Source organism: Perognathus longimembris, chromosome 13, assembly GCF_023159225.1.
Source record: "Perognathus longimembris pacificus isolate PPM17 chromosome 13, ASM2315922v1, whole genome shotgun sequence".
In the NCBI taxonomy this organism is placed as follows: Eukaryota; Metazoa; Chordata; class Mammalia; order Rodentia; family Heteromyidae; genus Perognathus; species Perognathus longimembris.
In genome coordinates this window covers 50,219,642-50,291,730 of record NC_063173.1, presented here as the reverse complement: position 1 = coordinate 50,291,730, position 72,089 = coordinate 50,219,642, and the positions used below count along the sequence as shown (strand labels likewise).

At 35.8% G+C, this 72,089-nt stretch overlaps 7 protein-coding genes and 1 pseudogene across 7 annotated transcripts; 1 reads left to right on the top strand and 7 right to left on the bottom strand.

Moving 5' to 3' along the window:
* Window positions 1-6,263: 6,263 nt before the first annotated feature.
* Window positions 6,264-7,693, bottom strand: LOC125361754 (olfactory receptor 4P4-like). The gene has a single exon (XM_048360358.1). The coding sequence runs from the start codon at window positions 7,640-7,642 to the stop codon at window positions 6,656-6,658; it is 987 nt and encodes a 328-aa protein (XP_048216315.1). The 5' UTR covers window positions 7,643-7,693; the 3' UTR covers window positions 6,264-6,655.
* Window positions 7,694-15,651: 7,958 nt separating this feature from the next.
* On the bottom strand, window positions 15,652-16,599 carry LOC125362508 (olfactory receptor 4S2-like). The gene is given in 1 exon segment (XM_048361339.1): window positions 15,652-16,599. A coding segment is annotated over 1 exon segment (948 nt).
* Window positions 16,600-24,507: 7,908 nt separating this feature from the next.
* On the bottom strand, window positions 24,508-25,829 carry LOC125361784 (olfactory receptor 4P4-like). The gene has a single exon (XM_048360386.1). The coding sequence runs from the start codon at window positions 25,658-25,660 to the stop codon at window positions 24,674-24,676; it is 987 nt and encodes a 328-aa protein (XP_048216343.1). The 5' UTR covers window positions 25,661-25,829; the 3' UTR covers window positions 24,508-24,673.
* A 7,342-nt stretch (window positions 25,830-33,171) lies between these two features.
* Window positions 33,172-34,751, bottom strand: LOC125362507 (annotated as a pseudogene).
* A 6,208-nt stretch (window positions 34,752-40,959) lies between these two features.
* LOC125362301 (olfactory receptor 4P4-like) lies at window positions 40,960-41,886 on the bottom strand. The gene has a single exon (XM_048361084.1). It carries the CDS (start codon window positions 41,884-41,886, stop codon window positions 40,960-40,962), a length of 927 nt encoding a protein of 308 aa, XP_048217041.1.
* An 11,914-nt stretch (window positions 41,887-53,800) lies between these two features.
* On the top strand, window positions 53,801-54,790 carry LOC125362506 (olfactory receptor 4P4-like). Its single transcript, XM_048361338.1, has one exon. It carries the CDS (start codon window positions 53,801-53,803, stop codon window positions 54,788-54,790), a length of 990 nt encoding a protein of 329 aa, XP_048217295.1.
* Window positions 54,791-64,368: 9,578 nt separating this feature from the next.
* LOC125362310 (olfactory receptor 4P4-like) lies at window positions 64,369-65,229 on the bottom strand. Its single transcript, XM_048361096.1, has one exon. The coding sequence runs from the start codon at window positions 65,227-65,229 to the stop codon at window positions 64,369-64,371; it is 861 nt and encodes a 286-aa protein (XP_048217053.1).
* A 3,837-nt stretch (window positions 65,230-69,066) lies between these two features.
* LOC125362258 (olfactory receptor 4P4-like) lies at window positions 69,067-69,993 on the bottom strand. The gene has a single exon (XM_048361018.1). It carries the CDS (start codon window positions 69,991-69,993, stop codon window positions 69,067-69,069), a length of 927 nt encoding a protein of 308 aa, XP_048216975.1.
* Between the last annotated feature and the right edge of the window lie 2,096 nt (window positions 69,994-72,089).

Sequence of the window (72,089 nt, the reverse complement as noted above, 5' to 3'; positions counted from 1 at the left end):
CAAAAACAGAAAAAGAGAGGAAAGAAAAGGAGCACTCTTCCCCCTTCAAGGTGAATTTTTCTTCCTACATCCTAATGCTTCTGGTGTCATGGGAGCCTTTATGTTTTGGCTGAATTACATTTTGCAAGCAAACAGCCACTGAATTACAATGAGAGAGGTTTTAGGAATAAAATATGTAATTTCAGTATCTGACTCTTCATTGGCGAAATGTAAGGCACTCTAGATTTCTATATCTTCTGGTGGGAAGTTTGTGTGGAACAGCTATAATTTAAGGGACTTTTCAAGTTCTTCTTCATCCAAACAAGGTATGAATATAAATGATTATATTGTGCATTGCCCTCCTGAAAACATATCCCTTGAGGATCCATTGATTTTTAAGGCTTACCATGATTGAACCACATTTGATTGCACATGATTGTACAATTATTTACGCAGCATCTTAATTTTATAAGGAAAGGAACCTACCAAACTTTCTAGGTCTCAGCTTTTGGAGGATTCTTGAGTAGCTTGCAGGGTTTAGTCATTTGCAGCAACAATGTGTCTTAGACATCTAGGATCTAGGGAAGTAAAGGGCTATAATTTAGTTAGTCTATAAATAACAGTTGGTGGAAAGGTCACCCCATATCTGCATTTTTATGGTGCTTTACAAACCAATGAAAATAATGATAGCTATGGTAGTAAAATAAATGTATAATTCAGATCCAGAATCAAGCATGTTTCTATGTTTTAACTTTCATATATTCTTTCATTTTTTCCTACATATTAAAAATATTCTGCAATGGAAGAAACTCTTTAAGGAAAGACTATTCATAGCAAGTTCAGCAATTGTTCTTTATTTTTGTTTGATTCTCCTCTAGAATAAACAGAATTTACTCAAAATAGGACTTATTCCATTATTTTCTAAAGCACAATGACCTATAGGAAAATTTACTTTCCTTACGATTCTTCTCAATGATTCTTTCTTCCACTTTTTCACCATTTTGCAAGTGATCATAGAAATCTGTTCATTAAAACAGCCATTTTCTTCTTAAGAGTCATGCTGTCCTAGCTCAAGGTCCATGTATATAAACATTTGATTATCTTATCTTGCTTTTGTGCTGATCCTAGGGCTTAAACTCAATAACCTAGACACTGACCCTGAGCTTTTTTGCCTAAGGCCAGCACTCTACCACTTCACTTGAGCCACAGCTCCACTAAGTGTCTCACAGAATTTCTTGCCCAGACTGGCTCTGAACCGAGGTCTTAAACTCTCAGAATCCTGAGTACCTAGGATTAAAAATGTAAACAATCAACGTTTGACAAGAAATGTCCTCATTACCTTGAGTATGTAACTGTAAACCCTCTGTACATCACCTTGACAATAAAATTAAATGTAAAAAATGTGTAGATCACCAAACCTGGATATTCTACCTTCTTAAAAATCTCATTCTTTCCTGTCTTCAAAATATGATTGCATTGCAATTATATTACAAATATACAATATTTAGCAACTTGATTGAATTCCCTTTTCCACAAGCATGCTGTATTGCTTTTAGAAAACAAAAAATCAACTCTTACCATCGTTTTTCCAGGGCTTGATATTTATTTTTCTTTCTTCCCTGGATAATGAGGGAGCAGCTATCTACAGTGAAGTGAGTGTGATACCTGATGAACTGTTGTATGATTAACATATACTCACACAATTCCTGGTAAACTCAACTCACAGGCAGCTAGAAAGCAGACTTCAATCTCTTTCATCTGACCTCCTGTAATCTGCCATGTCCTTGTGCCTTTGGCACTAAATGCCCATTTTCCCTTTTCTTATACATCTATTTAAGGAAAACCAAGCAAATTGATAATGACTTTAGGGATAGCTTTTTCCCCAAAGTCTTTATACATAGTCTAAACCAAATTGCAGGCCTAACAATGGGCTTAACTTTCCAATGTTGGTCAAATTTTAAAACAAATAAATCAATTAAAGCTCACATGTAAAACTGAAACAAGCATATCATAACCCTAACCCAAAGTAATTTTTGCAAATTCGGGAAAATATTTTATGATTGATTCTATGTTCCTTTAACTAATGTGCTGTTCATATGCATATTAAACAATATGTTTCTATGACAATATCTGCTGCCTTACTATCGATTTTCGTTGTTCTATTTTATTTTTTCATTTCTTTATTTTTGAAGTCATGTACAGAGGGGTTGCAGTTTCATACATAAGGCAGTGAGTATATTTCTTATCCAACTTGTTACTTCCTCCCTCATGCCCTCCCCCGTGCTCTATTTTAATTGTTCTACTCTTTTTTAATATATTTTTATTATCAAACTGAATTACAGAGAGGTTACAGTTTATACATTAGGCATTGGATACATTTCTTGTACTGTTAATTGTTCTACTCTTAAAAGTTCTATTTGAGCAGAAAAAAGTACCTTCAACATTTCTATTGGAGTTTTCTGCCTTCCTTAGTGGAAAGTATGTTGATTTCTACAAGAAGAGTAAGGTTCATTAGTGACCGATATTTTTGAAGATTATGCTGGCCCTTGTATATTTACTTTTGTACTATAAGCAGATTTCCTAAATGAGCAATAATCTTCCTTTTCCTTTTTCTATTTCTAATATCTCTTTTCCTTTTGTAATTTTTTTTTCCTTTTTAAACATTTTCCTTTCCACCTTTATCCACCATCTTTCTTTTTCACACAGCATCAAAAATGTCACCAGAACAGTACATCCTTGCATTTCTCTAGGGAAAAACTTGTTTCCCTGGTTCTTTCACATTTTCAAGACTGCCTATTTCCTGGATTTTTCCCTTCATCTCCAAAGCCACAAATTTCTCTACAAGTCCAACTTCCTCTTTTGCTTCCATCTTCCAGTGTAATACCTTGGGCACAACTGGATAACACTGGAACATATCTTGGTATTATGCTCACATAATTAGCAAATTTGATTCCATGGTAACATCAATCTTCTTTTATTGTATAAGTAAACACATTCATGGAATTTATGGTTTAGGCCATAGATACCTTTGGAGAGGGGGGGTCCTATTCTTTTCATCACAGCTAGTCAGTCTTTCAGTTGAGTGATTAAGAAAGCCAGTCTTTTCCTTTCTACTTATCAAAATCTACTTTAAGATCTCAGTGACATTTGAAAATAGGTTTTGGACAAAACAGTAATTTTTGTACATAGCTGATTAGAATATTAACACCCAGATCTTACATCATGAGAGAACAATATCAGATGACCATCATCTCCTGGATGGAATTAGAGAAATGCCACATCATTGTGAAGTCAAAGTAAATTAATAAAATTTTTATTGTCAAGCATGACACATTTGCGAAACATTACACACACATGCCAATGCACTGTCATGAGTTATAGAAGGTGAGCCCTGGAAACCCTACATCAAGCAGTACAAGATCATCACATCCTAGGCACCTGGCAATGACCTTGCCTAATCATGGAGTCTTTTCCACCCACACACTACACTTGCTTCTGAAGCCATATTAATCATATTGTGATGTAAAACCAAGCAAATACATGTTTTTCCTCAGGTGTTTTTTTTAAATAAATATGACTTTCGAATTAGGTGAAAGGCATCTACAAGCTGATGTCACGTTAAAGTAGCCACTATACTCACTGCCTTATGCATGAAACTGTAACCCCTCTGTACATCACTTTGACAATTAACAGATAAAAAACCATCTAGAGACTTCCTCAGGAAAGGTTCCACATCTTTGAAAAATAAGAAAATTAAGCAAGTTGCAAGTCAGAAGTGTCATGAAGACAGCTAAGACATATTAAAAGGAAGTGCATATCCATTTTCTAACCTCAAGGCTGTCCTCCAGTGTGGATGAGTAGAGGAGAGATAGTGAATGGTGGCTCCCTAGTCACCTCTCCTTCTTGTCTACTGTTCTCTGACACTATCATATATTATTATGCCATCTATATTGTAGTGAAATCCATGCAAACAGGAACAGCATGGTGCAATACAAATGGGTTGTGTTTTTGTTGGTTTGTTTTTGAAAAAACATGGCCCAAGATTCAGAATCCATCTGTCGCCACACTCTGAGTGTAAGGATCACAGAGGTAGTGGCACAGACCAGGCTTTGTGACTTACCTTTAATTATAGAAAATACATGAAAAGAAGCAAATAACTTCTTGATCTTTGAAATCAGCAATACAAAAAAGAAGTGTGAACCTAAGGAGATAGAAAAATGCATTGCATATTTGAGGAGAAACAAAATCAACAGAGCAGGATGAATTTGAAGAAGGGTAAGAAAGGAGTTTGGAGATGAAGCCTAGACCATGGTCATCAGGTGTCTTCTAGGAGAAGGTACTATGATTGAATGCATTGGTTGTAGGATAAGACACCTCTCTACAGAGGGGAATCAGAACAGAAGACATTCCTTAAATAAGATACTAAGAATGTTAGTTGGATTGTTTCATAAGAGTACATTGTCAGGGACACATGTCAACAAAGAGAGAATTTGCAGGAGACTACTAGTGTAAGTAAGACTAAGGAAGTAGCAAAGAGATAGTGAGAATAATAAATGGGATATTTTGATGGTAGAATTTACACTGAAATATCTGCTTCCAATTCAATTTCTTCCTATATTCCATATTTTTTCACTGGTTTGTTGCATTTTTCGACAAAAAGTTAAACATACCCTCTTTTATCTTTGATGTTCTTATGAATAAATCTTTCCACTTACACTAGAAATTTAAGCCCTTAGAAAGATGTTATTTTCTATATAGTGTCTGTGTATTTGAGGGCAGAGGAGTGAGTATTGGAATTTACCATTTTCTTTAATGCATGCCTAAGTTGCCATCCTTATCTTATTTAGAGCCTCTGATAGTATTCTAGAAACTTAATATAGAATTTACTCCATTATACTTAGTATGTAACAACTCCATCTGTTGTAGAGCAGATCTTGTTTGAAAAATTTTATAGATTCCCAGTGGTAGTTTTCTGTATATTAATCTTGCTGATGAAATATTCCCTGGAATTTGGTAGTTACTTTTATTTTTCTTATTAGTACTCTCCTTGCTCCATTGAATAAACTAATATTCTCTATGATTTCTTCTTTTTACCCATGACTTATAGGCAAATACACTAACAGCATATGCCATGTCCATCATATTGGTTTTAGAAGAGCCTGAATTTTCACATATTCCACTTTTTTTATTCTGCTCACTTTAGTATTCTACTATGGATAATTTTTTCATGACTTAATGTGTTTCATCTTATATCAATGATATATTTCAGAAAAGCATCAAAATAAATGCACGCTTAAAATAAAGCCTTAATTACAATACACACCACAATTAAGAAACAATAGATAACACATAATTCAACATGACATGTAAAATACTCCAATCATCACTATACATGATAGCTCTTAAACTACACAAAGAAGAACATGGAAAAATTAATCATGTGTGTACTCAAGTTATGAGGTATTGTGCATTAGTGAAACCATAAAATAAGTCATAAATAAGAGAAATGACTTACAAATAAGACTTTCTTATTCTGTAAAATAAAGGAACAGATGACAATAGTGATTTCCTTTGGAATACATGATTAAAGGAGAAGACTGAGGTGGAATCCTTGTGCACTGGAACTACCTCTTAATTTGTTTACTGATCAGACAATGTGCTCAGTTTGTAAATATTCATGAGCTATATATTACTAATATGTGCAATATTGTATGATTTCACATATCCAGTATAATATTTTAAAACTTGAAATTAATATTGCAGTGAGCTTTTCTATGGTTAAGGTTATGAAAATACATATTTATTTTAATTTTTCAATTCAACATATAATCTTTTACTTTTAAGAAACTAATTATTTTGTATAGCATGAGCATACACTTCCTAACTGCATAAGAAAGAAGAGAGAATGAATAAGTATCATGTTTGGAGCAAGTGTGGTGGCACAGGCCTATAATTCCAGCTACTTAGAAAGTAGTAATAAGAGGAAATTGGAAGGGAATACCAAAATCGAGAGACACAGGGTAAAAAAAGACAAACAACTACAAACGCAATACTTGCAAAACTATTTGGTGTAAAAGAACTGAACAACCCATGGGGGGGGAGGGAAAGGGGGAGGGGAGAGGGGGAATGAGGGAAGAGGTAACAAACAGTACAAGAAATGTATCCAATGCCTAATGTATGAAACTGTAACCTCTCTGTAATTCAGTTTGATTATACATATATATATATATATATATATATACATACAGAGAGAGAGAGAGAGACAGAAAGGATTACAGTTTGAGACTAGCCTGTGCCAAAAGTTAGTATGACCTTTCCCTAAAAACAAGCTGCTGAGTATGTTAGCACTCATCTGTGGTCTCACTCAGGACATAAGTAGTTAGATCTTGGCTTGATATTTGCCATGCAAGAACACCTGTCTGAAAATTCAACTGAAATCAAAAGGATGGGAGTGTGACTCATACAGTGGGATATTTCTTAGTGCATAGCCCTGAGTTGCATTCCCAGGAAAGGGAAAGTTGTCAGTGTAGAAGCATAAAGAAAGAGATGACATGTGTTGTCTTGTTGCTCCTCAAACTCTCCAAAGAATGAGGACACGAAGATGAGGAAAAGGGATCTTTCTCAGAGTTGTGATCTCATACAACCAGAGTCTGAGTAGCAGAAATGATTGGCGAATTTATTTTCCAGTCAAGAGCCCTTGAGGACACCAAACTTTCCTCATGGCGTTCTTCATCTCCACGTTCCTTAGTGTGTAGATCAGAGGGTTGAACATGGGAGCGATGATGGTGTAGAAAAGAGCGAACACTTTGTCCTCCGGGAAGGTTACGTTGGGTCTAATGTAAATGAATAAAGCTGGTGCGAAAAACAGGACTACCACAGTTATGTGAGAACTGCAAGTGGAGAGTGCCTTGTGGCGGCTCTCCGCAGAGTAGGCCCTGATGGTGTACAATATACAGAAATAAGACAGCATCAACACCACGAACGTCACCAAAGCAATCAAGCCTGAATTAGCGATGACTAAGATACCTATCACGTGTGTGTGCGCACAGGCTAATTTCAGCAAAGGGTACATGTCGCAGAAGTAGTGATCTATCTCATTGGGGCCACAGAATGGCAGGAAGATGGTGAGGAGAAACTGGCTGGCTGAGTGTGCAAGTCCTCCAGTACAACAGATGAGGATGATTGCGTGACACCTCTGCCTGCTCATGAGGACCGGGTAGTGCAGGGGTTTACAGATGGCCACATAGCGGTCATAGGCCATCGCTGTGAGAATGAAGATCTCAATGCCCCCGAATAAGTGGGTGGAAAAGAGCTGCACCATGCAGTTGTTGTAGGATATAGTCTTCCTTTCCGCCAGTAGATCAGTCATTAGCTTTGGTGTCACGGTGGAGGTGTAGCAGAGGTCTGACAGGGAGAGGCAATTGAGGAAGAAGTACATGGGTTGGTCCATTAGCTGAGTGCAGGTGATGGAAATCATGATGAGCACATTTCCCACCCAAATAGCTAGGTAGCAGAATAGAAATAATACAAAACAGAAGACTTCAATGTTCTTGTTTTGAGAAAGTCCCAGGAGAAGAAAGAAGGTGACATTATTCCTGTTGCCCATGGTCCAGCCTTGTGAAAATGTTTTGCATTCACCTGGGAAGACATCATTCATGAGCATGTATTTTCCAGTGTTGAGTGAGAATTATGACAGCTACATATGTATATGTGGGAGGGGGGGGAGCTGTCAGTCCTGACCCTTGAACTCAAGACCTAGGCACTGCAGTGCCCTGAGTTTTTGTGCTCAAAACTAGCACCCTACTGCTTGAAGTACAGCTCCTTTCTACCTTTTTAGTTATAAATTGGAGATGCAAGTCTCATGGACTTTCTTGCTGGTGTGTGGTTTCTAACCATGATCCTCAGATCTCAGTCTTTATGTAGCTAGGATTACAGGCATGAGCCACCAGCACCAGGCAATAACATTATTTTTGGGAACTAACTAGATTTTATTGATTTTATTGAAGTATATCACCAATAAAAATTTCATGAATAAAAACATGAGTTTCAATTCATTCAGGAAATATATGTCAGATGGTATTTCTTATGCCTTTGTGCAAACAATAACATTGAACTTTAATTTTGATGAATACCTATTTACAATATAATACAGCTTCAAATACAATAGTTTCTTGCAAAGAGTACTGGTATTTTCCAGGACTCAAAAATTATCAAAACAGCTGTTTTTTTTCACTATGTAAAAGCATACTAATTTTCATGAGATTTCATTAGTGGTATATGAACTACCAAAATTTCACTTTTGAATTAGGAAACATCAAATAATAAGCACACCTACATTTTAAAATGGAAGCATCTCTCTTAAGAAGATGATTCAAACATTTTAAAATAGGTTTTTCATGGAATTTTGTTTCTTGCACGGTTGTCTTAGTGATCTAGTGAAAATTACATTGCTGACGTTGAGAAACAAAAAGTAACTTGTCTTATGAGCACATCAATCTACACAAGATATTTTAAGGAAAAATCCATTAAACCTTAGAAGAAACTTTCTCATACTGTGTAATAAAGAATGTTATTCAAAATTTTTATCCTTGGAGCAGACAATGTATTTGGCAAGTCAAATTCCTTTGAGTCTATGATGAAAGAGTGGGCAGTTTTTCTATATTTTTCTCATAAATTTCTTTTGCCCAAACCCATGAAATCTAGAGACCGGTAAATTCATAGGGAAAAAAATGTGATTTTTAGGAAAACAGACTGGAATGTAGGCTGATGCTATTTCATCACACAGTACTATTTGTTTATCTTATTAGCAGATAAGTTAGAGGCAAATTTACCTTTATTTATACAAATAAACTAGAAGAATATTCCTTATTATCAATATGTAAGCTTGTAAAACTAAGAGAACAATGGAATAGGACATTTCTGTCTAAATTCCAGAGAAATTGCTATAGATATTATTTGAGTAGTGTAGAAGCAAATCAGTAAAGTTGATTTTGAGCTAATACAGTCACATATGAATATGTTCAAATATTTGGAGTTTAATATTTCTCAAATAACCTATCATTTTTCTTCTTTTTACCAGTAGGAAGCTTAAATTTCAACTCCAGAAAAAAATGTAAGTGATATGACTCTAATAATTATTCAGTGAATATTGTATCAAATCAACTCCGAACACATAAACTAAAACCATTATAGGAGGTGCTGACCAGATCTGATGCTGAGCCATTTGAACCACAGATGCTGCTGGAAATCAGACCCAGAATTAATAGAACTAAACAGTGGATGAATGACAATGCCATTTTGCTAATATTAATGCACCAGAAGAAAAATTAACAAAAGTACTTGAGATTTGTCCAAGGGAGAGGAGGAACTTACGGAGTAATAAACTTGTGTGGTGCAGACCAGATCTTAAAAACATAGTTTCCTGACCCCCAAACTTAAATTCATGACCATTGCCCTATGTCCCATAAAGTTTATTTGCATGATCCTGACAATAAAAAAAGACTAAAAAAAAAACTAAAGCTGGTATGAACTGAAAATTAATATCCCCCAATTTTGAAATTTGTCTACATCTCTGAATCTGTCAGTCAAACCCAGAACAGCTTTTGAATTTCAAAATTTGCCATGCAAATTTTAAATGTTTATCTGAGAAAAACTAAGACAATAGATTAGAATCGTTTCCTGTATAAAAATCAAATCAGTTCAAGACTGTAATAGATAAAGCAGCTCTAGAAAGTATGAGCCAACCTACACTGTTCACAAATTTCTGTGGAGATCAATGAATGCTTCAGTCTTTTATGCTTGAATGTGGATAGTACATTCTCAGTTATTGGTCATAGAAGCAAGTGAAACAGTGACAGGGAAGAGATTAACATTGTGACTTTAATTTACGAGCCCTCAAATTTCTTCTGCAATAGAGAATTATTGAAATTTTCTCTGACAATTGTTCTCAAGTAATAGCCTTTAGAAAATGCAGACAGGAATTCAATTTATATCCTACAATGTTAAGAATATTAAGAATATTCCTTCACTGTAGGAATAAAAACTTGTTCAACCACTCTGGAAAGCAATTTAGAAGTTCCTCAAAAGAATAAATATGGAGACTTCCAGGAAGAGGGTGGAGAAGCAGCAGAGCCCTAGCTGAGGTCCCTCCAACATCGCAGTTTGCTCACCCCATAGAAACTTTTACTCCTAGAAAGACAGCCAGAGTAAGTTCTAACAGTACAGGGATTCTGGCCAGGAAGGAAAAATCGACTTTGCTCATCTGAAAACACAGATTTGAGCTCTGGGTGGCGTCCCGCCACCACGCCAGTGCCGGCACCGGCACAGCACCTGGCACAGCGACCTGCACTCCACACGGCTAAAGCACACAGTGTAGACCAGGGAGAAATCCTCCAGATGGCGGCTGAGCACGGACGGGCTGAAATCTCAGAGAAAGCGTGAGTACCCCACAAAACATATTCTCACTTGCACCCACAGAGCAGCTTCTGGAAGGTAGCCCTGCCCCCACAGCCAGAGAAAAGCACCATCTTTGCCACTGGCATAGGGTCGGAACAGATTGGAACTAAAGCGGCCCTGGGGAAAGCGAGGACAAAGGAGCCATCTTTGAAGAGGGACTGACCAGTGAGAGCCAGCTCCGCCCAGGAGAACGCCTCCTGCCCAGGCGGGAGGCTTATCCTGGGCTGTAGCTTAGCCAGAGGTGCCTCGCCCTGCCCACTGGAATTTCTAAATTTAAAGCGAAAGCGGTGAGCAGCTCCCGGTGGCACAGAAACACCAGATGGGGGAACAAACAGTTCCTGAGACAGATAAATGGTCCCATCACAGAGGAAGCCCAATTCCCAGCCCGAAAACGGAGCTGAATTCCATAGCCACCTCCGCCAAGGAGGCCCAGGAGGGAGGAACCTCCCCCAGGCAAGCAACCCTCAGCCAGGTAAACCATGCCAGAGGCGCTCCGCCCTGCTGAGTTCACAGCCTATTCAAAGCCAGGCATTAAAGGCCACGGCCCTACAGCAGACAGAGGAGCCACGGTTCCCGAGACTACAGAGGACGCCCAATGCCTACCTGCAAGCTGTGTGAACCACAGAGACCCAGGATTGCACCAACAGGGGAGAAGGGTCAGAACACATCCACGCCCTGCAAACTGAAAGCAAGTCAAACCAGCCAATCAGGAAAATAGACTGCAAACCATTGCAAGGAAACAAGAGACAGGGGAAAGACCACTCAAACAAGGAGGACTCCATTTCTTTTTCCTTTCAATCAGTTTTTAAACTTTTTAAAATTTTTTAAAAATTTTTTCACTTCTGAACCATCGTTGGTTTTTTTATTTTCCATTTTTACCTGTTTGTGTTATCAATTTTTTTTTTGGTTGTTCATTTTTCTGGGTTTTTTTTCTTTTTCTTTTTTTCTTTTATAAATAATTTTTCTCTGTTTTGTGCATCTGTCTTCCAGTATTTTTTCTTTATTATCTCTTTGCATTCTCTTTCTTTAAAAATTACTTTCCTATGAATAACACCTCCACTCTTTTCTGCTAACTCTCCATTGTCTATCATTTTAACCTTGTTCTTTCTACTGATTCTACTCTTCTCCACATTTCCACATCACCGAAACTAAACCAAAATCATTACACACACCCCAATACATTTTACTCTATTCTCTTTACTACCTCTACCTTACCCTCCTGACTTGCTGCCAGGACCTCCAGGTTCCATTGACTCCTGGTTATTGGATAGAGGGTATCCCTGCTTAATCCAAGTGAATCAAAGGGATTCATTGAGAAAGCCAGTCCTAAAAGAACTTAATATAAGAACAAGAATTGCTCATAGGGTTGTAACAGTAAATAAGTAACTACTGAATACAGGACCCAGGATCAGTTGTTATATTGAAAATGTATTCTTTAGGAACACCAAATCTAATTTTATAGACAGGTATACAAACTATCTGTATATAATTGTGAACTTCTAAGATTTACACAACAGTGCTTGGTAAGGTCTGCTTTGGGTCTTAAATGGTGCTCACAGGAGCTTGTAGTTTGATAAAATCCAGCATCCTTTTATGCTAAAAGACCTGGAACAACTGGGATTCCAGGGAACATTCCTGAATATAATCAAGGCAGTTTATGACAAACCAACAGCAAGAATAACTCTAAATGGTGAAAAACTAAAGCCATTCCCTTTAAAATCAGGAACAAGGCAGGGATGTCCACTCTCTCCCCTGCTCTTCCACATAGTACTAGAACTCCTAGCCAGAGCAATTAGGCAACAAGAAAATATAAAGGGGATCCCAATGGGAAAAGATGAAGTTAAACTTTCTCTCTTCGCAGATGACATGATCCTATACCTAAAGAATCCCATAGACTCTACGCCCAAGCTACTAGAGCTGATCCAATACTTTGGCAAACTTGCAGCATATAAAATAAACTCTCAAAAATGAATGGCCTTTCTCTATGCTAATGACCCAAAGACCGAGGCTGAAATCAGGAAAGCAACTCCTTTTGCAATAGCCCCCCAAAACATAAAATACCTAGGAATAACCTTAACCAAAGAAGTGAAAGACCTCTTTGAGGAGAACTTTAAAACCTTGAAAAACAAAATTAAGTCAGAACTAAGGAAATGGAAAAACCTCCCATGCTCCTGGATTGGGAGGATTAATATAAACAAAATGGCAATATTGCCAAAGGCTATCTACAAATTCAATGCAATACCCATTAATATCCCAACACCATTTTTTAATGAAATAGAGGAAGCAATCCAGAAATTCATATGGAACAATAAAAGACCTAGAATAGCAAAAACAATCCTAATCATAAAGAACAGTGCTGGAGGAATTACAATACCCAACTTCAAGCTGTATTATAAAGCTATAGTAATAAAAACAGCTTGGTATTGGCACCGGAACAGGCCTGAAGACCAATGGAACAGAATTGAAGACCCAGAAATAAACCCACAGAACTACACCTACTTAATCTTTGATAAAGGAGCTAAAACAATAGTTTGGAAGAAAGATAGCCTCTTTAACAAATGGTGCTGGCAAAACTGGCTCAACACATGCAACAAACTAAAACTAGATCCTTATATATCACCCTGCACTGAAATCAATTCCAAATGGATTAAAGACCTCGAAATCAAAAGAGACACCATGAAAACACTAAAGGAAGGAGTAGGAGAAACACTGGGCTCCTTGGCACAGGACAGAACTTCCTTAACAAAGACCCAGAAAGGCTACAAATCAAAGAAATGTTGGACAAATGGGACTGCATCAAACTGCAGAGCTTCTGCCGGGCAAAGGACATAGCTCGCAAGATAAACAGAAAGCCCACAGACTGGGAGAAGATCTTTACCGGCCATTCAACGGACAAAGGCCTCATCTCTAAAATATATGCAGAACTAAAAAAATTACCTTCTTCCAAAACAAAACCGCAAAGAACCAATAGCCACCTCATCAAGTGGGCTAAAGACTTATAAAGAGACTTCTCTGACGAGGAAATGGGAATGGCCAAGAGACATATGAAAAAGTGCTCTACATCACTGGCCATAAAAGAAATGCAAATCAAAACAACATTGAGATTCCATCTCACCCCAGTAAGAATGTCATATATCAAGAAAACTAACAATAACAATTGTTGGAGGGGATGTGCCCAAAAGGGTACCCTACTTCTTTGTTGGTGGCAATGTAAACTGGTTCAGCCACTCTGGCAAGCAGTATGGAGATTCCTCAGAAGGCTAAACATAGAACTCCCCTATGACCCAGCAGCCCCACTTTTGGGTATCTATCCAAAAGACCACAAACAAAATCACAGTAATGCCACCAGCACAGCAATGTTCATCGCAGCGCAAGGTGTCATAGCTAGAATCTGGAACCAACCCAGATGCCCTTCAGTAGACGAATGGATCAGGAAAATGTGGTACATATACACAATGGAATTTTATGCCTCTATCAGAAAGAATGACATTGTCCCATTTGTAAGGAAATGGAAGGACTTGGAAAAAATTATACTAAGTGAAGTGAGCCAGACCCAAAGAAACATGGACTCTGTGGTCTCTCTTATTGGGAATAATTAGTACAGGTTTAGGCAAGTCACAGCAGAAGATCACAAGAGCCCAATAGCTATACCCTTATGAACACATAAGATGATGCTAAGTGAAATGAACTCCATGTTATGGAAACAATTGTTATATCACAGTTGTAACTACTTTCAACGTCGCATGTGTATCTGTAGCTTCTATTATTGATGATGTTCTTGTATCACCTTCCTGTGGTTGTACCTACACTATCTCTGTAATTTTATCTGAGTATATTTGAAACTGTGTATACTGGTATTGGAACAAGGAAATTGAAAGGGAATACAAAAATTGAGAGACCCAGGGTAAAAAAGACAAACAACTACAAAAGCAATACTTGCAAAACTGTTTGGCGTAAGTGAACTGAACACCTCATGGGAGGAAAGGGAAAGGGGGAGGTGGGAGGTGGTATGAGGGATGAGGTAACAAACAGTACAAGAAATGTATCCAATGCCTCACATATGAAACTGTAACCTCTCTGTACATCAGTTTGATAATAAAAATTTGAAAAAATAAATAAATAAATCTCTTGGTTAAGGTGGTGAAAAAAAAAAGAATAAATACAAACCAGGTTACACTAAAGCCACCAGCACTACCATATTCATTTTAGCATTTTTTATCATAGAGCCAAGGTACAGAATCAACCCAGATGCCCCTCAGTCAATGAATGAACCAAGGAAATTATATAATTATATTGTTATATAAATACATATATGCCCATTTTGTTTGGTTTTTCTCTTTGTTGCTGCTTTTGTTTTCTGTTTTTGTCTTGTGTGTATGTTTGTTTGCAGGAAAGTAAGGGAACACAGAAAAGGTGGGACAGCGCATGACTATCAAACTATTTCTGAACAATGGTGTTGCTTCAAGTGGTAATGTTTTTACTTCTTTTCTAATCATAAACACAATACCAGGGACAGGAAGTGGCACAGAAATTATTTTTGAAGGAAAGAAAAAGGAAACAACAGCTGAGTCAGAAACAGATCACTTCACTATAATAGCAAATCAGAGGTAGTCTAGTGAGATAAAAATGTTTTACTAAGGCAATTATAAATTCACACAGTAAATACTTGCCCAACATCAGACATATATGCATGGCATGTTACACATGGAAAAATGGAAAAAGAAACAAAAAGATCAGTCGATAAAATCTTCCCATTGTTTTGAGAATGTATATGTCATTATTAAAGAAAGGAAAAACGTTCCAGGAACCCAAGGATGAAAATTAGTCTTTTATCTGTCAAATCTTTGTTATCTTATTGATGTTTTATGCACACTTCTGATCACATTCTGATCACTATTCAGCTTCCATTTCTCAACTTGATTTTGAGGAATACATATATGATTACTTATCCCAAATGTGTTGCTTTCATTGTGCTCTCATCCACACATCATATAACTATGAAGAGCTCAGTATTTTCCAACCACATTTTTAAACTCTGAAAACACCCTGAAAGACTTCATTACACACTTTCCTCTTCAGAATAAAAATAACGAAACACTAAAAGCATGAGGAGAACAGAATCTTCATGTTTGAGAACAGCATTTGCTCTTTCATATAGGTTCCAGTAAATTGATAATAAATACTATTGAGATAATGATAACTACTCCAAGTCATTTATTAGCCTCCCAGAAAAACCTTCCTCCTCCACAATTTCCTCATTGCATTCTTTACTTCTGCATTTCTCAGAGTGTAAATCAGAGGGTTTAACATAGGAGTGATGATGGTGTAAAATACAGCCACCATCTTGTCCTCTGAGAAGGTAGTGTCGGGCCTCATGTACATAAATGTACAGGGGCCAAAAAAGATGATGACCACTGCAATATGGGAGCCACAGGTAGAGAGAGCTTTACGCCTGCCTTCTGCTGACTGCTTCCTGAGGGACACCAGAATGATTGTATAGGAGATCAGCAAGATGACAAAACTGCCCAGTGCAATGGTACCACTGTTGGCTGTCACTACAGCACCCACCACATAGGTGTCTGTGCAGGCAAGTTTCAACACAGGGTGGACATCGCAAAAGTAGTGATCGATCACATTAGGTCCACAGAATGGGAGCTGGACAACCAGAACCACCTGGATAATGGAGTGCAAAAACCCACCCACCCAGGTGCCCAGCAACATTTTATTGCATTTCTGCCGGTCCATAATGGTCATATAATGTAGAGGTTTACAGATGGCTACATAGCGGTCATAGGCCATGACAGTAAGAATGAAGATCTCAGTACAACCAAAGAAATGGACTCCAAAGACTTGCATTATGCACCCCACATAGGAAATGGTTTTAGTTTTCACTAACAGATCAACAATCATTTTGGGTGCTGTGACGGATGAATAACAAATGTCCACAAATGACAAGAAATAGAGGAAGAAATACATGGGAGACCTAAATAAGTTACCCAGACAAACCGTCAACATGATGAGAGAGTTTCCCAGAAGAATAACTGTGTAGAAAAAGGAAAACACCACAAAACATACTGCTTCGACCTGGGGGTTCTGGGAAAGGCCCCAGAAAATGAATTCTGTTACATTGTTTGCTTTTTCCATGGAGTGAGTCTATGAGGTCATGTTCCCAGGAGGCAAGGAGATTACCTGAAGGACACATGAAAAATCGATTGTCACAGGTCATTTCTAACTTAAAACAAGCGAAAATATATAACCCTGGTAGTTGAAAGTGGAAAAGACTTGAGCTTTAGGTGCTTGATTGGGAACCTGATCAAGGAAATGGACTAGCATCTATTCTGATGATCTTATCTCCATATAATCCATTTATTTACTTGAAATGAGGAAGTGAAGTCCAGAGACAAAAACCAAATCCCCTGAGTTTCTTGTCACCAGTGTTTCTCCAATGTCTTTTCATCTGTATTTTGCATAATTGACTGTCCATTTAAGGTTGTAACAATGCCTGTGTTTGGGCATATGGTTGTATATAAGAAAACATTTGCTTTTTCTGTGATGTAGAAGTGAAAAATTGCATTCTCACATTTTTTTCCTTCTGAATGCTACCAGAGCTGATAATCACAGCTACTCAAGAATCCCCCGAAAGCTGAGACCTAGAAAATGTGTTAGGTTCCTTTCCTTATAAAATTCAGATCCTGCGTAAATAAATGTGCAATCCTTTGTCTGATTTTGAGTTCCCATTATAAAAACAAAAAAGGTGATATCATTAGAAGAAGACTTAAGTAACAACTCACACAAATACAATTCTGAAACAATGCTGCTCTAACCTGGGCAATTCATTCAACTTCATGGAGCCTCTTTTATTCTTTGGTGAAGGAAAGAAGTTCGAACTATCCCTTGACTCCTTAGCAGTCACCTCTGTAATGAAATGAAACCATTTTGTAAACATGCACTAGACACAAATCCTGAGAGGCACAAATAATATAATATGAGGTGGCTTTAAAAGTGCTTTAGCAGAAAATAACAAACTTCTTTTCAAATGGTATTTCCACATGTATGGGTCAGTGACTTTACATTATTTATCTAAAACCAAAGAACTACTAAACAAACATAAAAAGGTCTAGGATAGACCTATCAGTGGATCACAATAGCTCAACAGCTATATACACATGATTATATGAGGATAAGCAAAAACAACTCCAAGAGAAGGAAACAGGAGGATTCTACTGTTGTTGTTACGTTTAATGTTCTAGGTGAATTTCCTTTGGCATACCCTACGCAGTTACGTATATGAGTTGGGTACACTGGATATTGTATATATGCCTACCTGAACTAGGGAAGGGAAAGAAAAATGAGGGTGTAACAGATAAGACAAGAAATGTACTCACTACCTTATTATGTAACTGTACCCCCTTTGTCAATAAAATTTAATTTAAAAAAACAAAAGTGCTTTTGCAGAAAAGAAAGGGGAGTGAAGTCTCACACAATTCCTTCATCTTCAAATTGAGCATACTGTAGAATACCCAGCATTGTTTGCATTGATTTAGTGCTTATCATGGATCTATTCGTTGGAACACAAAAACAGAAAAAGAGAGGAAAGAAAAGGAGCACTCTTCCCCCTTCAAGGTGAATTTTTCTTCCTACATCCTAATGCTTCTGGTGTCATGGGAGCCTTTATGTTTTGGCTGAATTACATTTTGCAAGCAAACAGCCACTGAATTACAATGAGAGAGGTTTTAGGAATAAAATATGTAATTTCAATATCTGACTCTTCATTGGCGAAATGTAAGGCACTCTAGATTTCTATATCTTCTGGTGGGAAGTTTGTGTGGAACAGCTATAATTTAAGGGACTTTTCAAGTTCTTCTTCATCCAAACAAGGTATGAATATAAATGATTATATTGTGCATTGCCCTCCTGAAAACATATCCCTTGAGGATCCATTGATTTTTAAGGCTTACCATGATTGAACCACATTTGATTGCACATGATTGTACAATTATTTACGCAGGATCTGAATTTTATAAGGAAAGGAACCTACCAAACTTTCTAGGTCTCAGCTTTTGGAGGATTCTTGAGTAGCTTGCAGGGTTTAGTCATTTGCAGCAACAATGTGTCTTAGACATCTAGGATCTAGGGAAGTAAAGGGCTATATTTTAGTTAGTCTATAAATAACAGTTGGTGGAAGGGTCACCCCATATCTGCATTTTCTGGTGCTTTACAAACCAATGAAAATAATGATAGCTATGGGAGTAAAATAAATGTATAATTCAGATCCAGAATCAAGCATGTTTCTATGTTTTAACTTTCATATATTCTTTCATTTTATCCTACATATTAAAAATATTCTGCAATGGAAGAAACTCTTTAAGGAAAGACTATTCATAGCAAGTTCAGCAATTGTTCTTTATTTTTGTTTGATTCTCCTCTAGAATAAACAGAATTTACTCAAAATAGGACTTATTCCATTATTTTCTAAAGCACAATGACCTATAGGAAAATTTACTTTCCTTAAGATTCTTCTCAATGATTCTTTCTTCCACTTTTTCACCATTTTGCAAGTGATCATAAAAATCTGTTCATTAAAACAGCCATTTTCTTCTTAAGAGTCATGCTGTCCTAGCTCAAGGTCCATGTATATAAACATTTGATTATCTTATCTTGCTTTTGTGCTGATCCTAGGGCTTAAACTCAATAACCTAGACACTGACCCTGAGCTTTTTTGCCTAAGGCCAGCACTCTACCACTTCACTTGAGCCACAGCTCCACTAAGTGTCTCACAGAATTTCTTGCCCAGACTGGCTCTGAACCGAGGTCTTAAACTCTCAGAATCCTGAGTACCTAGGATTAAAAATGTAAACAATCAACGTTTGACAAGAAATGTCCTCATTACCTTCAGTACGTAACTGTAAACCCTCTGTACATCACCTTGACAATAAAATTAAATGTAAAAAATGTATAGATCACCAAACCTGGATATTCTACCTTCTTAAAAATCTCATTCTTTCCTGTCTTCAAAATATGATTGCATTGCAATTATATTACAAATATACAATATTTAGCAACTTGATTGAATTCCCTTTTCCACAAGCATGCTGTATTACTTTTAGAAAACAAAAAATCAACTCTTACCATTGCTTTTCCAGGGCTTGGTATTTATTTTTCTATCTTCCTTGGATAATGAGGGAGCAGCTATCTACAGTGATGTGAGTGTGATACCTGATGAACTGTTGTATGATTAACATATACTCACACAATTCCTGGTAAACTCAACTCACAGGCAGCTAGAAAGCAGACTTCATTCTCTTTCATCTGACCTCCTGTAATCTGCCATGTCCTTGTGCCTTTGGCACTAAATGCCCATTTTCCCTTTTCTTATACATCTATTTAAGGAAAACCAAGCAAATTGATAATGACTTTAGGGATAGCTTTTTCCCCAAAGTCTTTATACATAGTCTAAACCAAATTGCAGGCCTAACAATGGGCTTAACTTTCCAATGTTTGTCAAATTTTAAAATAAATAAATCAATTAAAGCTCACATGTAAAACTGAAACAAGCATATCATAACCCTAACCCAAAGTAATTTTTGCAAATTAGGGAAAATATTTTATGATTGATTCTATGTTCCTTGAACTAATGTGCTGTTCATATGCATATTAAACAATATGTTTCTATGACAATATCTGCTGCCTTACTATCGATTTTCGTTGTTCTATTTTATTTTTTCATTTCTTTATTTTTGAAGTCATGTACAGAGGGGTTGCAGTTTCATACATAAGGCAGTGAGTATATTTCTTATCCAACTTGTTACTTCCTCCCTCATGCCCTCCCCCCCTGCTCTATTTTAATTGTTCTACTCTTTTTAAATATATTTTTATTATCAAACTGAATTACAGAGAGGTTACAGTTTCATACATTAGGCACTGGATACATTTCTTGTACTGTTTAATTGTTCTACTCTTAAAAGTTCTATTTGAGCAGCAAAAAGTACCTTCAACATTTCTATTGGAGTTTTCTGCCTTCCTTAGTGGAAAGTATGTTGATTTCTACAAGAAGAGTAAGGTTCATTAGTGACCGATATTTTTGAAGATTATGCTGGCCCTTGTATATTTACTTTTGTACTATAAGCAGATTTCCTAAATGAGCAATAATCTTCCTCTTCCTTTTTCTATTTCTAATATCTCTTTTCCTTTTGTAATTTTTTTTCCTTTTTAAACATTTTCCTTTCCACCTTTATCCACCATCTTTCTTTTTCACACAGCATCAAAAATGTCACCAGAACAGTACATCCTTGCATTTCTCTAGGGAAAAACTTGTTTCCCTGGTTCTTTCACATTTTCAAGGCTGCCTATTTCCTGGATTTTTCCCTTCATCTCCAAAGCCACAAATTTCTCTACAAGTCCAACTTCCTCTTTTGCCTCCATCTTCCAGTGTAATACCTTGGGCACAACTGGATAACACTGGAACATATCTTGGTATTATGCTCACATAATTAGCAAATTTGATTCCATGGTAACATCAATCTTCTTTTATTGTATAAGTAAACACATTCATGGAATTTATGGTTTAGGCCATAGATACCTTTGGAGAGGGGGGTCCCATTCTTTTCATCACAGCTAGTCAGTCTTTCAGTTGAGTGATTAAGAAAGCCAGTCTTTTCCTTTCTACTTATCAAAATCTACTTTAAGATCTCAGTGACATTTGAAAATAGGTTTTGGACAAAACAGTAATTTTTGTACATAGCTGATTAGAATATTAACACCCAGATCTTACATCATGAGAGAACAATATCAGATGACCATCATCTCCTGGATGGAATTAGAGAAATGCCACATCATTGTGAAGTCAAAGTAAATTAATAAAATTTTTATTGTCAAGCATGACACATTTGCGAAACATTACACACACATGCCAATGCACTGTCATGAGTTATAGAAGGTGAGCCCTGGAAACCCTACATCAAGCAGTACAAGATCATCACATCCTAGGCACCTGGCAATGACCTTGCCTAATCATGGAGTCTTTTCCACCCACACACTACACTTGCTTCTGAAGCCATATTAATCATATTGTGATGTAAAACCAAGCAAATACATGTTTTTCCTCAGGTGTTTTTTTTTTAAATAAATAAGACTTTCGAATTAGGTGAAAGGCATCTACAAGCTGATGTCACGTTAAAGTAGCCACTATACTCACTCCCTTATGCATGAAACTGTAACCCCTCTGTACATCACTTTGACAATTAACAGATAAAAAACTATCTAGAGACTTCCTCAGGAAAGGTTCCACATCTTTGAAAAATAAGAAAATTAAGCAAGTTGCAAGTCAGAAGTGTCATGAAGACAGCTAAGACATATTAAAAGGAAGTGCATATCCATTTTCTAACCTCAAGGCTGTCCTCCAGTGTGGATGAGTAGAGGAGAGATAGTGAATGGTGGCTCCCTAGTCACCTCTCCCTCTTGTCTACTGTTCTCTGACACTATCATATATTATTATGCCATCTATATTGTAGTGAAATCCATGCAAACAGGAACAGCATGGTGCAATACAAATGGGTTGTGTTTTTGTTGGTTTGTTTTTGAAAAAACATGGCCCAAGATTCAGAATCCATCTGACGCCACACTCTGAGTGTAAGGATCACAGAGGTAGTGGCACAGACCAGGCTTTGTGACTTACCTTTAATTATAGAAAATACATGAAAAGAAGCAAATAACTTCTTGATCTTTGAAATCAGCAATACAAAAAAGAAGTGTGAACCTAAGGAGATAGAAAAATGCATTGCATATTTGAGGAGAAACAAAATCAACAGAGCAGGATGAATTTGAAGAAGGGTAAGAAAGGAGTTTGGAGATGAAGCCTAGACCATGGTCATCAGGTGTCTTCTAGGAGAAGGTACTATGATTGAATGCATTGGTTGTAGGATAAGACACCACTCTACAGAGGGGAATCAGAACAGAAGACATTCCTTAAATAAGATACTAAGAATGATAGTTGGATTGTTTCATAAGAGTACATTGTCAGGGACACATGTCAACAAAGAGAGAATTTGCATGAGACTACTAGTGTAAGTAAGACTAAGGAAGTAGCAAAGAGATAGTGAGAATAATAAATGGGATATTTTGATGGTAGAATTTACACTGAAATATCTGCTTCCAATTCAATTTCTTCCTATATTCCATATTTTTTCACTGGTTTGTTGCATTTTTCGACAAAAAGTTAAACATAACCTCTTTTATCTTTGATGTACTTATTAATAAATCTTTCCACTTACACTAGAAATTTAAGCCCTTAGAAAGATGTTATTTTCTATATAGTGTCTGTGTATTTGAGGGCAGAGGAGTGAGTATTGGAATTTACCATTTTCTTTAATGCCTGCCTAAGTTGCCATCCTTATCTTATTTAGAGCCTCTGATAGTATTCTAGAAACTTAATATAGAATTTACTCCATTATACTTAGTATGTAACAACTCCATCTGTTGTAGAGCAGATCTTGTTTGAAAAATTTTATAGATTCCCAGTGGTAGTTTTCTGTATATTAATCTTGCTGATGAAATATTCCCAGGAATTTGGTAGTTACTTTTATTTTTCTTATTACTACTCTCCTTGCTCCATTGAATAAACTAATATTCTCTATGATTTCTTCTTTTTACCCATGACTTATAGGCAAATACACTAACAGCATATGCCATGTCCATCATATTGGTTTTAGAAGAGCCTGAATTTTCACATATTCCACTTTTTTTATTCTGCTCACTTTAGTATTCTACTATGGATAATTTTTTCATGACTTAATGTGTTTCATCTTATATCAATGATATATTTCAGAAAAGCGTCAAAATAAATGCACGCTTAAAATAAAGCCTTAATTACAATACACACCACAATTAAGAAACAATAGATAACACATAATTCAACATGACATGTAAAATACTCCAATCATCACTATACATGATAGCTCTTAAACTACACAAAGAAGAACATGGAAAAATTAATCATGTGTGTACTCAAGTTATGAGGTATTGTGCATTAGTGAAACCATAAAATAAGTCATAAATAAGAGAAATGACTTACAAATAAGACTTTCTTATTCTGTAAAATAAAGGAACAGATGACAATAGTGATTTCCTTTGGAATACATGATTAAAGGAGAAGACTGAGGTGGAATCCTTGTGCACTGGAACTACCTCTTAATTTGTTTACTGATCAGACAATGTGCTCAGTTTGTAAATATTCATGAGCTATATATTACTAATATGTGCAATATTGTATGATTTCACATATCCAGTATAATATTTTAAAACTTGAAATTAATATTGCAGTGAGCTTTTCTATGGTTAAGGTTATGAAAATACATATTTATTTTAATTTTTCAATTCAACATATAATCTTTTACTTTTAAGAAACTAATTATTTTGTATAGCATGAGCATACACTTCCTAACTGCATAAGAAAGAAGAGAGAATGAATAAGTATCATGTTTGGAGCAAGTGTGGTGGCACAGGCCTATAATTCCAGCTACTTAGAAAGTAGTAATAAGAGGAAATTGGAAGGGAATACCAAAATCGAGAGACACAGGGTAAAAAAAGACAAACAACTACAAACGCAATACTTGCAAAACTATTTGGTGTAAAAGAACTGAACAACCCATGGGGGGGGAGGGAAAGGGGGAGGGGAGAGGGGGAATGAGGGAAGAGGTAACAAACAGTACAAGAAATGTATCCAATGCCTAATGTATGAAACTGTAACCTCTCTGTAATTCAGTTTGATATATATATATATATATATATATATATATATATATATATATACAGAGAGAGAGAGAGAGAGAGAGAGAGGATTACAGTTTGAGACTAGCCTGTGCCAAAAGTTAGTATGACCTTTCCCTAAAAACAAGCTGCTGAGTATGTTAGCACTCATCTGTGGTCTCACTCAGGACATAAGTAGTTAGATCTTGGCTTGATATTTGCCATGCAAGAACACCTGTCTGAAAATTCAACTGAAATCAAAAGGATGGGAGTGTGACTCATAAAGTGGGATATGTCTTAGTGCATAGCCCTGAGTTGCATTCCCAGGAAAGGGAAAGTTGTCAGTGTAGAAGCATAAAGAAAGAGATGACATGTGTTGTCTTGTTGCTCCTCAAACTCTCCAAAGAATGAGGACACGAAGATGAGGAAAAGGGATCTTTCTCAGAGTTGTGATCTCATACAACCAGAGTCTGAGTAGCAGAAATGATTGGCGAATTTATTTTCCAGTCAAGAGCCCTTGAGGACACCAAACTTTCCTCATGGCGTTCTTCATCTCCACGTTCCTTAGTGTGTAGATCAGAGGGTTGAACATGGGAGCGATGATGGTGTAGAAAAGAGCGAACACTTTGTCCTCCGGGAAGGTTACGTTGGGTCTAATGTAAATGAATAAAGCTGGTGCGAAAAACAGGACTACCACAGTTATGTGAGAACTGCAAGTGGAGAGTGCCTTGTGGCGGCTCTCCGCAGAGTAGGCCCTGATGGTGTACAATATACAGAAATAAGACAGCATCAACACCACGAACGTCACCAAAGCAATCAAGCCTGAATTAGCGATGACTAAGATACCTATCACGTGTGTGTGCGCACAGGCTAATTTCAGCAAAGGGTACATGTCGCAGAAGTAGTGATCTATCTCATTGGGGCCGCAGAATGGCAGGAAGATGGTGAGGAGAAACTGGCTGGCTGAGTGTGCAAGTCCTCCAGTACAACAGATGAGGATGATTGCGTGACACCTCTGCCTGCTCATGAGGACCGGGTAGTGCAGGGGTTTACAGATGGCCACATAGCGGTCATAGGCCATCGCTGTGAGAATGAAGATCTCAATGCCTCCGAATAAGTGGGTGGAAAAGAGCTGCACCATGCAGTTGTTGTAGGATATAGTCTTCCTTTCCGCCAGTAGATCAGTCATTAGCTTTGGTGTCACGGTGGAGGTGTAGCAGAGGTCTGACAGGGAGAGGCAATTGAGGAAGAAGTACATGGGTTGGTCCATTAGCTGAGTGCAGGTGATGGAAATCATGATGAGCACATTTCCCACCCAAATAGCTAGGTAGCAGAATAGAAATAATACAAAACAGAAGACTTCAATGTTCTTGTTTTGAGAAAGTCCCAGGAGAAGAAAGAAGGTGACATTATTCCTGTTGCCCATGGTCCAGCCTTGTGAAAATGTTTTGCATTCACCTGGGAAGACATCATTCATGAGCATGTATTTTCCAGTGTTGAGTGAGAATTATGACAGCTACATATGTATATGTGGGAGGGGAGGAGCTGTCAGTCCTGACCCTTGAACTCAAGACCTAGGCACTGCAGTGCCCTGAGTTTTTGTGCTCAAAACTAGCACCCTACTGCTTGAAGTACAGCTCCTTTCTACCTTTTTAGTTATAAATTGGAGATGCAAGTCTCATGGACTTTCTTTTTTTTTTTTTTTAATTTTTTTTTTTAATTAATTTATTTTTTTTTGGCCAGTCCTGGGCCTTGGACTCCGGGCCTGAGCACTGTCCCTGGCTTCTTCCCGCTCAAGGCTAGCACTCCGCCACTTGAGCCACAGCGCCGCTTCTGGCCATTTTCTGTTATGTGGTGCTGGGGAATCGAACCTAGGGCCTCATGTATCCGAGGCAGGCACTCTTGCCACTAGGCTATATCCCCAGCCCATGGACTTTCTTGCTGGTGTGTGGTTTCTAACCATGATCCTCAGATCTCAGTCTTTTATGTAGCTAGGATTACAGGCATGAGCCACCAGCACCAGGCAATAACATTATTTTTGGGAACTAACTAGATTTTATTGATTTTATTGAAGTATATCACCAATAAAAATTTCATGAATAAAAACATGAGTTTCAATTCATTCAGGAAATATATGTCAGATGGTATTTCTTATGCCTTTGTGCAAACAATACCATTGAACTTTAATTTTGATGAATACCTATTTACAATATAATACAGCTTCAAATACAATAGTTTCTTGCAAAGAGTTCTGGTATTTTCCAGGACTCAAAAATTATCAAAACAGCTCTTTTTTTTCACTATGTAAAAGCATACTAATTTTCATGAGATTTCATTAGCGGTATATGAACTACCAAAATTTCACTTTTGAATTAGGAAACATCAAATAATAAGCACACCTACATTTTAAAATGGAAGCATCTCTCTTAAGAAGATGATTCAAACATTTTAAAATAGGTTTTTCATGGAATTTTGTTTCTTGCACGGTTGTCTTAGTGATCTAGTGAAAATTACATTGCTGACGTTGAGAAACAAAAAGTAACTTGTCTTATGAGCACATCAATCTACACAAGATGTTTTAAGGAAAAATCCATTAAACCTTAGAAGAAACTTTCTCATACTGTGTAATAAAGAATGTTATTCAAAATTTTTATCCTTGGAGCAGACAATGTATTTGGCAAGTCAAATTCCTTTGAGTCTATGATGAAAGAGTGGGCAGTTTTTCTATATTTTTCTCATAAATTTATTTTGCCCAAACCCATGAAATCTAGAGACTGGTAAATTCATAGGGAAAAAATGTGATTTTCAGGAAAACAGACTGGAATGTAGGCTGATGCTATTTCATCACACAGTACTATTTGTTTATCTTATTAGCAGATAAGTTAGAGGCAAATTTACCTTTATTTATTCAAATAAACTAGAAGAATATTCCTTATTTTCAATATGTAAGCTTGTAAAACTAAGAGAACAATGGAATAGGACATTTCTGTCTAAATTCCAGAGAAATTGCTATAGATATTATTTGAGTAGTGTAGAAGCAAATCAGTAAAGTTGATTTTGAGCTAATACAGTCACATATGAATATGTTCAAATATTTGGAGTTTAATATTTCTCAAATAACCTATCATTTTTCTTCTTTTTACCAGTAGGAAGCTTAAATTTCAACTCCAGAAAAAAATGTAAGTGATATGACTCTAATAATAATTCAGTGAATATTGTATCAAATCAACTCCGAACACATAAACTAAAACCATTATAGGAGGTGCTGACCAGATCTGATGCTGAGCCATTAGAACCACAGATGCTGCTGGAAATCAGACCCAGAATTAATAGAACTAAACAGTGGATGAATGACAATGCCATTTTGCTAATATTAATGCACCAGAAGAAAAATTAACAAAAGTACTTGAGATTTGTCCAAGGGAGAGGAGGAACTTAAAGAGTAATAAACTTGTGTGGTGCAGACCAGATCTTAAAAACATAGTTTCCTGACCCCCAAACTTAAATTCATGACCATTGCCCTATGTCCCATAAAGTTTATTTGCATGATCCTGACAATAAAAAAAGACTAAAAAAAAAAACTAAAGCTGGTATGAACTGAAAATTAATATCTTCCAATTTTGAAATTTGTCTACATCTCTGAATCTGTCAGTCAAACCCAGAAATGCTTTTGAATTTCAAAATTGCCTTATTTTAGCCATGCAAATTTTAAATGTTTATCTGAGAAAAACTAAGACAATAGATTAGAATCGTTTCCTGTATAAAAATCAAATCAGTTCAAGACTGTAATAGATAAAGCAGCTCTAGAAAGTATGAGCCAACCTACACTGTTCACAAATTTCTGTGGAGATCAATGAATGCTTCAGTCTTTTAAGCTTGAATGTGGATAGTACATTCTCAGTTATTGGTCATAGAAGCAAGTGAAACAGTGACAGGGAAGAGATTAACATTGTGACTTTAATTTACGAGCCCTCAAATTTCTTCTGCAATAGAGAATTATTGAAATTTTCTCTGACAATTGTTCTCAAGTAATAGCCTTTAGAAAATGCAGACAGGAATTCAATTTATATCCTACAATATTAAGAAAAGGGAAGGAAGGGATGGCTAGAGTAGGGTTGGGTGAGAATATTGAAAGAGGTGACACTGATTAAGATATATTGTATTCATAAGCTGCTTTGTTAAAAGGCAATTTCATGGTACAGTTACTTAAGATATCAACAAAAAATTTAAAAGAGAATTCAAATTGTGTTTTTCTTAGTCATTGACAACCTCCCAGAGTTTGCAATAGTATGTATCTTTTTCCAATATATTAGGCAGTAGTATTGTAACTTTGATCTTATTTTCCTAGATAATATCATCTGGCCCTCAATAAATATTCAGCTCTTCTTTAACTTATTCTAAAGACATCTTATTTTATAGAACTTTCAGTAGTGTCTGTCTAAAACTTGCTTTTTGTTAATATTTTGTGAATGTAAGTAAAATATTTTCAGCCATAAGCACATCTTTTTTATTATTATTATTAAATTTTATTGGCAAGGTGATGTACAGAGGGGGTACAGTATCATATTTGTTATACCTACCCTCATTTTTCTTTCCCTTCCCTAGTTCAGATAAGCATATATACAATATCCAGCGTACGAAAATCATACACAGTAACCACATGGAGTATGCAACAGGAAATTCACCTAGTACGTAAAATCATCCTGTTTCCCCTGTTGCAGTTCATTTTTGCATAAGCACATCTTAACAAGGGTATTGTATGAGAAAATAAGTCATTTGCTCACGTAAATTTCACATAATTTTGAAGGATTTCTTTCATAATCTTTTCTTTATTGAGATCATAGCCATACATTAACTATGTAAGTTGTTTTTTTTTTCCTTTCAGCTGCTGACTTTACTTGTTCTTCAGCACAGTGAGTGACACTGAAAGCTTTTTATCTTTCCCAAATTTTAAAATAAACAGATATAAAATTCATATTATTTTAGCAACACTTATCACCTGTCCTATCACGAAATATTTGCAAGTAGGTATGGGGCACATTAAGGCAGGGACAAAGAGTGAACAACTGCAGCATTGGTACTCACTAAACACCATGTTGAAAATAAACTATAAAACTTGTAGTTTTGGACAGGGAGGAAAAACTGGGAGACAGCAAGGAAAGGGGTCACATTGTTCAACAGAAATGTACTCTTTATCTGTTTAGGTATAACTAAAAAGCCCCTGTACATCACCTCTTTATAATAAAATTAAAAAAATGTATGAAGAAAAAAGAATGAAATGATGTGATCTCACAGAACTACAGAAAAGAAATTTGAGGCAGGAATAGTTTGTTTTCAAAACTAGCTACACCAAGATCTGTACAGAATCAAATTAATCCCGAGCATTTTCAGGCTCAATTGCTAAGTAAAATTTTAGATACATAATATACCCTAAAAATCAATTTTCATTTCCTCCCAAGGCATTACAAATTTCCTAAAAGTAATGCATGCACAACCATATAATCAACACACCTCTCAGCATCACAGATATCTCTGCTGAAGCCTGTTTCTCAAATACCATTCATTGCAGACATTTTTATGATTGATATAAGATGCTTACGCAATTTTGAGTTTCTCTTTCCCATCTGTCGTGTTCTTCAGAGAAAGTGATAGTTTGGGTTCTGTACAAAGAAATGAGCACCACCAAATCCCACTTAGTGTTTTTATTATGTCCTCCAGGGAAGAAGTATGTGTTTGTGCTTTATTTATTTATTTATTTATTTATTTATTTTTGTAGTATTGAAAAGCAATCTAGGCTAAGAAAGTGCGTGAACACCAAGCTACAGTACACCCGCTGCCTCATGGGTACTATTTAAAGTATTTCTACTCATCAAGAATTTTCGAGGAAATTACAAATGATTAGATTTTTATTTCTGGTAATTTTATGCTTACAAAATGACTGTTCAAATGTTTGTCAACAGAGCAGTTGGAGATTCTGTAACTTTTTCACAGTTTTATGCTGTGTGCATCTGGACTTACAGCTACCATTTATTTCTATGTTACTCCATGAATTCCACTCATAAATATAAAATATTTTAGTAAACAGAAAGCATCAAACTTGAGTGAAGTAACTAGATTTGGGTGAGGAACCTTGTTATGGAATATTCTTTACTTAGCATCCCACAAAATTTACTACTACTATGAAACATTTGATACAAACTTCTATTGCTATGTAAAAAACTCCTAGAATTAAGGATCAGCCTGCAGGTACCTTGGTAGAATAAGACCTAACTATTTTGAGAGCATTATAAGGACCATGGGGTAGTACTCCTCACTCCCGGCCCTAGAGAATGATTAGTTAGACGTACACCCCAAAAGTATAAGCAAGCAACAAATAGACCAATAGGCAAATGGGATACACCAAATGAAATTGTTCTGCATTGAAATGGAAAAAATTTCATCACATTTCACCGTCTTTTTCTCCATCTTCCATGCTTTATATTTCTCCTTTCACTTTCACTTTCTCTTTTCTCTGTAGCTAAAGTCAAACTCTTATTCCTAGTATTTTTGTTCTCCTAGCTTCCTAATGGAAAAACATAAAAACAACAAGACTGACTGTGAAAGTATCATTAGCAATCATTTCTTACTGGTTATAAAAGTCAAGTTATAGTTAAAACCGATAAATCTAATAGAGATCTGCCACCCATTAAAGTGGGATTGGGCAGGGGGTGGGAGGAGTGAAGTAGCAGCATATCAAACTTATCAATGTGGCCCACTATCAATCCTATGAAAATATAGAGATTAACCCAAAGGGAGGACTTCAAATCACCAAGGCCTAGCACACAGAGTTTCTTCAAGTCAATAAATCCTAATTCAGAAGAAGAGAAATAGAAAACAATAAAAAAGTCACCCAAACAACATCAACATGACAACAAAGAATCATAATAACGTCAAACTAAAAGAAACTCTAGACACTCAAAAATAGGGTAACATTCAATGAACTTAGAATATTTATAAGCAGCTTTATGAAACCAGACAACACAAACAAGGGAAACCAATGAGACAATAGACAAAGGAAGTGAATTCCAAGAAAATACAAATAAACATCTAAATGAACTCAAAGATAATTCAACCAATCATCTAAGAGAGTTTGAAGATACATATAAACAATTAAGTGAAGTAAAACAGCAAGTGTAATACATGAAATTGATGCATATAAGGAGAAATTGTGAGGGGAGGAAATGAAAGTGAAATTCTGGATATAAAAAATGGACAAGGAAAACACAGTTTAAGGACTTCCAAGTAGATTAGTCATATTAGAAGAAAGTACTGAAAAATAGTTTATAAATATGATAAACAAAAAAGCAAATGAGAATAACAAAAAACCCAAATCAGGAGATGGAAAAAAATAATTATTAGGGAAGATACCAATGAAGTGGAGAATAAAAAAATCATATAAGGAGTGAAAAAATATGTTGGTTCTTTAAGCAAATTAAAAAAGTGTTAAACCTATTAGCCAATCTAACCAATGGGGGAGTCATCCAAGTAAATAAACTTAGGGAGGGAAAAGGACCTTGTTACTGTGTTAAAGAAAAAAAAAAAAAACAGATCTCCAACAAAGTTGGAGATCTTTGCTATTTGTCTCTCTGACAAGTATCTAATTATCATAATATAAAAGACTTTGAAAATTTAACCTAGAATATGTCTAGTATATTCTTAGCAGAGGATCACAATATCTCAGTAACTATGTGCATATGACCATATAAAATGATGCTTATCATAATGAACTCAAGGAAATGGAAACAAGTGGGTGTTTTTGCTTCGTATACTGTTGTTTCTTTTCCCTTTGGTTTATTCCCTATTATCATTATTTTTTATGTATGTACCCTTTGTCTTGTATACACATTTATCTGATTTGAAGAAGGGAAGAAGTGAAGAGGAATCACAGAAATGATGAAACAAAGGACAAAGGGCAAATCAATGCAACAGTGACACTCATTTGACACTATGTTGGAAAAGAACTTTACAACTTGTTGGGGGACTTCAGGGGGGAAGTAGGAGAAAATGAGGGAGGGGTGACACTGTTCAAAAAGAAATATGCTCATTGCCTTACTATGTAACTGTAACCCCACTGTACAATAAAATTTAAAATATAGAGAGACTCAAAAGAAGACCTAATTAGAGAAGGAGAAGAGTAGGTAACTAAAGGGATCAGACACATATTTAACAGAATTCCAGCAGAGAACTTACTGAATGTCCATGAGAAGATTATCTCTGATTAACTAACCCCCCCCCCCCCAAAAAAAAGCCAGAATGAAGCTGTGGATCAAATGGTAGAGTGCCAAATGAAGCTGTGGATCAAATGGTAGAGTGCCAAACTTGAGTGACATAGCTCAGGGATAGTAGCTAGTCCCTGAGTTTAAGCCCTGCCTCCCCCACAACCACACACACACACACACACACACACACACACACACACACACACACATACATGTACAAACAAACACACACACAGAGAAAATACATGAAAAATAATAAAGAAGTGTAACAACTCAATTATGCCTGATTTCACAGGTGTTGTCAAAAGAAGCTCAGGTACTAAATATGAACTGTCAATATAGAGGGAAAATCTATCAATGTGTTTTTCAGACTGTTATTACCTCAAAGACTCCTGTCATCATATACCAAACTTTCTTACACTGTGGGAAATTCTGAGACCAGCAGATGAGCCTGGCAGTTTGGAAATATTTCTTATTAACAAGTGGCAAAATTAAGTTGTATTCAGTGTGTCTCTTTCTTTTTGGTCAGTCATGGGGCTTGAACTCTATGCCTAGGCACTGTATGTGAGCGCTTCAGCTCTAGGCTAGTACTCTACCACTTGAGCCACAGTGCCACTTCCTTAAGTTGTATTTCAAAGGAAATAAAATTTAATGCAGTATTTTGAATGGGGATTGATATGGTTGAATCTTCTCCATTTGTATTCCTTTTGGTTGTTCTGAATTTACCCCCTATCTTTTATACCCTAAGCATTCTTTTCACTTTTCCGCTATGACCAAAGGCAGAAGGATGTGTTTTACAGGGACCTTTCTTGAAATCTTCAAATCTTCCCATTTCAATCTTGGCTAGAAGAACCATTTAACTTATAGATTACAATCTAAATTACAGTAGGTTATTGTATTGTAGGGTGTTTTTTGGTACCTACAACATAGGAGGTCATTTCACCCAACCTCAACAGAAAACTTATGATGTTAACACGAACATTTAAGTTAAAGCATAACTCAGAGCATAATGGCTGTTTCCCAATTAATTTAATTCAGAATTGCGGGAAGCCGGCAGCGGCGCCATTACAGGATGGCGCCTGCTTCCTGGCAGCCCTAACAATAAACAATTTCCTAGACGGCAATGCTTAGTGGACTTTCGCGCCCAAACCCCGCGCACGCGCAAGCGAGCTCTAGTCCCAGCCAATCCCGAAGCGGTTGCTAGTAACAACCAGCCACAGACCAATCAGGGAGCGACCCTTGCTCCCCCAAGCGTATATAAGCAGGCGTTTTTTGGCCCGCGGCGCCCCTCGCTCCAACCCCCCTTCAACCGAGCAGCTCTTCAATAAAGTGCGATTGAGAAGGATCCTTGTGTGGTGGTCGTCTTTCTTGCTGGACGAGGTAGCCGCCCGCCGCACAGAATGTGACATTTGACACCATATCTTCTTCATGGCCATTTTCATCTCCATGTTTCTCAGAGTATAGATGAGAGGATTTAGCATGGGAGTTATCATAGTGTAGAACACCGAGATTTGTTTATCCTCATTTGCACTTTCTGCAGGTAAGCTATAAGTATAAATGCAAGGCACAAAAAATAGAACTACAACCATTATGTGAGAGCTACAGGTGGACAGAGCTTTGTGATGCCCTGCAGAGGATCTTGTCCGGAGATGACATAAAATGAGTATGTATGAAGTTAATAGTACAATAAAAATTACAACTAATACTGTCCCTGAATTAACAATAGCTAAGATACTAACCACATGGATATCTTTGCAAACAAGTTTCAAAAGAGGCTTGATATCACACATGTAATGGTTTATCACATTAGGCCCACAGAATGGTAAATTCAGTACCATGAGCAGCAACGCAATAGAATGCCAGAAACCAAGAGCCCAGGCCATGGCGATCAACATGTTACACGTCTTCCGGTTCATGATGACCATGTAATGGTCAATGTGGCTTAACGATGGCCACGTAACGGTCAAAGGCCATGGACACCAAGATGAATATTTCCACACCTGCCAGCCAGTGCCCAGTGAAGAGTTGGGTCATGCAGCTGTTGTAGGAAATGCCTCGTCTGGTTGCAGCTAAGTCCCTGATTAGCCGGGGAGCCACAGTGGATATATAGCAGAGGTCCATGAGGGAAAGGTGGCAGAGGAAGTAGTACATTGGTTGTTCCAGGAGATGGCTGCAGGTGATTGTGAGTACAATGACAAAATTTCCCATTATGACAGCCAGGTAGCAGAGCAGGAACAAGAACAAAAACACTAATTCCGTTTGCTTATTTCCAAAAAGACCCGTGAAAACAAATTCAGTAACATTCTGGTTTTCCATGAAGTCAAGAGTCAAGCTGAGCCTGCTATTCACCATAGAACCCAATTCATCTTAAATTATACAGACTATAATACATTTTGATTGGTGTGTGTGTGTGTGTGTGTGTGTGTTTTACTGGGATTCAAACTCAGATTAGCATACTGCTAATTTAATGCTTTACAATTTGAGGCACATCTACACGTCTACTTTTGCTGAATATTGTGGACATAGAGTCTAGAAAACGTTTATGCCAGGGTTGGCCTTCAGTAGTGATTCTCCAGATATTGAACTCCTGTGTGGCTAGGATTACAGTTATGGCTCACTGGCATCTGGTTCAGATTAAAATGCATCTTTGGGACAAATGCAGCAAATGACACAACCTGTGTCGGCCCAGGCAGAAGGGGAAAACTGGGAGAAAGCACGGGAATATGTAACTCTGCTCAAAAAAGAAACGTTCTCATTACCTGTCATGCAACTGTAATCCCTCTGTACATCACCTATGCAATATAGGAACAACAACAAAAATATAAACTAAAAGCCTTCATACTAATTACACAATTCTATATTGTATGGTTTTTCAACTTTTAGACTTAGAATAAAAGAAAAAGACATAAAAATATTTTTGTTTTGTAAATATTTATAACTTAGAAAAACTCCTTAGAGCAGATTTATAAAAGGATTTGTGTTCTAACCTTATTCCATTAAAAGGCATCATTTTACTTCTATTAGTATTTAAGCAAAGCAAAATTTTTGCCAAAAAATTTTACAAAAATTTGATTTGTAAAACATGGTTTGACTCTCATGAAAACCAAATAGGTATGGTTCTATTTGTAATGTTTGAAAAACCTAGTGAAGAGGAGGTAGGAGAAAATTACATGAAATAATTGAGATTTTATATACCAAGAATTCATTAGTTGTTTCCATAATCTAAGTCATATTGTCTATGATCAAGTAAAATTCCAATTGTTCCACAGCACTCTAACAAATAGGTATTATATTACACTAAATGATCTTTCATTATTAGCAATGAAATATTCAAAAAAGTCTATTTTCCCTGAAAATTTAGCATGTAATTTATTTGTAAAATCCCAGTAGTGCCCCCCTAAAATTCCATATACTGGTAGAATTTATTTTTGATAAGTGGCAATTGCTCTTAATGATACCAGAATAGTTCACATTGAGTGATAAAAATTTTTCAGTATTTCTTCATGACATCTTTGGTCAATTACGAGATTTTGACAGGCTGGCAATCAGGATATTGAGGCATCTAATCTTGGGCATCTAAATAGAGGAACAAATTGCCTTTAATTCTGTAAAATGTTTTCAACTTATTTCCACAAACTCTATTAGAGTTAAGAACTGATATATTAGAAACTTTTAAGAAAGCTATTTATTTCCTAGTGACACTGCGCAGGATGTACAATATTTTAGACATTTTATACTGTGTGTCTGGAAGCAGATGGCCATTGAAACCATGACCTGTCACCAATATTTAAATATCTGCCTTAACAGATCCATGCTTCATACAAAAGACTGTTGATTAAATATATTTGTGTTTTCTCAGTGGATTCTATGAGAGAACAATGTGATGTCTTAGACAGATCTCGGAATAAGAAATCAGGAGGAGGAGGAGGAAGAAGAGAAGGAGGAGGAACCTAGGTATAGATTGTGACTCTATTTTTGGAGATGAACATTTTGCTCTTTTTGAGATTTTTCTAATGGCAAGTAGAAACAACTCTGCTCATCTGCTTCCCTTATTTATTCTAAAATAAAAATGAGTTTGTGTGAATTAAAAAGACTAGCAAGTTTACAAAACAGTCCTAACTTATGAAAATCCATTAGAAAAGAGAAAATTATTATAAATACAAAACATTATCTTCACATCTGCAAGATTTCAGCTGCAATAGAGTTTGTGTTCTGCCCCAAGCAGGGTGGAAGAACTCATATTAACCAGCCACTAAGGGATTTAATATAATTATTTTGTCCTTGGTTGAAGTTATGAGGACAATTTCATGAGTTAATAACAAAAAATGAATCATTGGATAATTTCTCATTAAGATTACAGAGTAAATCTTTAGGAATACTAGAGCATCTTTTTTTTTTTTTTTTTTTTTTTTTTTTTTGCCAGTTCTGGGCCTTGGACTCAGGGCCTGAGCACTGTCCCTGGCTTCTTCCCCCTCAAGGCTAGTACTCTGCCACCTGAGCCACAGCGCCCCTTCTGGCCGTTTTCCATATATGTGGTGCTGGGGAATCGAACCCATAGCTTCATGTGTAGGAGGCAAGCACTCTTGCCACTAGGCCATATTCCCAGCCCAGCATCTTTTTTTATAACATGAGGATAATTCCTATGATTGCTTCAAAATATTTTTACCTGATATTGGTGTCTCTTAAATGTCAGTGTCTCTTAAAATGTGCATGAGCAGTTGTCATACAATGTTGGGATTTTGTCGAGGAAAACAAAAGACATCATGGCCAAAGCTGATTCAAAGCAATTAGTCTCATGCAGCCTAGGGATTCGTCTCAAAACCTCAAGCTTCCAGCTTAAACCTTACCATTGTGTAATACACTGAAATCTCTCTCTCTCTCTTTTTTCTTTTCCTCCTTCCATTTTACCTCTCTATTCCTCTCATTATCCCCCACACATCCCATCTAATTATATACATAATTACACATGGTTTATGAAAGAAAATCTTTAATCCTGACAATATGTTTCTTTTATGCATCTTATCTGTTATTTCTACTCTTCCAGAAAGATCTAAATGAAGTATTATTTCCCTAAATATTTCAATTAGTGTTAGAGTAGAAGAAAGGAAAGAAAATATTGAGAATTACAAATATGGGGAAATAAGTATAGGATTAAATTTTTTGAGAGTACCTTAATTGTGTAAAGCTCCATCAAGAATTTTATGCTCTGATATTTCTGAAGAGTTTTGATGTCTATGGCTTTGAACATTGTGAATGGAAGAGTGCATGCTTAATTATTATTGCATTTAAATAAAATGTCTATGTACCAAAAATTTGCAATGATATAGTTTCCACAATATGTCAGTCTTACCTTCACCGTAACCCAACAGCTTTTTATGATTTTATTATTGCCTCTGGTTTCCAGAAGTATTATAGGTAAAGAGTTCACAAGTATTTAGAGGTAGATCTACACCTAAATCAGCTTTGTAGTTCTCAGTGCTCATAAATCCTCACTATGATTCCTTGCATTTGAGCCAATACAGTAAAAAAAAAAAAAATTCACTGTCAATTTTATTTGACTTTACCATTCCATTTTCCTTATCTCTTTTCTTGAAAGTAACCACCAGCAAAAAGACATATATAGTTCAGAAGAATTAAACATATACCATCAGATAGGTTGTTCAAGACTGATTTTACCCCAATATATAGAAAATAATCTATACTGCTACTCCTAATTCTTCTGATTTCAGACTTTTAGAATGTCAGGATGGCCCTTCATGTTCAACCTTTTTGCTTTTCTGAGTTGAAAACATGAAAGAGATGCGGAAGAATCCTGTCCCTCCCATGAATTTTCAGACTGAAAGCAGCTTCTAGTGATAACGTTGCTGAGAACACTGAATTAAAAACTAAGGGAATCCCAGGGGACAACTCTTAGGAGCATTGTTTTGAGTCAAATGTACATGGAATAGCAATTATGAAAGTGAACTTAATAATAGTAATATAGCAGTACAGATGATTTTGAAGCTGTTATTTATTTCTTTGGGATATTACAATGTTTGTATTAAGCATTATTTCTCTGGGATATTACAGTGTTTGAGATAAACAATGTTTTTAATGTTATAGCCTTCATGAAGTATTATGAACTATTTTCTCTCTCCTCTCCCAAAAAAAGTTCCTTAAAGACAGAGTTTACTGATGATTTTATAATAAATATTTAATAAGCCTTGAATCATGCATCATCTAATAGCAATGATTTGCCCAGAAAGAATGAGAATCACTATTATATTTACCAACGTCCTCCAAACTAGTTCCATTTTCATACAGGATTGCAAATATTCTTTAATATTTAAGTATGAACACACTGGAAATTTAGCAGCTATGAACACTACTTTATGTTAATATGCATGAGCTAGCATTAGAGTAATGTCTAGCAATTGGAAAATAGCACTATACCTAATTAGTTTTTATATTAATTTTTCTGTTTATGTTTGGCTTTGTTTTGTCCCAGCCTCCTCCTTGAGTAGAGAAGAAAAAGATACCAGTAAAACCTAAAAAGTAGAGAGTATATAAATCATAGTCCTGACTTCGTAATAGCCTATTCTCAAAAGTTTGTAGAAGGCCCTTCTACAGCTTTTCCTTGGTATATTTGTTAATATGGCACAAACTACATGCTTACAATTTATTTTGATCCTATTCCCCCATCGTCTTGCTTTGCCTTCCTTTCCTTATTCCCCAGGTCCTTCCAACACAAAATATTTCCAAATTGCAGTTGTTATCTTCTTGTCTGTTTGTTGTTTGCTTGTGTTTATGTATCTAGTAGCTCAACATTAGAGAAAATATGTGGTACTTGTCTTTTTTCATTTGACTCATTTTTGATAAGGCACATGAGAAAATATATAATAATTTTCTTTTTATTATCATTGATTAGTAGTTGTACAGTTACCCTTCAACAAAGATGTTTATGAATATAAGACATCCTGATTAATGTCTCCCCTTTAATATACTCCCACATTCCAATCCAAACTTTTTTTCTCATTTTTTCATCTTGGAGGATACACATTGAATTCTCCCCACTTCTTTCCTTCATTCACCTACCTCTTTCCCTTCTCCCATGCATTCCAAGTACTATCCTTTTTTGTGTGTTTATATCCTTGAGCTTTGACTTTGACTTTTTAAGGGATTATATTATGAATTTTCCCTTGAATCTACCATTTTACAATTTATATATATATATATTTCTTAATTGGTATATTTTAATTAAGTAATCTCATCCATATTTCTGCAAGTGACATATTTCCTTTTTCTTTATGTCTGAATAATCCTCCATAGTGCATACGTACCACATTTTTTCTATTCACTCATTTGTTTATAGACACTTAATCTGATTCTATAACTCAGTTCTTGTGAGTTATAACCCTGTCATCATTGTGTACACGTATGTTAATTGTATGCAAACTTAAGTCAAGTTTGTTATATCCTCAGGAAACCTACATATCGAGATTGTATTTCAGTACTGATTTTAGTATTTAGATGAACCTCCATACTAGTTTCCAATGTTGTTGTGCTAATTACGTTTCTGTCAACACAGGATGAGATTTCATTTTTTTTTTGTTGTTCTTTGTTTCTTGAAAGTTTCCATTCACACAATGGGGGTGGAGGGTGGAATCTCAATTTTGTTTTGATTTACATTTCTTTTATAACTAAAAGTACTGAGCATTTATTTCTTTCTGTGCTTAGTGAATATTAGTTCTTTTGGCAACTGTTCAATTAATTTCCATATATTATACAACTTATACTTTTGCTTAATAATTTTGAAGTGTATATATTTCATATATTAATCCCTTGTCAGAAGACTATGTTACAACTAAATTCTCACATTCCCTTTGCGATCCTTTCAATCTGATAATTATTTACTTGATTATGCAGAAGTTTTTTAGCCTGGTATAATATGATTTTTAAATTCCTATTTGTATATACTGAGCATTTGGTTTCCTCTTGAATCGTGTCAATATGTTATCAATATTTCTATTATCCCAATTATTATCTTTATTACCAAAATTTCTTCCATTGTATTGAGTTCTAAAATCAGCACATTAGGTGTGGACCAATTTTGGACATGACATATGAGAAGAATAGATTGTATTTGAATGGGAAGAGCTTAATTATAATTTTTGGTGAGAAGATGGAGCCTTCTTAATGTGTGCCTGGTTTATAATATGTTTTGGTACTAGAGATAAAAATCAATGCTTACAAATACTAACCATGATTCCCACCACTGAGCTATAACACCAAGCAGAAGGATGTGCTTTAGAGGAAAATATAAGGATCCAAATCCACTTGGTCACACTGGACTACTTGAAGCATCTCACAGAGATTCTGATATGAATTCAAATAGGATTTATTAACTCATATAAATAACAAAAGTCCATTTAATCCAAGTTCTAGAAGTGCCCACAAAAAGTGTGTGCACTGTATTTGTGACAACAGAAATGATACCTATCATGGGGACACATACTGAAAGGGTTATAAATAAATCATTCCTTACTTACTTTAATCTTGAATGTGACATTCGCCACCAGACCTTCCCCATAGCAATTTTCATCTCCTTGTTTCTCAGAGTATAGATGAGAGGATTTAGCATGGGGGCAATCACAGTGTACAAAACAGAGATTTCCTTATCCTTATTTTTACCACCTGCAGGGAAGCTGTAGGTGAAAATACAGGGCACAAAGAATAGAACCACAACCATTATGTGAGAGCTACAAGTGGAGAGAGCTTTGCGACGCCCTGATGAGGATCTCATCCTGAGGTTATAAAGAATGACTACATATGATGCAAAGAGCACAATGAAAATTACAATTACCACTGTCCCGGAATTAGCAATTACTAAGATGCTAACCACATGGATATCTTTGCAAACAAGCTTCAAAAGGGGCTTGATATCACACACATAATGATTTATCCGATTAGGACCACAGAAAGGTAAATTGAGGACCATAAGCAGCAACGCAATAGAATGGCAGAAGCCAAGTGCCCAGCCCACGGCTATCAGCATGTTACACCGCCTCCGGTTCACAATGACCATGTAGTGGAGTGGTTTGATGATGGCCACATAACGGTCAAAAGCCATGGACACTAAAATGAACATTTCCACAGCTGCCAGCCAGTGGACAATAAAAAGCTGGGCCATACAGTTGTTATAAGAAATACTTCTTGTTGTTGCAGCTAAATCCCTGATAAGCCGGGGAACGACAGTGGATGTATAGCAGAGGTCCATGAGAGAAAGGTGGCAGAGAAAGTAGTACATTGGTTGTTCTATGAGATGGCTGCAGGTGATTGTGAGTAAGATGATGAGGTTCCCCATGATAACTGCCAGGTAACAAAGCAGGAACAAGAAAAAGAAGATGAATTCTGTTTGCTTGCTCCCGAAATGTCCCGTGAAAACAAATTCGGTGACGTTCTGTTGTTCCATGAAGCAAGGTGAGTATAATACACAGCAGAAATTTAGTTCCTCTGAAATTACATACTTATACATTTGGGGGAAATAACGCAGTCATATACAGTTGATGACAGGGCTTCTTACTGAAGCACTTTTCTATTCAAAGTATCAAATGATATTTGATCAAAGCCTCCACTTTATGACTGAAAACTTTTATGTATATTTTCATGTATTTAACTTGTAGGAAAAAACACCCTACTAGGTAATATTCTTATATTCATCTTACATGTGAATAAACAAAGAATTAAGAGCAAATTTATTGCATCAAAATGTGAAGATGTTATGTACTAGAACTAAGAACTCAAATGTAATGTCTCGTTCCATGCTCTCAACAGGTGTTCAGCATTATTCAGGTCAAATCTATTTCTTCACGTATTCCCACTGCTGTAAACAAACAGAGATCTTTTACATCCTGAAATCTTTGCAATTTACAATATAGAGACAATTACACATTTATCTATATAACTATCTATATATCTACATATCTATATCTGAGTATATGTATATATGTATACAGATATATATATATATATATATACATATATATGGTGCTGATGATTAAACTCTGGGATTTCAGTTTTCTCCTCAAGTGTTTTAGCATTTGTGCCATACTTCAAGACCCAACTTCCTCTCCTCTACTTTACATACAATATATCTATAAAATTACAACATCACAACTAACAGTTCATACATCTAGTATCGTTAATGTGTTATTTTACAGAAAGAAATTCAATCTCCTTAACAATAGCAGCAAAATAGTCTTGAATTGTTTTCTTCTCGTGGCACATTTGGTCACATTTAGGACTTGAAAAGGCCAGAAATAAATACTTGGACATGTTCTACCAAGCGTGTAAATAGAAGAACACACACATTTACATATATATATACACACACATATATATGTATACATATATACATACACACATATCACCTTCACTTTATACCTAAAAATTCAAAAGGCACATTTTGAAATAACTGTGACATATCAGAAACCTGACAGAGGACCCACACTGTGACCAGATTTAAGATACAGAAGCTTTTCTGATGCTGTGTGTATCTGGGAGGAGAGTGATTGTGATAACGTTTTACTCTTAACCACTTTCCATGTTGCCTTGCTGCAAACATATGCTTTAATTATGAAACTGTTAATTTTAATAAACTTGTGTCCTTTCTTTGGCATCCATGAGGAAGTAATGTGATATAATAAGTATATGGCTGCCGAACAAACATAAATTGCTCCTATCTCAGCTGCTCTGTGAGTCTCTTTATTTTATACCTAAACTATGCATTCTCTCTAAGCTGCTTCTTCAACCCGTAAATCTACTGGTCTTACTTATGCCTCCCCGGCAAAATGAGTTTGTGTAAAATTATATATGAGGAAAGGGGCTTGTCAAGCCCTACCCTTGAAAATGTATTGGAGAAGAATAAAACCTTGTAAATACACACCAACATATTGACACTGATTTCTGCTGTAATGGATTTTGTGTTCTGCCACAAAAGACAGACTGAAGAACTTATATTTTATTCACTCTAAGTTCACAGAGGGAAAGATGGATGTGAGGACAAGCTTGCTCTGGTTTGAAGTTACATGGAGAAATCTGTATGTTGAATAAGGAGAAAGGAGCCTGGGGGCTCCTTCCATAGTTTTATTTTTGGCATGTTTTTCCATTTCTTTATTGTCAAAGTGATGTAGAGCATGGTTACAGTTTCATATGTTGGGCAGTGCATACATTTCTTATCCAACTTGTTACCTGCTCCCTCATTTTTTCCCATCTTCCCCCTTCCATTACGCTCCCCCCCCGCCCCCCGACTTGTGAAGTTGTTTTACATCATATAGTTTTGTAAGTATTGCCATTCATTAAACTTAGAGAGTAGAACTGGGGAAAAGCTAGAAGATTAAGCTTCTGAAAATGGCAAAACTTGGTTCAAAATACAACCCCACTATCGGCATGTTTCTCTGTATTAAAGAATACATCCAGTTCTGTATTTCTTACAGTGTTTGAATATCATCCAGGGAAACACCTAACTCTGTAGACATAGATGATTTGCAGTAGTTCCTGGAGTCTCTACTAAGGATGCTCTGAACATCTGTCATGTTGACAAACCTCCCTCTCCTCAAATTCCCTCTCTTCTTGTAATCTTTAAATATGTCTGTCTGCCTCTATTTGTCTCTGTGTGTCTCTCGCTGTATCTTTCCCACACTCTCTATTTCTACCTTCATCCCTCCATCTTTATCTTTCCACATATGTGATATATATATGTATATATATATACATACATATACCCTGCCTGCATATATTAGTAAGTATACTAGATTTTAGTGGCAAAGAATTTTCATCTTTTTGTGTACATACCTTTTGTTTAAACTCTACTATTTAAATTTCTTCAGATCTCAGTGACAAATTCTTTCCAAGGGTATATCAACTTCTGTCAGACAGGGAACAACAACAACAACAAAGAAATGTATTGATGCACAATACATTGTATGTGGCTATAGTACTAATGATATGAGAAATTTTTGATCACGGGACTCTTTCAAGGAATATTTTATTCTTTCTGACATCATATTAAATACTTCTCATTTATCATATTACCTTTATCACCACCCATTGGTAGATATGTCATTTAATTAGTGATCTTGTTTTCAAGTATGTATAGTACAGCCTAAGGTTACACAAGTACTAAGAAAAAGATCTACACGTAAACAAAATTTCTAAGTTCCAAATCTCATGTACCTTTACCATATTTAATTATAGTATTAAAATACAAATTTTAAACATGTCATGTCAAGTTAAATAGTCATTAGGCTAATTCCTGGGGATCTTTTTCTTGAAAATAACCACTCACAGACTTTAAAATTGTATGTAATATTAGTTGGTCCAAATATCAAGAGTTTTACCCTACATATAAAAAATATTATATGCTAATTTTAATTCTTACCTCTGCAGTTTCACATTTTTGTTTTTTTTTTCTTTTTGTAATGTGTAGTTTGTCCTTCCAGCTGCTTCTTATTTTTCTTGGAAAACATGAAACAGCAAATGGATATGGGCTCAACCTGTCTCTCCCATGAATCTTCAAATCAAAGGAGCTTTTCAGGACTCATTGCTGGGAAGTAAAACGTATTGGCAGACCCAAAGGGAAACCTCCCGCGGGCACTATTTTACACCAAACTGATGTCAAGTTACAATCATGAAAGTGAAGCCAACATTGCTAATGTGCTCAGACAAATGATTTCGAAGCTTCCTGTCAGTTATATCCTAAGGATAAAATGTTTCTGTAATTTTATGGCATTGGTGACGTCTGAAAGCTTAGCATTTGCTTTCGTTTAAAAAAAATTCCTTAATTATGGTATCTTCATAATACATACCTTCAATAATGTTCAATCATGTATCTTTCAATTGAGCTAAGAAATTTCATAGGAGCATTATTATTGTAGTATTTAATATTGTCATTTGAAATGTCATCATTATTATTAAGGATTGCAAATATTTTTTTTCAGTATTTCTATATATTTGTTTTAGTAGTTAGCTGTTTTTAGAACAACAGCTAGTTTAAATAAATTTGTTCTTTTTGTAGACTTTCTCTTTACTCTAGTAAAAGCAGAATCTTCTAAATTTGATGGAATTTAATTTACTAATTCTTTCTCTTACATTCTGAGTGACTGGCATTCAACGAGGGAACAGGTAGCCCGTGATTCTATCTTGAAATGTTTTTCCTACTTTTCCCTCTAGAAGTTTCAACATCTCAGATTGTACATTAAGATCTCTGATACATTTTGAATTTATTTTTGTATAGGGTAAAATACAGGGATGTAGTTTCAGTCATCTATGTGTAGATATCCAGTTTTCTCAGTACACTTGTTGAAGCACACACTTTCTCCCCAAATTATGTTTTAGAACCTTTCAAAACTGATACATCTGTTCATACATTGGTTTATTCTTGGACCATGTATTCTATCTCATTGTTCAACACATCTATTTTTTGTGCAAATACCACACTGTTTTGTTTACTGTACCTCTGTAGTATACTTTGAGGTCAGATATTTTGATACCTCCAATATTTTTTGGGTTGCTTTGTTTTTATGTGACTATATAAGATCTTTTGTGATTTCATATGAATTCCAAGAGTTTTGTGTTTATTGTGAAAGATATCAAAATTTTTAAAGGCATTGTATTTAATATGTACATTACTAAGGGGAATACAGCCATTTCCATAATGCTAATTCTATGCAGTATGAATACAAGAGATCAATCTCTTCTTTGTTTTTTAGTATTTCACAGTTTCCATTGTAGTAGTGTAATCTATGCACTGGGTGCCTTTTGAAGTTACTGTAAGTGTGCTCATTGTTAATGTATTTTATTTTGTAATTTTTAAATCATTCAATTCCATTTTCCTCACCATTTCTGACTATCTAGTGTGTTCTCATTCCTTCAACTATGTACAATATTTTATCATTCACTGGAGACCCAGGTTAAAATATATTCTGATAATCATTTATTCTTTATCCTTCCTGTTTTATTTTCTTTCTATTAAATCTCCTTTCCTTCAGGCCCTGCAATTCTGTCTTCCACTAGATCCTCTAGACCAAAGCAGCTTACAACAGACCTTTCTGTGTGATTTAAAGAATCTTTTGCTTCCTAAATTCTGATTTGAATTGGGAAAGGGGGGTCATTCACCTTATTGGGTTCTCCTTTCATATCTTACATTGGTTCACAAGTTTTATGTCTCTGCTTATTTCTGGAGGGACAGGTAATATAGAGTAGCGCCCTCATTGGTGTTTGTTACTTTTGTTTGACATTTTGATGGTAGCCTTTCTGACTGGAATGGCAGGGTACTCACTGGGGTTTGGCTGTGATTTCTCTGAGAAAGCAAGGGAAGAAGAGACTGAGAAAGCCAGACTACAGATACCCAAACATACATAGACATAATAACCATTAGAATTTTTTGCTTGCTTTTATTTTTGTCAGGATTGGGATTAGAAGCAGAACCTCATGTTTGCTAGCAGATGCTTCTGCATTGACCACACCTCTAGTCCCATTTTGCACTGCTATTTTGAAACACGGTGTCTCCCTCCTCAAACTATATACTATAATTCTGTTTTTAGCTCCCCAACATATCTTGGAATATAGGCACATAATAATACCTTAAGCTTCTTCTGTTGAGATGGAATCTTACTTGGATCAGACTGGCCGCAAGATTTGATTACTCCAATCTAAGGCTCCCTAGTGGCTAAGATCATAGGCATAGACTACCATACCAGGTACTTTAGTGATTTTACATATAGTGAGATTCCAAGTTTACAATAACTTACTATATCTTATAAATCTCCAGAAGAACTTTAGGTACCAAATAAAAGATACCAAATGAGAAAGAGAGAAATCAAATTATTTCTTTTTTTCCAGAGGTATAAACATTCGTATATCTATATCTATATATATGTATATATATATACTTCTATGTACATGATATATACTTTAGAAAATAAACATTCATACACTTGAAACTACAAGATAGTGTTTAAAGAAAGTAAAGATTCAAAAAAAGAAAGATATTCAAAGAAAATATGTTCCATGTAATGAATTAATAGAATTAATATTGCTAGTTTTATACTACACAAAACAATCTAACAAAAAAAGTTCAAAACTGAACTTCTAATGATTTTTAATGCAAAGAAAAATAATAGAATCTTCCAGAACTATAAACGTGTAAGAATAACCAGGCTAGTGTTGACAATGAGAACAAAGCAAGCTCAAGGGATCAAACTTGGTGATTTTAAAATGTATTAAAAATATACTACAACAAACATTACATCATCTCTCATTAAAATATACACACAGAACAATAATACATAGATATCAGAAACAAACCCATTCACATAAGACCAACTGCTCTTCAACGAAGATGCCAAAGGCATACAATGACACCAATATTCTTTTAGACAATTCTTCATATTTTCTGGAAAACCGGATATTTTCAAGCAAACCAAAAATGCTTCTCTATATTACAGAATTCACAACAATTAGAATATAGTTTTCATAGATTTCAACCATCTTTTACTTCACTGTGAAACTGATCTCCATCATAGTCATCATTCCCATCATCCTCTCTCTCAGCCCTCCTTGCTTCTTCTCAACTTCATTCCATTCACCCTTTTATATTAATTGTTATTTTCTTCTTAGGTGTATATCTCAGATATTTGAGTCTTTCTGAGAGTCTATGTTATTCCACTGAACATAAAAAAACAGCTAAAGTAATTCAGAACATAAACATATGGTGGAGTTACAATCTCTAATTTCAAATTATACCGGTATCATTGTAATGAGACAGTATGATGATAGCCCAAAAATAGACTGAAAGATAAGTGGGATAGTAGTCCCGGAATGTTGGTGTTATTACATCACAAAAAGCTTTTGTTCATTCATGTCACATTCTAAAAGATAGAAAGCCTCAAAAACATCTTTCTGCCCACTGTGCCAATGCTGTTAACTATACATCCATTGCTTGCCTAAAATTCCCAAAGGAGTTTATCTCTTGGGTCTCCTTCTTGCCTTTTAACTCAAAGTATCCGCAGCAATACATCACTGAAACCTTCTTTTTGTCTGAAGACTCATAGGAGAGAGAGATTTTTTGTACATATTTTAGGGTGTTTTTTTTTGTTCATCTTTTGGGATCATTTTGAGAGTTCCCCAAAATAGAATGTCTGGAGAATGATGGAGTTAGGGTTAGCACTTATTCTTTTTTCTTAATTGGGATATATATTTGGACAATTGACCAATAAACATAACTTACAACTTAAGTTCTTCTGTAATCTGTATTTTTGATAGATATTTGTGAGGCTAAAGAAATTTGGGAAAGTGTGAATGGTAAGTAGGGAACAAATGAACTTAACTGTAAATGTTCTAATGCTTCCTTTGTATTTCTGACATTACAATTAAGCAGAGTGAAAGAAAGTATGATCTTTTTTTTTTTTTTTTTTTTTTTTTTTTTTGGCCAGTCCTGGGCCCTGGACTCAGGGCCTGAGCACTGTCCCTGGCTTCTTCCCGCTCAAGGCCAGCACTCTGCCACTTGAGCCACAGCGCCGCTTCTGGCCGTTTTCTGTATATGTGGTGCTGGGGAATCGAACCTAGGGCCTCGTGTATCCGAGGCAGGCACTCTTGCCACTAGGCTATATCCCCAGCCCGAAAGTATGATCTTTAAACAGGCAAACATGATTTAGATATAGATGTTTCTTTTAAAAGTTGTGCAATTTGGGGTTGCAATATCTTTAATTGAAAAATTGGAAATCAGCAAATATCATACACCTCATTGGGATATGGTGAAGAAGAATGAATTAAATGGTGAAAGGAATGTATCATCATTCCTAGAATATGTTTGTTAAGTAAATGTTTACCCTAAATATATCAAATAGGGCTGTACATCCTTCTGCTTCACAATTTTTATTATTAAAGATATATTTAATTTTTAAAAGAAACAGAAAAGTATAAAATTTTCCAAGAGGGAATACCAACCCATTTATGTATTGCTTATGTAGCTCTTTTCTTTTTATCCTATCTAATTTCAGATGAAATATCTTTGGAAATGATTTTTAACAGATCTTTGTGGAAGAATTTAAATAGAAGAAGCTATGTGGATGGTATGTAACAAAAACGGTAAAGAAAAATATCTCATAATCAAATCCTCTTGTACTAAGGAATATATGCAGGTGGGTTGTGGAGGGAGAGAAGAAAAGGGAGGGATCTCAGATTTGCAAGAAGAAAAAGAACTAAGAAAGAGATGGGAACTATGGCTATTTCAACCTGGCTTATCTCAAAGCATACCTAGGGGAGATTGGAACTGGCTTGAAGACCCTTTCTCCATAGTGTTCAGTGTTTCTTAAACCCATCATTGGAAGTAACGGAGCATTCGATCTATGCTAAGGTTTGCATCAATATTGTGTAACTATTTTGAACCAAGAATTCTAGTGTCTATAGATTATTGTTATTCTAGTCATCCTACAGTTTTTTTTTAAATTAAACTTTTTTCTTTATTGTCAAAGTGTGGTACAGAGGGGTTACAAATTCATAATGTAAGGCAGTGAGTACATTTCTTGTTCAACTTGTTACCTCCTCCCTCATTTTCCCCCTACCTCCCCCTTCCCCCTTACCCTCTGCCTACAGTTCTTCTCTACAATTTTAATGAGAAATTGTTTTCTTCTTCATCTCACAGATTCATTCAGGAAAGTTTCCACCAGGGGCAAACATGCACTGACGGCATCATTTTTCTGTATACTGAATGTATGTTTAATATGAATTATCTTTCCATCCCCTTGTGAAGGACCACAGACCCACAGAACCTGAAAACGGTAAGAGGCTGGTATATGTTTGCAAGGGTCTGCACCTTGACAAAATATTTTAAGGGAATAAGGATATTCTCTGATCATTAAAAGCCCACAGATTCCCATTTTGCTTTGGTATAAATGAGGGCAATACATAAGCAGCACTGCTTTCACCAGTTGAAACAGCAGCTCAGAGAAAGGAGCTGTTCAGCTCTAAAACAAACAGCTTCGGAGAGGGTTGGGCATCTTCCTGCCCCTTAGACAGAAATGTGTCTAAGACATTATATTGCTCCCTGATTAGCTCCATTGAAAGGACATTCATTCATTGAAAGCAACATGTTATTATAAAACAGGCTTTTTAAATACTTGGACATTCAGGTCTTTGTAAAAAGTGATTCTTTAAATATAATCACCTTGTGCTCTCAGCAATAGGGAGACTGCAGTGCTCTGAATACACAATGAAACAAGCATATTACTAGATAATAACTGTAACGTATCCTGCAATGTGTCACCACAAAAATGAATAGCTCTAAAAGGTTATGAAAATATCAGGCATTATCTCTCCACCATCATTGTGAAATTTGTAGAAATCAAATAAAATTCATATAATGGGAACTTGTGTTCTCCTTCAATTCAAGTCCTTACCATGTTTCAAATGTCCTATTTCTCTCTCCTCCAATTTCTGGACTTGACCAAAGTAGACTTGGAGAAGCACTGAAAGTCTAATCAAATAATCTAAGCAGATTGTTTGCTATGATGAGCAACACTGCAATATTTGGGGGGAAAATAAATGTTAGCTCTAATGGATATATGAAATATTATCATTGAGATTGGGATTTCAGGGATAAATTGTATGCAAAACTAAAGAGACAGAATTCCTTAACATTGGGTATATTAGTAGATGGCTTAGGTTATGAAATGAAAGCAAATTCCTATTTGTTTGCAAGGATGGAAAATAGTTGGAATTCTCTTTTGAAGTTATCTTTCATTTTATAAGGAAGGTGTCATCTAACAAAGCAGCATATAAATATAATGCATTTTGGCCTGTGTGTCCCCTTAGACAATCTCATTCCCCTTCCACCTACCCCTTAAAAGTTGGAATTCTACTTGATCTTAGATAATGTGGCATGACTTTAGCAAGACATTGTATATATGATAGATTTTCTCCACAGCCTTGTTTGTTTGTTTTGTTTTGTTGGTGGTACCAGTACTGGAGCTTGACCTCAGTGTCTGGGCACTGTTCCTGAGCTTTTTTTTGTTTATGCAGAAGTCTAGTATTCTATCACCTGAGCCACAGCTCCAATTTTGGCTTTTGGTGGTTAATTGGAGATAAGAGTTTCATGGATGATCCTGCCTGGGCTGGCTTTGAACTTTGAACTGTGGCCCTCATATTTCAGCCTCCTGAATGCCTAAGATTACAGGCACAAGCCAAAGGCATCCAACATCCATAATATCTTAAAGTCATGTGTTTAACTTACCCTTACTATTTTTCCAAGTCTTGCCTGTAACATAAATGTAAGAACAATGAGTATTAGGTCTTATGAGTTTGGTGCAGGTAAAATATTTATAAAAGTTTTGTATATAAAATATTATCTTACTAAATATTATTACAAAGTTAATGTACCTTTTCAAAATTATATGTTTATGATCTTTAAGTGGTTGTAGAAAGAAACTATCATTCAACAAGTCAGGTTATAAGTCCAATGCATTGTTCTACCTCACCCCTTCCTGACTATCCCCTTCTCTAAATTTTCATAGCATAGAAGACACACTGAATGTTATGATTGTATTCTTTCCTCCTGCCTCTCTTCATTTGTTTGCCCTCTCTCCTCAACCACCACACACTTTTCAAGTGTCAATTTCCTGGTATTCAATTTTTGGAGTTTGTTTTTTCTTGCAAGTTTGTTTTTCTAAGGAATTATCATTTGAATTCTTCCCTGAAAATACCATACTTTGGTGAGTACATTCATGTATACTTGCATACAACCCATATGTGTTTATTTGTACATTTATAAATTAGTTCTACCTTCCACATATGAGAGAAAACATGCTTCCCTTGTCTCTCTGGGCCTGACTTACTTCATGTAACATAATGTTTTCCAGGTCCATCCATTATTTTGCAAATGATGTAATAATATTCTTCATATATATCTATATTTTATCTATATGTGTATTATATATATATATATATACACATATATATCACATTTTCATGATCCTCTCAAGAAGGATCAAGGGACACCTGGGATGATTCCATGATTTGGTAGTGGTGGATCGTGCAGTGATAAACACAGTTGGGAAAAATGAGAACAAGAAAATGAGCATGTGCAAGGGGCAAGACTAAGCAGAGAGGAGTTGATGAATGAAGAGAAGAGGGTCAATGAATAGCCTACAAAATTAAGAAGAGTAAAAGAAGAGGTAGGTTGGGAGGGATGGATGAGAGTGTTGAAAGAGTGACAGTGGTCAAAATGTACTTCATTACTAAACTGCTTTGTACAACTACTTACGTGTAATTTTAAATAACAAACCATGGTTGTGAACATAGCTTTACTGTATACTGATTTGTAAGCTTTGGAAAAATACTCAAGAGTGGAGTTGCTGTTTTTTGAAGAACCTCCACACTGCTTTCCAGAGTGGTTAAACAAGTTTCCATTCCCCCCAGCAGTGTGGTAGGGTTCTTTTTGTCACACACCCATGCCATCATCTGTTGTTGTTTGTATTCTTCGTGACACCCATTTAACTGGGCTGACATGGAATCTCAGTGTTGTTTAGATTTGAATTTCTTTTATGTTCAGAGATGTTCAATATTTCTTCATGTGTACATTCGTCATTTTTAATTCTTCTGAGAAGTTGCTACTTATCTCTTGCCTACTTAGCAATTGGATTGTCAACTTTTTGAGAGTTTACTTTCTTTTTTAAAAAATTAAATGTCTTTATCTTTATTTATATACTTTCATTGTTATTGTAAAGGTGATATACAAAGGGGTACAGTTACATAAGTCAGGTAATGAGTACATTTCTTTTTGAGTAATATCACCTCTTCCTTTATTTTCTCCCAGTTTTTCCCTCTCAACCCCCTGACCCACAAATTGTATAGTTCATTTTCAACATAGTGTCTAGTGACTACCACCATTGCATTTGTTCACCCTTTTTGAACTCTTTGTATATTCTTTTTTTTTTTTTTTTGGCCAGTCCTGGGCCTTGGGCTCAGGGCCTGAGCACTGTCCCTGGCTTCTTTTTGCTCAAGGCTAGCACTCTGCCATTTGAGCCACAGCGCCATTTCTGGCCATTTTCTGTATATGTGGTGCTGGGGAATCGAACCCAGGGCCTCATGTATACAAGGCAAGCTCTCTTGCCACTAGGCCATATCCCCAGCCCCTCTTTGTATATTCTTGATACTTGAACATAACTATATTTTTAAAGCAAGAGTGATTATTGCTGTAATCAAGCTATAAATACTTTTCCCAGTTCATAAATCTCTAGAAAACATAAGCCTTTGAAAGATATATTTTAGTCAATGTAATTTCAGATGCATGACATTTCTTCTGTGTATTTCAGACTAAGCTTGACTTCATGGAAAAACTGAAAAATGTCACCGTATTTTATTTCACGGGACTTTTTGGAAATAAGCAACTAGAGCTCCAGTTTCGCTTATTGGTCCTGTTTTGTTACCTAGCAGTCATCATGGGGAACTTTGTCATCTTACTCACAATCACCTGCAGCCATCTCCTGGAACAACCAATGTACTACTTCCTCTGCCACCTTTCCCTCATGGACCTCTGCTTCACCTCCACCATGCTTCCTCGACTAATCAGGGACTTAGCAGCAAGGAGAAGAGACATTTCCTATAACAGTTGCATGACCCAACTCTTCACAGGGCACTGGCTGGCAGGTGTGGAAATATTCATCTTGGTGTCCATGGCCTTTGACCGTTACGTGGCCATCGTTAAGCCATTGCATTACATGGTCATCATGAACCGTAAGAGGTGTAACATGTTGATCGCCATAGCCTGGGGTCTTGGATTTTGGCATTCTCTTGCTTTGCTGCTTATGCTACTTAATTTGCCTTTCTGTGGTCCTAATGTAATTGATCACTATATGTGTGACGTCAAGCCTCTCTTGAAACTTGTTTGTAAAGATATTCGCGTTGCAAGTATCTTAGCCATTGCTAATTCTGGGACACTTATCGTTGTAATTTTTATTTTGCTATTAACGTCATACATACTCATTTTATATAATCTCAGGACAAGATCCTCTGCAGGGCGTCACAAAGCTCTCTCCACCTGTAGCTCTCACATAACAGTTGTGGTTCTGTTCTTTGTGCCCTGCATTTATACTTATAGTCTCCCTGCAGATAGAGAAAATAAGGATAAGCAAATCTCTGTGTTCTACACCATGATTGCCCCCATGCTAAATCCTCTCATCTACACACTGAGAAACACAGAGATGAAAATTGCCATGCGGAAGGTATTGTCTCGAATATTAAACTCAGTATTAAATAAAGTAAACCAGGAGACATTCTTTACACTTTCAACCCTATGTCCCAAGAAACTTAGGATTTGAGAAATCCCAACAAAGCATATAAAGTTTCTTTGTGGAGTTGAACTCTATGAACTCCTGTTCTCTCACCAAGTGTGGTATTTTCTATTTAGACCAGAGTCTGTATGCTAAAAGGCTCACCTAGTCCAGTGTGACTCTATGAATTTGAGAATTGCAAATCATTCCATTTTGAATTATGTTCTCTAGCTTGAGGCTATAGCTTCGTGGTAGACAGTATGGATGAAATATGGAAAGCCCTGAGTTCAATCATTGGTATCAGAAGAAACAAAAACAGTAATAAGGTACATTTTCAATTATATATATATATATATGTATATATACTCTCCCCAGTAAAATCATATTAATCTCTACTTCCTCTAGAAGGTCTAGCCCCTCACTCATAAGTCAGAAACCTTCTGAGACCTCATGACACTGGATGACAGTGTGAGGTAATTGCCTTTGGGATCAAGAAGATCTCAGCCATATATGAAATCAGTATTTATCTCTGCTCTTGGGAATTTTTATTAATCTCCTTATCATCACAATGTTAAGGGTTCTATAAGTGCAGATATCACTAAAGCATTGTAACATTTTTCTTTATGTTATTGTTGTTTCTTTTTGCATTTTTGTGATCAGTTCTTAATTTGAACCCATGCTGACCTTCCAACATGGAATGATGCTGCCTTTGTCTCCTGAATTCTATGACTATAGCTATAGACTACCATGTTAGACTAGGTATTTTATTGCTGATATTTGGAAAATGGCTTTGATTAGCATATGTAATCTGTTAGCAGGGAATATTGTTAAAAAGAACTTAATGTAATAAATGTTTGCATTTCCTGCCCTTCTTTTGTGTTTCTTTTTGAGTGGACATTCTCTGAAGTTTTGTATCTTCTGAGGATTTCTTCACTCTGCTTCACAGAAGATGTCCCTGTTTCTGTGCACCGAGTCTATGACTTATAGATAATCATAAAACAAATGCTGTCTTCTTCAGGAATGTTTTTAATGCCTAATCAACCAAGCATTTGCATTTCAAATTGCTTCTCTCTTCCCATGTGGCTATTTCTCTGTGCAGTTATTCTCTTTTGCATTCCTGCTCAACACAACTATTTGTCTTCTCATGAACTATATTTTAAAAATTTGAGCTACTAAATTATAAGCAATGTTTCTATTTTCCTTATATTTTCTTTTCCTAGTTGATATAACTAAGTACATAAATAAACTATTGTGGAATTGCACTCAAATAAAGTATTCTTCCATTTTAGTTGAATTATTGTTGCCTGTTCTTTCTATTCATAATTCCTTTGGAGATTTTATCATAAAAAATGTGAAAACTGTCAAAAATCTTTTCCTTCCGCTATTGAGGGAATAGTGTATGTTTCAGCATTTGTTCTGCTTTTGAATTATGTTACTAATATTTACTGTTTGTGTATATTGAATTTTCTCTGCATCTTTATAATACAAAGTTTTTTTCCAGCTGGATGCTAGTGGCTTACAGCTCTAATCACAATTATGAGGTGGCTGAAATCTGAGTATCTTGGTTTTCAGTCAGCTTGGGCAGGCAAATCTTTGAGACTTTATTCCTAATTAACCAGCAAAATGCACCAACTTGAACTGTGTGGCTCAAGTGGAATACTAGAAGCCTTGAGCAGAGAATCTGAGGCTCAAGGTTCCAAGTCTAGGTTCCAGAACTAGAGCACACACACACAAACATTTTCATATTTGTAGTATGTGTTGGAGTTGGACTGCAAGTATCATATTTAGAACTTTTAATGTATGTTCCTAGAATTCTCTCTTTATGTGTCACAGAATTTACCCATTTTTCTTTGTTTATCATTTCTGCTATATAAATTAGCAAAATATTTTCAATTGATCTTACATGTTTATCATATCTCAATAAGTACTGAATAATAAAAGAAAAATGTAATCTCGAGTTATATTGAAGGATCACTTAACAGCTCTGAACTCACATGATAAATTCTCATTATAGTCACTCAGACTAAGACATACTAAAACTTCATCTTCACAATAAAATGACTGTGTAAAATATAATAAAAATATAAAGACAAATCATATGTCAAAAGATATCATGAAATTATTAAGACCATAAAAGTTCAGGTAGATTCTCATTATCTCAATAGATGGAAGAGTTTGCATAGGATTTTAAATTTGCATTCATGTGTATAACATTTACTATTAGTGATACTCAGTAAAAATGATAGAAAAATGTAACTCCTGGGCTAACCAAAATATAAAGAGACTTTATTGGGCTACTAATCCAAGTCTGCTTGTGTTAGCACATTGTGTAGTAAAAACAAACAATAATTAAAAATCACACTACTTTGTCCCCTTTTAGTTGGCCAGAACACAGAAATAGAAAATAGGAATCCAAGAAACCTGATGATGGTATGCATAGTAAACAATGAGCTATTTGAAATACGATCACTTTGAAATATCAAGGATTTGTGATTATACTTACAAGATTGTGTGGAACAATAGCATACAAGTGTTTAAGTTCTTAATTGGATTTCATCTAAGGTTGAGAAAATGGAGACTTGAGAACAGACATTAAGACAAATAAGATTATTTATCTCACATTTTGGGCCTCCACATTGATTTCACGTAAGTTGTCATTCCTGTGATGAAGTTTAGTAAGGATTGATATACAAATTACCAAACAATTTCTATATTCCTGAGAATAAGTTTTAAATAACTCATATCAACAGCATGACTTAAACATGCCATGTAGATATTAAGAATACCTTTATTTGTAAAAAGTTTATACATAAGATATTACATAGATATATGTTATATAAGTTATATATCATTTTATATATTCATTATATAACTATATAAATAATATAATGCTTATAATAATACATAAAGCCTAATTCTTAAAGTGTCCATGTTTCTTACGTATTTACTTGATTAACATTTTTGCAGATACTAGACATTGGAAGTAATCTCTGATTGATAGAAAGATCAATAATAAAGTAGAAAATTCATCTTAGATGGGTGTACTACATGTATGGTCTGAATATGTAAATCTTTGCTAATTTTCCAACTTAAACCATGTGGACACCTGCACAAAGAAAATAAATGATACTAAAATTTTGGTGGTTTGTTTTGTTGCATAATATTTTTATGTTGGTATAATATATTCCCTCAGCCAACCTTAATAACCCACAAACACCATCTGCCACAAATATATTATTTACACACAAACACACACCACAATACTCTACATACTATGTCTCTGCATTTAAGTATTCCATATATTCACTAAAAAACTGTACACCATTAAGCCAATTTGAGTAATGTGTAAAAGCTAAGTTTCTTTTGAAATTCAAAAAGTTTTGCCGTGATACTTGGGTAACTCTGGGAGGAAAAATGATCACTTACATTTGCTGACAGCACTAAGAGCTAAACTATGTAAAGAAAAAGTTCACTGCATTGAATTACATCATTTATAAATGTGGGAGAAAATTAAACCTAGAAGAGTAGAAACTTTCTATTACAGAAAATAATAATTTGAGTTAGTTGAGTTAGTTAGTATGATTTCATTTGTTAAGAATTTCTGTGATACTACATTGTTGGTGGGAATGCAAACTGGTACAACCACTCTGGAAAGCAGTATGGAGTTTCCTCAAAAGACTAAGAATAGAGCTCACCTATGATACAGGAATCCCATTTCTGGGCATTTACCCAAATGTCCACAAACAAGGCCATAATAAAGTTACCAGCACAACCATGTTCATTGCAGTGCTATTTACCATAGTGAAGATATGGAACCAATCTAGATGCCTCTTAATAGATGAAAGAATCAAGAAGACGATTGATTTCTATGCTTCCATCAGAAAAAGTGGCATTGCTTCATTCATAAGGAAATGAAAAGACTGGGGGAAAATTATACTTCATGAAGTAAGCCAAACCCAAAGAAAAGTAAGGTGCATGGTTTCCCTCATATGTAAGAATGAGAATATGTCTATGGTATTCTTAACAGAGGATCTCAACAATTCACTTAATACATAAGCCCACATAAAATGAGGTATGCCAACATGAACTCCAACATATGGAAACAAAGGGTTCTTAAGTACTGTATGTAATTTTTTATTTATTTATTTATTTTTAGTATTTTCTTTCATCTCTCTTAATTTTCTGTATGTTATGTCTTGTATATAAGGTTATTTGAACAAGGGAAGGGAGAGGGAATCACAGAAACAACAGGCCAAAGGACTAACTAATACAATAATGATACTCAATAATAGGTTGGATATCAGCCTTACAACTTGGGAGGGAGGAAAGGGAGAAAGAGGTAAGCAGTAATGATTGCTTCTGCCAACTTTTACAATATTTTTGGAATGTCAAGTTGGTTCTTCATGCTGGCTCCACTTTCTTTTTTTTTTTTCTCAAATTTTTATTATCAAACTGACGTACAGAGAGGTTACAGTATCATACGTTGGGCATTGGATACATTTCTTGTACTGTTTGTTGCCTTGTCCCTCATGCCCCCCTCCCTCCCCCCTTTCCCTCCCCCCCCCAGGTGTTCAGTTCACTTACACCAAACAGTTTTGCAAGTATTGCTTTTGTAGTTATTTCTCTTTTTTTACCCTGTGTCTCTCCAATTTGGTATTCCCTTTGAATTTCCTACTTCCAATACCAGTAAACACGGTTTCCAATATACTCAGATAAGATTACAGAGATAGTGTAGGTACAAACATAGGAAGGTGATACAAAACATCATCAATAATAGAAACTACACATACACATAGGACATTGAGAGTAGTTACAACTGTGATATATCACTCGTTTCCATAACATGGAGTTCATTTCACTTAGCCTCATCTTATGTGTTTCTAAGGGTATAGCTATTGGGCCTTTTGATGCTCTGCTATGGCTTGCCTAAACCTGTACTAATTATTCCCAATAAGGGAGGCCATAGAGTCCATGTTTCTTTGGGTCTGGCTCACTTCACTTAGTATAACTTTTTCCAAGTCCTTCCATTTCCTTACAAATGGAACAATGTCATTCTTTCTGATAGAGGCATAAAATTCCATTGTGTAAATGTACCACATTTTCCTGATCCATTCATCTATGGAGGGGCATCTGGGTTGGTTCCAGCTTCTCGCTATGACAAATTGTGCTGCGATGAACATTGTTGTGCTGGTGGCATTACTGTGATTTTGTTTGTGGTCTTTTGGATAGATACCCAACAGTGGGGCTGCTGGGTCATAGGGGAGTTCTATATTGAGCCTTCTGAGGAATCTCCATACTGCTTGCCAGAGTGGCTGAACCAGTTTACATTCCCACCAACAATGAAGTAGGGTTCCCTTTTGGCCACATCCCCTCCAACAATTGTTATTATTAGTTTTCTTGATATATGACATTCTTGCTGGGGTGAGATGGAATCTCAATGTTTTTTTTTTTTTTTTTTTTTTTTTTTTGGCCAGTCCTGGGCCTTGGACTCAGGGCCTAAGCACTGTCCCTGGCTTCTTCCCGCTCAAGGCTAGCACTCTGCCACTTGAGCCACAGCGCCGCTTCTGGCCGTTTTTTTCTGTATATGTGGTGCTGGGGAATCGAACCTAGGGCCTCGGGTATACCAAGGCAGGCACTCTTGCCACTAGGCTATATCCCCAGCCCTCAATGTTGTTTTGATTTGCATTTCCTTTATGGCCAGTGATGTAGAGCATTTTTTCATATGTCTATTGGCCATTCTCATTTCCTCATCAGAGAAGTTTCTTTGTAAGTCTTTAGCCCACTTGATGAGGGGGCTATTGGTTCTTTGCAGTTTTGTTTTGGAAGAAGGTAATTTTTTTAGTTCTGCATATATTTTAGAGATGAGGCCTTTGTCTGTTGAATGTCTGGTAAAGATCTTCTCCCAGTCTGTGGGCTTTCTGTTTATCTTGAGAGCTATCCGAGGAAGCAATCCAGAAATTCATATGGAACAATAAAAGACCTAGAATAGCAAAAACAATCCTAATCATAAAGAACAGTGCTGGAGGAATTACAATACCCAACTTCAAGCTGTACTATAAAGCTATAGTAATAAAAACAGCTTGGTATTGGCACCGGAACAGGCCTGAAGACCAATGGAACAGAATTGAAGACCCAGAATTAAACCCACAGAACTATGCCTACTTAATCATTGATAAAGGAGATAAAACAATAGTATGGAAGAAAGATAGCCTCTTTAACAAGTGGTGCTGGCAAAACTGGCTCAACACATGCAACAAACTAAAACTAGATCCTTATATATCACCCTGCACCAAAATCAATTCCAAATGGATTAAAGACCTTGAAATCAAAACAGGCACCCTGAAGACACTAAAGGAAGGAGTAGGAGAAACACTTGGGCTCCTTGGCACAGGACAGAACTTCCTTAACAAAGACCCAGAAAGGCTACAAATCAAAGAAAGGTTGGACAAATGGGACTGGCTCCACTTTCTTTCCTGCAATTTTAACAGGAAACAGTAAATACTTCTGCAAGTGCTCAGTTTCTCTCACGAACCTTCATACAATAGAAGCTTTTATGGATAGGTTGCTGAAAATATTTTGAACTAAAAGACATGAAGAGACACAAGGGAGAAACTCCCAAAGGCATGGATTTGCAAAAAATATACATATATTTATAATTGTGAAATTAAAGCCAATACCAATAAAGGAGCCATTTGAGATTATTTTAAGACCATCTTTCATTTATCTCGGGAATATGATACAAGGATGCAAGTCTTTTGTAATGATGCAGCATTGGTGAATAAGTGAATATTTTCTTTCTCTTTTCCCTTTAAGCATTCCATTTTCTGATGATTCTGTAGCATCATTAAAATGTTGAATTATTATTGATTATACCAGTTTGCTAACAACTATTATTAATCCTCTCTGTATTCGTTGATACTAATCATCAAAATTACTGTATCATAGAGGATTGAAAATATTTCCTATTTGAGTATGACTATTAGAAATGGAAAAACATAAAGATCATTTTGTATAAAAAGACAAACAACCACAAAAGCAATACTTGCAAAATTGTTTGGTGTAAGTGAACTGAACACCTCCGTGGGGTGGGGGGAGGGAAAGGGGGAGGAGGGAGGGGGGTATGAGGGACAAGGTAACAAACTGTACAAGAAATGTATCCAGTGCCTAACATATGAAACTGTAACTTTTCTGTACATCAGTTTGATAATAAAAATTTGAAAAAAAAAGAGTTATCAAGATGTACTAATGCGGGCTGGGGATATAGCCTAGTGGCAAGAGTGCCTGCCTCGGATACACGAGGCCCTAGGTTCGATTCCCCAGCACCACATATACAGAAAAAAACGGCCAGAAGCGGCGCTGTGGCTCAAGTGGCAGAGTGCTAGCCTTGAGCGGGAAGAAGCCAGGGACAGTGCTCAGGCCCTGAGTCCAAGGCCCAGGACTGGACAAAAAAACAAACAAACAAACAAACAAAAAGATGTACTAATGGCTAGAATTTGAGAAATGCCATCATAAATAGTTATTTTTTCCACCTCCTTGTTTCTGATTTGCTTTGTTTTGTCACTCCCAGTCTTTTCAATAAGAAACAGAGGAAAGTGTAGTAGGATCCAGAGATAAGTTATATAAACCAGGGTTCTTAGTTTATACTGGGAAATATTCATATATCCCTACAGGCTCATGTTATAGATTTAGTTACCCATTTTTATGTTTTACATAACTATGTGCTCATTATTGTATTTCAAAATATGTAAAGAATGTAATTTGGCACAAAACAGGTAATATTTGTATTTCTGAATCTTTGCCTATTATTTTCACCCTATACACTTTATAATAGTTTAAGTGGCTAAGTGTACGTTGAATGCCTTCATTATCTGTAGGCACATAGAGATACATTAATTTTAATTCTGGGGGAATTATGGTCAACAATAAAGTAAGGATATAATCTAAACATTTGAAAATAGCACATAGAGTCAAATAAAATACTACCTTTCAGTGTATTTCCTGAGTGCTTTATTTACTAATTAATTCATTGCACAGTCATTTCTAGGAGTAAAGAAAAACATAAAGCAAAAAAGAAACAGCACATGTAATTTTCTGGCTCAGTCAACTTGTAGGATATAGGTCACAAGAATTATGGTAGTTGCATTACTAATTGCATGGAGGAATTGCAGTATAAGAAGAAAGAATTGGTTCATTGATAAGAATGCAAAATATTGCTGAAGAATATTCCATTAGGTGTTAGCAAAGCTGTAATATATGTACTCTGCAGCACAGATGAAGGGGCATCCTGTGCAGGAGACACAACACAAACAAAGCCCCAAACGTGAGAAACTTAGTGAATGATCTAGCAAAGAGAAACTAGGGAGAATAAGTTTCACATTAGCTTCTATTTCTTTTCAAATGCTCTCTGTTAAAATATTGTGCTTGTTTGCCAGAGCAGAATTTTGCAATGAAGAAATATAATACATAGCCAAGCATGAATGTGATCACCTATAATGCCAGCATTCAACAGGAAGAGGCACGGTGGCCCAGGGTTGTATGGATAACCAAGGTCTATTCTAAGATCTGTCTTATGAAACAAGAAGAGAGAAGCACAGAGAGAGAGAGAAAGAAAAAGGCAGGCAGGCTGGCAGGAGGGCGGACAGGCCTAAGGGGGGTGGTGGGAGGAATGAAGAAAAAAAGGAAGGAAGCAAACAACTCAGTGTATTTCCTTTACTGATATCATACAACTGAAACTCAGAATTAGAACCAACTTGAACAATTTAGAGATAAAAACCGAGTCAACAGTTGACCTAGAATACAACAACCCAAATAATTCTATTATCACTCAACATATTCTGCGGAATAGTCAGATGTGAAATCAGCAAATCAGACCTGGATGGATCTATAGAAAATTTCTGACTAGGGGCTGGGAATATGTGCTTGCCTTATATACATGAAGCCCTGGGTTCTATTCCCCAGCACCACATATATAGAAAACGGCCAGAGTGGCACTGTGGCCCAAGTGATAGAGTGATAGCCTTGAGCAAAAAGAGCAAAAAGCCAGGAGCAGTGCTCAGGCCCTGAGTCCAAGGCCCAGGACTGGCAAAAACAAAAAAAGAAAGAAAGGAAAAAATCTGTTTAACAAAAGAGAATGATGGCCTTTTTTTAACTGAGAAAATTGATTTTAATGTAATTGTTTGAAGAGAGTACTTGAATGATGGAAGGTATGTCTTCTTAGTAGTGTTTGTATTCCATTTTGCGGCTGATGATTGCAACTATGTTCTCTACAGCTTACTCACAGTTTTTAACACAGAGGTAGAACTCCAACAGATGATTATACACTAGAAATAAATACCTTGCATTGCTTAAAATAGCCTGTTTAAGTCTGGAATATTTGAGCCATTTTATACACAGATTTCAATCTGTGTAACAGGGGTCTTGCTTCAGAATTATAACAAGAGACTGTATCCCACATATTTGTCAAAATCTAGAAGAGTTTTCATACATTTTGCTCTTCTTGTATCTTAAATTAAAACTATCTCAGGAACACAGGCTGAGAGGGTAGTGAAAACCTATTGTTTTTACTTTAATATGGAATGTGACATTCGCCACCAGACTTTCTCGATAGCAATTTTCATCTCCTTGTTTCACAGAGTATAGATGAGAGGATTTAGCATGGGGGCAATCACCATGTAAAACACAGAAATTTCCTTATCCATATTTTTACCACCTGCAGGTAGGATATAGATATAAATACAGGGCACAAAAAATAGAACCACAACCATTATGTGAGAGCTACAGGTGGAGAGAGCTTTGCGACGCCCTGCAGATGATCTTGTCCTGAGGTTATATAAAATGAGTACATAAGAAGCTAAAAGCACAATAAATATGGCAACTACTACTGTCCCAGAATTGGCAATCACTAAGATACTAGAAATATGGATATCTTTGCAAACAAGTTTCAAAAGGGGCTTGATATCACACATGTAATGGTCAATTACATTAGGACCACAGAAAGGCAAACTGAGGCCAAGGACCAGTAAAGCAATAGCATGCCAAAAACCAAGTCCCCAGGCCACAGTGATCAGCATGTGACACCTCTTCCGGTTCATGATGCTCATGTAATGCAGGGGCTTGACAATAGCCACATAACGGTCAAAAGCCATGCACACCAAGATAAAAACTTCCACCCCTGTCAACCAGTGGTAAGTGAAAAGCTGTGTCATGCAGTTGTTGTAGGAAATGTCTCTTCTTGTTGCCACCAAGTTCCTAAGTAGCTGGGGAGCTACAACAGAAGTAGAGCAGAGGTCCATGAGGGAAAGGTGGCAGAGAAAATAGTACATGGGCTGTTCCAGGAGATGGCTACAGGAGATTGTGAGGAAGATGGTGCTGTTTCCCATTATGACTGCCAGGTAACAAAGCAGGAAAAAGAAAAAGAGAAGTAGTTCTATTTGCTGACTTTCAAACAGTCCCGTGAAAACAAATTCAGTGACATTATGTATTTCCATGAATTCAAGATGCGTTCTACAATACACAGCAGAAAGCTAATTTGTCTGAAGTCATCCAGAGTATAATACAGTCTCTAATCTCTTTATTCCTGGAGCTGAATATTCATGATCACTGAAGTGCTTCTTCAGTGGAACTCTGTGGCTCATCTCTTCTTTTTTCCACCTGAAAACAAATCTATATCATGTAAATTATCCTTGAGAAAAATGTCTTATTAAGTTCACAGAAAAGTCCTACCCCTGGTTGAAATGTTCTGGAGAGGAACAGACTCTTAAAAATGTATACTAACATTCTTACCCATTGAAGAAGTTACTTGTTAAGAATACTGTTTTCTGCTACAAGAAGAGAAACTGAAGACGACATTAAAAAACCTTCAGAGTAATATTGGTAGACATTCAAATTAATGCTTAGTTTCTTCTGAACGTGTTACGCTTAAAAAAGAAGCACAAGCAGAAATATTACAGAACTTCAAATATTATGTATTGTTAGTGAATTTAACTCCAATGATGTTACCTCAATTTAAGGAGAGAGATATATGCTAATTCAAATTGTTGTTTCTGCCAGAATTTTACAATATTTTTGGAATGTAATGTTGGTAGTTCATGCTGGCTCCTCTTCCTTTTCTGCAATTTGTGACATGAAACATAACATAGGTGTGGAAGCACACATTCTCTCTTATGAACCTTCAAACAATAGAAGCTTTTATGGAAAAGCTGCTGAAAATATTTTGGGCTACAGGACATAAGGAGGCACAAGGGAGAAACTCCCATAGGCTTACATTTGCAGCAAATGCATGTGTATTTATTTATAATTGTGAAATGAAAGCCAGTACCAACAAAGCACCATTGGAGTTGATTTTAAGACCCTATTCATTCATCCCTTTGGCATATGTTACAAGTGATGCAAGACTTCTCTAATCAAACAGTATTGGTTAAATGAGTGAATCTTTTCTTTCTCTTTCCTTTTCCAAAAATTTCCTTCAACATTGCACTTTCTGATGAATAGTAACATGTTAAAAATGTAGAATTGTTTATCATTGAATCTACCAATGTGCTAATAGCTAGTGTAAATTCTGTATTATTGATACTACTCATGAAAATTATTGCAGTTACCACAAAGGATTGAAACTATTTTCTATTTAAGTATGACTATTAGAAATTTAAATGGCATAAATATTTTGTGAAAAGAGCTGGAAAAAGGGAAAATTCCATAATAAATAGTCCTTTTTTCTACACATTTGTCTGTTTTAGCTATGCTTTGTTTTGTCACACCCAAGTCTTCTTGAGAAGAAACATAGGGAAGTTTGATAGGATGCAAAGAGCAGAGCTCAGAAGTTACATAAATTGCAATTCTCAGTTCCTAATGAAAAATATTTGACTCTAGAGGCTGATACAATTGGTTTATTTATTTTCATGTTTCTTGCATTCATTATTATAATTTCATACATGTACAGAATGTACTTTGGCATAAAACATGTTATATTTGAATTTCTGAATCTTTGCCTTTTTTAATTCTATATGCTTTAAAATAGTTTGGGTGGCTAAATATAAGGTAGATTCCTTCATTATCAGTACTTATAGAAATATTTTAATTTAGGGCGGAGTTATGATCATATTAATGTAGGATCAATAACAATATGAGATAATCTAGACATTTGAAAATAGTACATAGAGTCAAATAAAATAATACTTCTCAGTGTACTTCCAGAATGATTATTTACTAATTTTTATCATAGTCATTTCTAGGAGAAAAAAAGATAGAAAGAAAACCAAAAATACCCTATATCTAAGTCAATTTGTAGGATATAGACCACAGAATTCTGGTAGGTGTATCACTAATTGCACAGAGGAATAGCAACATAACAAGAAAAAAGAATTGGTATGTTGATGATAATTCAAAATATTCCTGAAGAATATTCTGTTAAATATTTGCAAATATATGACTTATGTACTTTGAAGCACAGAGCAGAGGCATCCTGTGCAGGAGAGTCAGCACAAAGTCCCAAATGTTTAAGAAACTTAGAAAATAACCTAGCAAAGAGAAGCATGGGAGGAAAAGTTCCATACATTAGCTTCTGACTCTTTTCCAGTTTTCCCTGCTAAATGATCCTATACGTTTACCAGAGCATTCTTTTGCAATTAAAAAAATATAATACCTAGTCACACACTAATGACTGTCATTTCAGCCTTCAACAGAAAGAGGTAGGATAATCATGAGTTGTATGAGAACTAGGGTCTATTCCAAGATCCGTCTTTTAAAATGAGGGGAGAGAGAGGGAGAGAGAGAGAGAAAGAGAGAGAGAGAGAGAGAGAGAGAGAGAGAGAGAGAGAGGAAAGAAAGGAAGGGAAAGGAAAGAAAGGAAAGGAAACGAAAGGAAAGGAAACGAAAGGAAAGGAAAGAAAAGGGAGAAAGGGCAAAAAAGAAAGAAGGGAGGGAGGAAGGAAGGGAATAACTCATTGGTGCCTCCTTTCGTTAGTATTATATTAATGTAACTCAGAATTAGAACATACATTTTCAATTTTGAGAGAAGAAACTGACAACATTTTCCCTGGTCTCTAGTACCCCAAAACATTTTATTACCACCAAAGATACTCTACAGAGTAGCGAATTCTGAAGTCAACCAATCAGACTCAGACAGATTTTTAGAAAAATTTGCCTAACAAATGAGAAGGATAGATTTTGTTACCCAGAAAATTAATTTAAGTGTAATTTTTGGAGAGGATTTGCAGGATGGAAGACAACCTTATCAGTCATGTTTGGTTTTTTTCATTTTGGTGATGATGATTGAAACTATTTCCTCTATACCTGACAGAGGTAGAACTACAAGCAGATGGGAGTGCAATCCTTTGTACTCCTTAAATAGCCTATTTAACTCTGGAATATTTGAGCCATTTTATACATGGTTTTCAATCTATATAAAAGGATCCTTCTTCAGAATCATAACGTGAGATATTTATCCCAAAACATTAGTCAAAAATCTAGAAAGAGTGTACTTCTTTTTTCTTTTTTTTACCATGTAGTATGTTTACTTGTAGATTTATCAACATTCTTAGTTACCACAAATGAGGAGAATTAATGTAACTTGTTTCTACCTTTGGTCTGCCTAAATTCACTTAATATAATTGTCTCCAAATTTTTCTATTTCCTTACAAATAGTACAATATCACTCTTTCTGATGGAAGCATAGAAATACATTGTGTATATACACCACATTTTCTTTATTCATTAAACTGCTGAGGGGATCTGGATTGACTCCACATCTAGGCTAAATAATGAACATGGTTGTGCTGGAATCGTTAGTCTGGACATGATTAATTATATAGGACCCTAGGCATTCACACATTGAAACCAAGGAGGATATTCTTAGGAGAGGATCACAAGGGCTGAATAGCTATGGCTAATCATATAAAATGATATTATTGCCATGAACTCCAAGAAATGGAAATTAGGTTTCATGTTATTTTTCTTTGCTTTCTACATTACTCCTTTGTCACTGTCCTTTCTACTTTCTATAGGTTTTGTCATGTGTGTAAATTAATGTGTTTTGGAGAGAGTAGGGCAAAGGATGAACAAAGGCAGCAGTTCTACTCAATAGACACTATGTTAAAAATGAACTACTCAACCTATAGTGAAAAGGGATCAGGAGAGAAAAACTGGGAGAAAAAGTGGAAAGAGGTGACACAGTTCAAAAAGAAAAGTACTACTTGAACTACGGAATTGCAACCCTTCTATATTTTACCATTACAATTAAAAAAGATTCATCTTATCATTCTTTTTATGATATCTCTATTTAAGACTAACCTGGGAGCACAGGCTAAGAGTTAAATAAAACACTTTGTTTATTTCAATCTTGAATGTGACATTCGCCACCACACCTTCCCCATAGCAATTTTCATCTCCTTGTTTCTTAGGGTATAGATGAGAGGATTTAGCATGGGGGCAATCACAGTGTAAAACACAGAAATTTCCTTATCCATATTTTTACCACCTGCAGGTAGGATATAGATATAAATACAGGGCACAAAAAATAGAACCACAACCATTATGTGAGAGCTACAGGTGGAGAGAGCTTTGCGACGCCCTGCAGATGATCTTGTCCTGAGATTATATAAAATGAGTACATAAGAAGCTAAAAGCACAGTAAATATGACAACTACTACTGTCCCGGAATTTGCAATCACTAAGATACTAACCAGATGGGTATCTTTACAAACAAGTTTCAAAAGGGGTTTAATATCACACATGTAATGGTCAATTACATTAGGACCACAGAAAGGCAAACTGAGGACCATGAGCAACAAAGCAATAGAATGCCAAAAACCAAGTGCCCAGGCCACACCGATCAGCAGGTGACACCTCTTCCGGTTCATGATGAGCATGTAATGCAGGGGCTTGACAATGGCCACATAACGGTCAAAAGCCATGGACACCAAGATAAAAATTTCCACCCCTGCCAGCCAGTGGTAAGTGAAAAGCTGTGTCATACAGTTATTGTAGGAAATGTCTCTTCTTGTTGCCACCAAGTTTCTGAGTAGCTGCGGAACTACAATGGAAGTAGAGCAGAGGTCCATGAGGGAAAGGTGGCAGAGAAAATAGTACATGGGCTGTTCTAGGAGATGGCTGCAGGAGACTGTCAGTAAGATGATGCTGTTTCCCATTAACACGGCCAGGTAGCAAAGCAAGAACAAGAAAAAGAGAAGTAGTTCTGTTTGCCGACTTTCAAACAGTCCTATGAAAACAAATTCTGTGACATTCTGTTTTTCCATGAAGTGAAGCTGAGTTCTATAATCCACAGCAGAAACCTAATTTATCTGAAGTCATCCAGAATAAAATACATCTTTGAAAGGCTTCTTTAAATTCTGATGAAAAAGTAGTCAATGCAAATTTATGTCATGGTTCACATTATTATTGATTTTTATATTAATCTATTTATTTAGGCTGTTGTGTCACATACTGGGTCTTTCTGTACAAGCACTTTTCAATTTGAGCAACACTTCCCTTCCACACAGGGGAAATCTTTAAACTTCTTAGGTATGAAACATGTCACAGTACTTCTTATGATGTATCAAGTAATCAAAGCAGATTTGGTACCCAAAACTTTCATAAATATTTTACATGCTTTTATTTCTCATAACATTGTCATCAACACCTACTTAAATTATATGGGAGAAATAGTGAAATAGAACAGGTTAACTAATTTCTTCCAAATGGAGAATATAAATTTTGTATGATATAAATTTTCAGCATTTCTACAGCCTAAATTGCTTTTCCACATTATTTATAAAGAATGAGAATTCCATCTGTCTTGTACTCAGCAGTTAAACAGAAATTATTTTCCGTTGCACAGTATTCAATTTCCATACTACATGAAATTATTGGATTTTATTTCTGTATTACATATGATGTATAAATAATATCCCAATCTCACTACTGAACCCTCATGTATGATGAAATTAATATATTCTCTTTAAAACTTGCAGTTATCATGATGGCACAGAAACTGATCTTTGCAGAGTCTCCATGTTTCTCCATAGCTTGTTTTTCTAAGATCACGCTGCAGCCTCTGAAAATATATTTTTAAAAATGAGGCACATCCAAATCGGGAAATACAGTTCTTAATGTTATTACAGAAAAACTTCACTTATTCCTAAATATGACAGTAACATATTTTGAGAGATCTCCTAACATAAAAGAAATATTTTGTAGGTGTTTTCATTTGTCTTGACATACTGAAAACTGTGATAAGTTTGTTAAACCAGAGCCTGCTTATTTAATCTCACCACAAGCACACTGCAGAAACTCTGGCTCTGCAGATAATATAGCAAAGAGTGATTATGTTGTAATTATCTCCTCTCACCAATATCTACTGATTTCAATAAATTTGCATCCTTACAATAGTGTCAGGGAAAGAATCAGACTTTGTTCTTAAACAAAGCAGATCCTTGTTTAAGGAGAGGAACATGAGTACCCATCTCAGATGCTCTGTGAATCTCTTTGTTTCTAGCATGAACAATTCATTTTCTGAGCTACTTCATGGTATAATGATGCCACCTTATTCACCTCACCTTATTCACCCAAAGCAAAATGATTTCATGTAAATTATGCTTCAGAGAAAAACATTTTGTAAGTCCACAGCAAAGACCTTTCCTTGGGTTTAAAGGTTTGGAGAAAAACAAACTCATAAATACACACTAACATTGTCAACCAATGAAAATGTGATTTGTTAAACATTTTGTGTTCTACCTCAAGAAGAGGAGAATACATTAAAAATCTGTCAGAAGAATATTGACAGACTTTCAAATGAACATTCAGTTTTTCCTGAATGTCTTACCCTTAAAAAACAGCACAAGCAGAAATATTATAGAGCTGCCACATTTATAGATTCTTAGTAAATGTAAACTTCAAAACTTTTACCTCAATTTATGGAAAAGAATATATGCTAATCCAAATTATTATTTCGGCAAGATTTACAGTATCTTTGAAATGTCAAGCTGGTCTTTCATGCTGGCTCCTCTTCCTTTTCTTCAATTTATAATGAAAAAATAAATACTTGTGGAAATACCCAGTCTCTCCAATGAATATTCAAACCATAGAAGCTTTTATGGATAGTTTGCTGAAAACATTTTGGACTAAAGGACATAAGGAGACACAAGGGATAAAATCCCTTAGGTATGTATTTGCCATAAATGCATGTGTTTATAATTATGAAAGTAAAGCCTATATCAATAAAGGGACCTTTTGAGTTGATTAAGGACCTATTTCATTCATCTCTTTAGATTATGCTGTAAGACTTTTGTAATGAAGCAGCACTGATGAATTCAATGTATTTTTGGTTTCTCTTTCCTCTAGGAAAATTTCCTTC

What these genes read in the sequence shown, in the direction of transcription:
- LOC125361754 (XM_048360358.1), bottom strand. Translation starts at nt 7,642, where the DNA reads ATGCTCATGAATGATGTCTTCCCAGGTGAATGCAAAACATTTTCACAA.
- LOC125361784 (XM_048360386.1), bottom strand. Translation starts at nt 25,660, where the DNA reads ATGCTCATGAATGATGTCTTCCCAGGTGAATGCAAAACATTTTCACAA.
- LOC125362301 (XM_048361084.1), bottom strand. Translation starts at nt 41,886, where the DNA reads ATGGAACAACAGAACGTCACCGAATTTGTTTTCACGGGACATTTCGGG.
- LOC125362506 (XM_048361338.1), top strand. Translation starts at nt 53,801, where the DNA reads ATGGAAAAACTGAAAAATGTCACCGTATTTTATTTCACGGGACTTTTT.
- LOC125362310 (XM_048361096.1), bottom strand. Translation starts at nt 65,229, where the DNA reads ATGGAAATACATAATGTCACTGAATTTGTTTTCACGGGACTGTTTGAA.
- LOC125362258 (XM_048361018.1), bottom strand. Translation starts at nt 69,993, where the DNA reads ATGGAAAAACAGAATGTCACAGAATTTGTTTTCATAGGACTGTTTGAA.